Source organism: Humulus lupulus, chromosome 3 (genome assembly GCF_963169125.1).
Source record: "Humulus lupulus chromosome 3, drHumLupu1.1, whole genome shotgun sequence".
Taxonomy (NCBI): Eukaryota; Viridiplantae; Streptophyta; class Magnoliopsida; order Rosales; family Cannabaceae; genus Humulus; species Humulus lupulus.
This window is the reverse complement of record NC_084795.1, coordinates 267,705,690-267,767,058: the sequence shown is the minus strand read 5'-3', so window position 1 is coordinate 267,767,058 and position 61,369 is coordinate 267,705,690. Positions and strand designations below refer to the sequence as shown.

The 61,369-nt window shown below is 39.2% G+C and overlaps 2 protein-coding genes across 2 annotated transcripts; one reads left to right on the top strand and one right to left on the bottom strand.

The window, feature by feature from the left end:
• Positions 1–1,341: 1,341 nt before the first annotated feature.
• Positions 1,342–11,507, top strand: LOC133825668 (uncharacterized). Its single transcript, XM_062258582.1, has 3 exons — positions 1,342–1,481; positions 8,637–8,992; positions 11,164–11,507. Exons 1-3 carry the CDS (start codon positions 1,342–1,344, stop codon positions 11,505–11,507), a joined length of 840 nt encoding a protein of 279 aa, XP_062114566.1.
• Positions 11,508–15,390: 3,883 nt separating this feature from the next.
• Positions 15,391–20,394, bottom strand: LOC133824106 (eukaryotic initiation factor 4A-3). The gene is made up of 8 exons (XM_062256972.1): positions 19,965–20,394; positions 19,271–19,511; positions 19,092–19,172; positions 18,219–18,326; positions 17,998–18,117; positions 17,390–17,557; positions 16,579–16,665; positions 15,391–15,842 (listed from the first exon to the last, which is right to left on the bottom strand). Exons 1-8 carry the CDS (start codon positions 20,282–20,284, stop codon positions 15,729–15,731), a joined length of 1,239 nt encoding a protein of 412 aa, XP_062112956.1. The 5' UTR covers positions 20,285–20,394; the 3' UTR covers positions 15,391–15,728.
• Positions 20,395–61,369: the final 40,975 nt, after the last annotated feature.

Below are 61,369 nucleotides of genomic sequence, written 5' to 3'. Positions count from 1 at the left end.
TTATATATTTATGTAATTTATAACTATTTAATTATTTTTTATTATTTAATTTTTTGATTTGTAATAATAATAATAATAATTTTACAAATTAATTATTATTTGACTTTAAGGCTAATTTATTTTTTTAAATAATTAGATAAATTTTATTAATCTTTATCATTCATTATTTTATTAATAATATTTTAAACTTATCATTTCTGTGCCAATATCCCTGTAATTGATGGTTGTAGTCAACAACCATCAATAGCAAGCATACCGGGACAGAGAAAATAAATTAACTTCTAATTAACTACTAATTAATTTTTTAATAATTTTCAATTATTTATAATAATACTAATTAACTAAATTTAATAATATTCATTACAATTTTCATTATGTTGACATAACATATAACAAAAAAAAAAAAAACTATTTTACTTAATTAAATTTCACAAAAAATATAAAGCAACATACTAATATTTTTTTTAATTATAAACTAATAAATAAAAAACCACCAAGTCAATTGATTCAAAAAAACTTAGTCAAACCATAAAATCTACAACTTCCTCACCATACTATAAAATCTACCAAAGTTTTCTTATACCTGAATATCAAGACAGGGTTTAGGGCTAGGAAATCTAGAGTAGCTCTACACTTCAGCAGTAAACTACCAAAAACAATATTTGCATATTGAATTATGGAAAAAAAAAATTAAAAAAAACCCAGTAAAATATAGTATAACTGAGCATAAATAAACACTTCTTGATCCATAAAAAAATTGGTCGATTCATTCCACTAAAAGCAGAGAGAACAAAATCATACAACCATAAATACAAGTGTACAATTATATACAAACTTTATAACCTGTTCTTCAAGAATATATATTTTGTTTTGAGAAAAGAAGTACCTGAAGCACTGTGATAGGCAGCAAAAAGAATATTGATCCCAAGTTATTAGAGAGGAAGAAGTTGAGCTCGAATTTGTTAAGAAAAGAAAAACCCAAAATTAATATGCAATTAGTAGAGTGATATATATATGTATATATATATAGTAGCTGAAGAGAAGAGACTTTAAAGCAAATGGAAGATATGCACATTTTGAAGAGCAGGGGAGTGTGTATAGAGAATGAAAAATGGGTATGACGATTTGTTTTAGGTTTTGGTCTGGGATGCGATGTTTCTGGGTTTATCGAATTTAAGCTCTTAACACTAATTTGAAAATCAAACTAGAGCCCCACAAATATTCATATTTTCTTCCAGAAACAAAATAAAAAACAAATATCTCATCAAGAAAGTATCACAAGCATCAAAATTAAAGCTGTAAAAGGATTTAAATAACACATATTTATATATACCTGTATAAATGAAAAGGTGCGTAGGAGAGACTGAGAGAGGACAGAGATTGGATGGAGAGAGGAGGATAGTGCGAAGTGCGACTACGAAAGGAGTGGATGGAGGGTTGGAGAACGTTGCGCGGTGGTGTGGCGGTGCGGTGATGCAGAGGTACTGGTTGTGCGGCGACTGCGAGTCTGAGAGATGAGAAATTGGAGATGACGGGAAGTTATTTGCTTGAGTGGCAAGTGAGTGATGAAAGGAAATGAGGTGAACTCAGTACTCAGTACAATGGCACCAGAAATCTTGAGTAGAAAATTTTGGTGTGAGTAGGGGATATCGTGAGTGATCAGTGAAGAAAATGGAGAAGGGTTTTGACAGAGAGAAGGGAAGAGAAGAAGGAGATTGGGATGCGAAATTTTAACCGTAAATGTATTAGCGGCGGGGTCCCGCCGCTATTACTATAGCCCGCCGCTAGTAATGGTATTAGCGGCGGATACTCCGCCGCTAATAAATGAGATTCTCCGTCGCTAATACTATTAGCGGCGGATAATCCGCCTCTAATAAAAGGTGATTATCCGCCGCTAATAAAACTTAAAAAAATAACCGTCTGTTTCCCGGGCATTTCATCTGTTGTATTAGCGGCGGACTACCCGTCGCTAATAATGGGCAGTCCGTCGCTAATACATATTATTATATATTTTTTTAAATAATCACACATAATTAGCGGCGGACCCCCTAGTCCACCGCTAATAGCCTGTATAATAGCGGCGGACTGAACCCGCCGCTAATAGCTACGCCGCAACTAGCATTAATTGTTGTAGTGTCAGGGTCCATGCACAGTGCCAACAAATACGAAAGGTTCCTCACCCTCAGGTTCAAAAGTTACCATCTTCTTCTTACAATCAATGGTTGCTCCATATCTAGTTAACCAGTCCATCCCCAAAATCACGTCAAAATCGGTCATGGCTAACTCTATCAAATCAACCCATAATTCCCTACCATCTACCATCACTGGTAAAGACCTAACCCACCTCCTGGAAACCACCAACTCCCCAGTGGGTAATAATGTTCCAAATCCCACAACATAAAACTCACAGGGCCTACAAAAACTATCAACAATCGTACTAGATACATAAGATTGTGTCGCACCAGAATCAATCAACACAGAATAAGATATGCCAGCACTAGAAAGCTGACCTATGACCACTGAAGGCCTAGCCTCAGCCTCAGCTTGTGTCAATGCAAATACTCGAGCCGGAGTCGCACTATCTGGCTTCTTAAGTTTTTCTTTCTTCAGTCTTGGGCAATCCTTCTTAAGATTCCCCATAAGTCCACATACAAAACAGGCCTTCGCCCGTCACTCACCCAAATGACGTCTCCTGCATCTGGCACATTCTGGATATGTCTTCCAGTTTTCATTGCCGTCCTGGCGGCCAATTTGTGCACCATGTGGCCTCCTATCAGGTCTAGGAGCCAAACTGGTATCCGGGGTCTTCCTTTTTTGGTCGCTGGGGCCTCCGCCCCTACTAACTCCTAAGAAGGGAGGTCCCGTCCTCCTCATATCCCTCCTGGCTGCATTGTCACGCCAGATCTTATTCTCAGCACCCTCTGCAGTAAGGGCTCTTTCCACTACCTGAGCGTATGTCGTCACTCCAGGTATAGTGGTAATTCTGACTTCCCGGGCTATCATAGGTTGTAGCCCCTGAAGAAATCTTTCCTTCCTTGTCCCATCAGTGGACACCAAGTCTGGAGCAAACTTGGCTAATCTGTCAAATTTCAGGGCATAATCAGTCACTGACATATTCCCCTGCAAAAGTTTACTAAATTCCTCGGCCTTTGCAGCTTTAACGGCCTCATTGTAATACTTTTCATTGAAGAGGGTTTTAAACTCTTCCCAACCCATTGTAGTTACATTTCTAGTTTAAGACACCATCTCCCACCAGATCCGGGCATCCTCCCGAAACATGTACGTGGCACAGGCCACCCTTTCATTGCCCACAACTCTCATGAAGTCCAAGATGGACGTAATCATGGCCATCCACTGCTCTGCCTTAAGTGGATTTGCCCCACCCTAAAAAACCGGAGGATGCTGCTTCCTAAACCGCTCATATACCAATTCCCAGCGGTTCTCCAACTCTGTCTGCTGTTGTACTACTGGTACTGGAACAGCAGATGGGGGGCCCTGATGTAGCGTTCCCAGTCAGAACCTGCTGTTGCCTCAGTTGTAGTATCTATTCATTCTTCCTCTACAGTTGAGCTTGCAAGTCTGCAAGCACTTGTTGCCAGTTCTCAGGGGCTAGCGGAGGGTTTTGACCCGATCATTACTTTTGGCCTGATTTCCAGCGCTGGCTGGCTCATTGGATTGCCCTGGAAGCATACTTCCAAGTCTATCTGCAATCAATGACTTAACTTATCAGGCAGTAATAGCGGTATCTCACATCAACCCACGGTTCAAAACCAATCGAATAAGCATCCACATGCATTGACAATGCTAATAAGCATCCCAATAATTCACACTCAATAATCATGCTAATAAGCAGGGAAATTCATGGCATCACCTAAACAAAATGCTAATAAGCATATTCTTTAGCATGCATAATCACTTAACAATGTTAATAAACATTTTCCTTGAGCATACTACGGCGCTAATAAGCATCCTCTATCTAGGGTACACATATAACAGCGCTAATAAGCGTTTCTGGCATTCATCAAGTGCAATGACGCTAATAAGTAGTCCTATAGCATTTACAAATATCTATCGTGCTAATAAACACGTTCTCAACCTACATACAGTAGTCAAGGGCCATGCCTTATCAGGATAACTCATGCTTCTTATTTAAACTAGCAGGTGAAGCACACATAATTCATTCAAGCAAATATACACATAATTATATTAATAGTTACCCAACCTTGAGTCGAGCTTGTCTTTAGCAGTGAATGTACATGCCCAGTCCAACATCAGGAAACCCTTAAACCTTGGCTGCTCTGATACCAAGTTGTAACGCCCTGCTAATTAGGGACCATTACCAAGTGTGTTTAAAACCAGTGATGGACTTGCTAAACAAGTGATTTAGACTAAACATGTGATTAAGCCATTAAAGGTTTAGGTATTAAAACCTTTGGTCAACTCATAAACATTTTCATTAAGTTAAAAACATGTTCTTTACATGGGATCCCAAAAATATCAGTTTAAAAGTCAATTACAATATTCAGGTCACACAATAGGCCGTCCTAGGCGGCAAAAGCTGGGTTTGACCCTAGTTCCCCTGGGCATCTCGGCCGTGGTGGTCGAGTGGACTACATATGTACATACCACTGCTAATGCCCTCCGACTCATGGCTGGTTGAGCTTCTCTTTACCTTTACCTGCACCACAAGCACCTGTGAGCCAGAAGACTCAGCAAGAAAACGTAATCAACAGTTCACAAAATAAAACGACTATCAAACAGTAATAACTGAAACTGGTGCGCTCATTAAATCAAACTGGAGACCATAGAGTCACACAAGTGTATGTTGCACTTTCTTTCAAGCTGTTGGCATCCGAGCCAGTCAAGTGCATGTCACACTCCTAGGGTGGCCTAGCCATGGTGGCCTGCACAACACGTGCATTATGCCAATCTTAGCTTATAAACTAAGTTCTTTAAGCCCTTGACTTATAAGTCAAGCCACCACGTGCCTCCAACTTATAAGTTGAAGCTTTGGGACTCTCAACTTATAAGGCGAGTCTCCCAGAGTTCCATATATTCTTAACTAATAAGTTGATCCCTGCTTAACACCCTAATAATCCTTTAGTTTATAAACCAAGCTTCACAGTCATAACAGACAGTCGCACGTTTCACATAGCATACCTATCAATAATCACACAATGCATTATAATACATTCACACAGCAGTCATAAGCATAGTCATAATTATGCACATTACAGTGTACCTAATTAGATATTCGCAAACATAATTATAATCATGTTCATCACCTTAACTAAGCTCTAATCATGCATTCACATAACAGGTGCAGTTTTCTTACCTTCGGTCTGTATGCGAGTTACCAGCGACGACCCTTTGAGTACGACCCCCGATTCAAGCCCTTAGCAAAAACCTAGTCACAACCGTAATAAGGAAGTTCCCATCAATAACAGGTAAATAACAACTTCCAGACCAACTCTTAGCCTCCGAGATATCGAATTCCACTTAACAAGGAAGTAGAATCGATCCCGAGCCCAAATGGTTAGGTTCCCAATCTAAAAATCTCATTTAAGCCAAAATTCCCCTTAAGGGTCGCGGCCCCTCACACCCGAGCCGCAGCCCGCCTATAATTCCAGAGGCTCGACCTCCCTGAAAACCAACACGCGCTGCAGCGCGCCCTTGAGGCGCCGCGGCCCACCCCTGCCTTCGAGCCCTGCTGGCTCAAAATTCTCTTCGCAGGCCGCGACTCAATTCCACGAACCCAGAAATTTATGGGTTTTTCTTCAACCGAACCCAGCCAAAACCTAACCAATTTCATCCCACTCCTCCAATTTAATTCCCACAACTTATATATTCACCCTTACCAACAAAACCCAACCAATTATCACAATAAAACTCATCAAACTACCAAACCCAACCTCTCAATTATCAAGCATGCATAAACACCTTTACTCTAAATATTTCAGCATAATAAACCAAACAATTTACAGTTCAAAACTCTTACCTCAGCTGAGATGAACCTCTGCTTTGCCAAAGCCTAACACCTTGATTTCTAGACTTTACTCTTCAATTCCCCAAGAACAACTCAAGCATCCATGGCACCTAGAGAAAACGAGGGAGAAGAAGAGAGCTGTTGAATTTCTTTTCTTTTAGTTTCCTATAATTTCTCAAACCTTATGAGTATAATCCAGCTAGCCAAGTCTAAAACCCCAAGTGGAATTGACTAAATTGCCCCTTGCCCTTAACCTATACAACAAGTGCCCACAAGGCAATTTTGTCCTTTGCCTTAAATCCCGCTATCCACAATTTGCATCCAATAGTTTCCACTACTTTCAATATTCTCACTCGGTTACCAATAAATTCCCATTACCCACTAATTCCCGGTAATATACTAAATTACTAAAATACCCCTAAGCTCACCCCGAGCTGGGTATTCAGACCCCGTTGTGACTTTTCCGCTAACTTGCTCATCGAAATCGCCTCTCATCGAGTAACTCAAATATATCCACATAATAATGTGGTATCAATCTCACAAACACATATGTGTATTTATTTCCTCGAACGGGTCAAATTACTAAAATACCCCTCTTATAAGAAACGGGCCCACATACACATATTTAATATCTCTAACATGATTATATTATAATATAATTCACATAATAATTCAATTATTGCCTCCCGGCCCCCTAATCCAGGCACTAAGCCACATTAGGAAATTTGGGATGTTACAGATCGATTCTCGATCTCCATCGATCTCACCTATATATGGTATTCTAAGTGATCCTTGAAGGATTATGGACTATTTCAGACCTAATCAACGGTCAAATTGCTATTCAGGGTATTCTAAGAATAATAATCGCATTAATCAAGAGTGTTCGTGTTGACTTTAGTGTTCAAAATGCATAGATTGGTCTAGATCGTCGCCGATCTCACCCATACGTGGCAGTCTAGGTCATCATTGAGTGATTACAGACTATTCCGGACTTAATCAACGGTCAGAACGCTATTCCGAGTACTCTAAGAATAATAATGGCACTAATCAAGAGTGTTCTTGGTAACTTTAGTTCTCAAAATGTACAAATCAGTCTCGATTGCCATCGATCTCACTCATATGTGGTAGTCTAAGGCATCCTTGACTGATTATGGACTTTTCCGGACCTAATCAATGGAATATCGCTATTTGGGCTATTCTAAGAATAATAATCACACTTATGAAGAGTGTTCTTGTTGACTTTAGTGTTGAAAATGCATAAATCAATCTCAATCGTTGTCGATCTCACCCATATGTGGTAGTCTAAGGCATCCTTGAGTGATTATGGACTATTCTAGAGCTAATAAATGGTCAGATCGCTATTTGGGGTTTTCTAAGAATAATAATCGCACTAATCAAGAGTGTTCTTGTTGACTTCAGCGTTCAAAATGCAGAGATCATTCTCGATCGACGTCGATATCAGCCATACGTGGTAGTATAAGGCATCCTTAAGTGATTACGGACTATTCCAGACATAATCAATGATCTGATCGCTTTTCAGGATGTACTAAGAATAATAATCGTAATAATCAAGAGTGTTCTTGTTGACTTTAGTGTTCAAAATGCATGGAGCGGTCTCAATTGCTGCCAATCAAATCCCATTTATTTAAAAAAAAAAAAATTATTTTAAGAGTTTACAAGAAAGGCAAAGAGAAAATTGAAAGAATTAAAAACTTAAAGAATAGTTAAAAAAAAACCCAAAAAATACTATTAACACAAAGGTTTATTATTTTCTAAAAGTAAAATAAATTGTTATGAAAAAATTTATTTTGTAAAAGAGTAAAACAAAAGTTATATTTTTCTTTAAAATTATTAACTTCTTAAAACAAGGAAATGTAATAAATTTTATTATGAAGTTAAAGAATGGAAAAATTAAAATTTGTTAAAAAAGCTTTAAAAAAAATTTAAAATTCAAAAGTATTTGCGGTGAACCTATCGCCACAAATACTTATTACTTCGCTGCAAATAATCTCATGAAAAATAACCGCGAACATTTCCTTCGGAAATGGTTGACCAATTTTTTGACCTCATTAGCGGTGACCAATTTCGCTGCAAATAACCCTCAATTTTGCCACAAATAATGTAAATACCGCGAATAAATCAAATTGGCGGAAGTTTTTCGTGCCAAATCTGAACCCTTTTTCCGGCGATCTGCTCGCCGTAAATAAATTTTTTTCGCCGCAAATAGTTTCATAAATCTATAAAAACATTTCCGAAGATTATTAGCGGCGAAAAAAGGTCGCCGCAAAAAAATAATTCTTGTAGTGGATTCTTCTAAAACTAAATAATATTAATAACTAAAAAAAAGTATTGAACAAACAAAATTTCGCTTTTAAAGGGAAAAAAGAAAATTCCATAATAAAATAAAATAATGAAAAAATAAACTAATAATGAAAAAAATAAAACACTTTAATAGTGTTGTGCACAATATTATCTGTTTAAAAATGGATAGCCATAACCAGAAGGATGCCTAGGATCATTGAAACAAAGCTTGTCGAGTTTTTTAATCGCATCACAATAATCTTTGCCGATTTGAATTTTTCGGTAGACATATCCAGAAATAACTTTTGGAACACGAATTGTTCTTGCTTCACGTATTGCCAAAATGCAGACAGTCTCTTTTGGGAGGAGATGGTGGAGCTCTTGGTGCAACCGGGGAGCCAACTCAGCAAGATGGGTTTGGAGTATTGGATGATGGTGGAAGCACCGTTGGAGGTGATAGGCCTAGTGCATCAGAGGATGGTGAAGACACAGGCACTGATGGGGGTGACGGTGTTGGTTCTGTTGAAGGCGATGGTGCTGGAGCATCAGACGATGGTGGAGGCATAGACACCGATGGTGCTGGAGACACTGGCTCGAATGATGATGGAGGCACAGACACCTATGATGCTAGAGACAAACGAAAACTAAATACAATTTCATTTTTGTTTTGTGAGTGTGATCACCAAATAATCTCTTTAGTTTTAGGTACGTGTATGTATTAATATTTACTGTTAGAGTTAGAATATAAAATTAATAATTTATTTGGTTTTTGAAATGTCATTAAATAAATATTGTATTTATATAGATAAATATATAAGGTTTGCCGATTAGAGCAATAAATAAGTACTTTGTTTTATTTTCTAACAACTAACTAATATCTGTCTATGTTTAGTGGCAGTGGCTCATAAAGCGATGTGGGAATATAGTCTTCAAGACAAAAAGGGAGTTCCTTTGTTGGCAAAATTGCAAAAGAAACCATTCAAATTAACCAATACAACATTTTCAATAATAATAATAATAATAATAATAATAATAATAATAATAACCAATATGTTAAATAAGATATCAATTTCCATAATCATTTCTAATAAAACAGGGCAAAAAAAAAACACATGAATCTATATCACAATTGATAAAATATATATAAATATATATATATATATATAGTGCTACTCAGCATCATGTTTTTTTTTTTAAATGTAGATTAAATTATTATTTAGTCCTTGTGTAATTTTATACTATTATGCCCTTTTCGTATATAATTTTTATTTTACATTTTTACTCATTAAATTGTATATCATTAATGTATGTAGGCCCCAATTAAGTAAAATCTTAGATATGCTACTGTATACATACGCTAAAGCTGCTAATAGTCTTGCTAAATAGGCTATTTTTTTTTATGAAAACTGCTTACATTTCCTTATCTCGGTTGCCTCGATTGTAATAGCTAATGTTTAATCAATGAAAATATATAACTTTCTCAACCGAAAAAAAAGTAGCACAAAATGATCACGGATTCATTCCAATTCTCAATTAGTTTAACAAATCAATTGTGTTGATGAATTGAATTAAGTTTAAACAGGATGGTACAATTGCTAAGAAAAGTTCTTAATTCTTGTGTTGGTAAAATGGTATTTGTTTTATTTTATTTGCAAACTTGTTTCCTTAAACAATAATTTTATTGATTAAGTTTTGAAAGGAAACAATGAATAGAGATCGAGTTGAGGATTCCATCATTTTTTTTACAACAAGCTAATATTTATTTAATATTGATGTAATAAAATGTTAGGTCAAGTGGCCAATTAGCAAAGAAAAGTTTTATTAATTAGTGTACATGTAGAATCGCTAAGTTTTGTGGTGATAAAATTGTAAAATTCTGCAAGCTTGTTGCCTTTCTTAAGCAATCAATTTTATTTAAATTAAGAGTTGTTGAGAGAAAGAGTTGAGGTTTCAATCATTTATTAAAGTACTATTTTTAGTCATCATCACTCATTCTGAAGTTCAAATAGAAAATCAGACCAAAATGAGATTTACTAATGAATTCTGGCTTAAAAAAAACAACACAAATGTTCAGTTTCATTTGTACTCTTAACAGAAACCACAAGTTGAGCCCTTGTCAAGATTTCATCAGATCCCATTACAATATACTGATAATGTATCTGAATTCGGTAAAGCTTAAGTATATTGAAATAGAATAAATAAATGAAGAATGATTTTACTCTGTCCTTTTTTATCTCCCCTGGAAGATAGAGAGAGTTCCAATAATAACAACTAATTCATCATGAGAGTGAGTGAGTTGTTAAGCATTAATTGGACTGATAATAGCCGCCGTTGATTGAAACTGACATTTCAGTGAGGAATAGAGAGATGGATTCTAGAGAGGAAAATATGAGCGTTTCAGTAATAACGAAAGGAGAGAATCACATGCTTATATGCTAAAATATCTAAACACAAACAACCCAAAAAATATTCTTCTTATAAAAGAAGAAAAAAGATTCTTCTAAAAATAAATAATAATAACTCAAAAAGTACTTAACAAACAAAATTTAGGAGAGAAAAAAGGAAAATTCCTTATAAAATAAAATAAAAATAATGAAAAAAATAAAACTAATAGTGTTGTGCACAATACTGTCGGACTAAAAAAGGATAGCCATAACCAACACGATGTCTAGGATCATTGAAACAAACTTTGTCCAGTTTATTGATGGCATCACAACAATCTTGACCAATCTCAATTTTATGGTTGACATATCCAGAAATAACTTCCGGAATACAAATGGTCCTTGCTTCACGTATTGCCGAGATGCATACCGTTGGTGGAGCTCTTGGTGCAATTTGGGAGCCAACTCGGTGAGATGGGATTGGAGTATTGGAAGATAGTGGAGGCACTGTTGGTGGCAATGAGGCTGGAACATCAGATGATGGTGAAGACACGGGCATCAATGGTGCATCTGATGATGGTGCTGGAGACACTGACTCCATTGGAGACGATGGTGCTGAAGTATCAGACGATGGTGGATGCAAAGGCACTGATGGTGCTGGAGGCACTGGTTCGGTTGGAGACGATGGTGGTGCTGGAGCATGGGACGATGGTGGTGCTGGAGACACCACTATGGGAGGCGATGGAGTTGGAGCGTTGGAAGATAGTGGCGGAGGCAACTTAGTCGGATTGGTAGGAGAGGTGGGGGTTATAGGCGAAGGCAGAGTATTAAGGTTTTGACATTGGTTTTGAAAGTGAGGGAGCCATCGTGCCGATCGGACACTATCAGAGCAGTTGACCATATTAAGAATAATAGTGCAACAATTTGTTGTGATAGAATTGTGGTCGAATACTTGATGAATGCATGGTATTAAGTCTTCAGACGATGTATGGCATACTTGAACAGTTTCTTTAGTAAACAATATTATGAATGAACAAAAGAAAATTAAAGCAAACCTCATTTTTTTTGTTCTGCGACTCTCTTCGCCAAATAATCTCTACTATATATATATATATATATATAGTGAATACTTTAGGTTTTGAATTTTGATTTTATTTAAAATATCTACTTTAATAAATAGATATTTATATTTCAAATTTGATTTTATTAATTGGTCGTACCTGTATTTCTGAATATTTAAATAACTATAAATATCAATATTTATTTTTGAAATTACTTGAATATAATATTAATAATGATTTTTTATTTTTTTTTTGAAATTTCATGTACCCAACAAAAACATCAATAATAAAAATAACAATACATGTTTGTCAGAAAAAGGAAAAAGAAAAATAGCAATACATGGAATTATTTAAAATTGAGATGAAATATGCATAAAAATTTTATTTCGTATTTGTTATTAAAAAATAAGTAAACTCAAAAAATCAACAATCAAATTATTTTAAATTTAAATTAACATTTTTAAATAATAAAATTTCAAAATTAAAGTTTTTAAAATTAAAATCAAGTTTAAATTTTTATAATTTTATCATCATATTTTAAAATACTTGATATTTATTTTCCTCGCAACCACCAAGGTACATATAACAACTAAAAATTAAATTTAGATTTTTTTTTTACCTCTCGGAAGATGGTTTAAGGGAAATAAATAACGTTGCACTATATATATATATATATAGTACTTTTGCTTATTATTATTTTTTTAATTATTTTGAGATTGAGGAAAGAATTTATTAAGTAGTTTTAGTCATCTCATCCTGACTTGTATCTCATTCAATCTCTCTCTACTGCTTGCTAGTTGCTACCATAACAAAAATGGTCCAAAAGAAAAGGATAGTAATACCTTATATATATATTGATTCACAAAAAGCAATAAATATACCAAATTATCATAACAAAATTAAGTATCGTACCTATAACTTTCTGAAACATAAAATCACCATTCATTCTCAAAGTTTAAAAATTCGATTGAAGTAAGCATAGTTTTCTTAGTTCTATATTTCTATATTTATTCTCTCACTTCTAATAAATAACACTAAAATTTGATTTTAGAGGAATCGATGCTCCAGAACAGGGCATGCCATTTGCAAATGAATCAAAAGAGAAAATAAAAAAATTCGTGGTAGGAATTTTGGCATACGAAGCTGAGGGTCAGAAGCATAGTTGGAGATTTATTTGTGTGAAAAATTTTATTCAGGTAAAATATCATAAATATAAATATAATTACTTTACAAATTTAATTAAATCATATTTATTTATTAGACTTAGTGTGGAGGAAACACTACTGAGGGTATGTTTGGCGCCACCCACTGAAGATAGACTCAAATTTCATATGGTATAATTTATTTAATATTCTTTACAATTTAATTTAACTTAAGTTTCTTCCTATAGTTATTTTAAAAAAATAATCTGTTGCTAATTGATAATAGATTATACTATATGTTTAATATGATATTATTTGAGTTTAAGTTTAATTAAATTTTATTTAAGTTATAAAATATATGATTTTATTATTTTTAAATAATTATCATTGTGAAAAATATTATAGGAAATTTATTTGGTAGGGCTTTCAAAAAGAGCCCTACCGTAGGGCTCTTTTGTGTTCTCAACCTTTGAACAGTTTTCGGTGCAATTTTTTTTTATGACCGTGTATATTGTAGTTATTTAGAGCATCCTGCAAATTTTCAGAAAATTCTGAATAATTTACAGTGCCGAAAACTAAGTTCAAACATGCTATTTTTCACGCGCATAAAAAAATTAGTCAGGTGTGCAATAATCTGTTTTCGGCACTGTAAATTATTCAGAATTTTCTGAAAATTTGCAGGATGCTGTAAATAATTACAATATACATAGTCATAAAAAAAATCGCACCGAAAACTATTCGCGGGTTGAGAACACAAAAGAGCCCTACGGTAAGGCTCTTTTTGAAGGCCCTACTATAGAATTATCAAATATTATATTTTAATTTGTTTAATTATTTATTATTTTAAAATAATTATTATTATAAAATATCTCAAAAATATCATATTTTAATTTGTTTAATTATTTATTATTTTAAAATATCTCAAAAATATCATATTTTAATTTATTTAATTATTTATTATTTCTAAATAATTATTATTATAAAATATCTCAAAAATATTTTTTTTAATTTTTTTAATTATTTATTTTAATTGTTTACAAACTGCCATTAAATATAAAAATATTCTGTTAAATATAAAAATATTTAACATTAAAAAAATACAAAACGATTAAAATCAAACATTTTCGTTATCTAGATACAAGTAACGTGTAATATGCACGTTTGCTTAGTTTTATTTATAGAATTTTTTAATTATTTTTATTAAATTTATATTAATGTTATATAAATTTTAAATAAATATTATATTTTAATTAAATAATTTATTTATTTTTATTTAAGTTTATGTTTGTTCTAGTTTTTTTAATTTGAGAGTGACAACAAGAGATTATATATTATATGTTTAATATAATATTAAATATTATATGTGGATTTTAAATTTAAGTTTCTTACTAGTTTTTTTTTTTAAATAATTTGTTGCTAATTGACAGTACATTATATTATATGTTTAATATGACATTATTTTAATAAGTCAGTTTTGAGTTTAAATAAATTTTATTTAAGTTATAAAATGTATGATTTTATTATATTTAAATAATTATCATTGTAAAATATCTCAAAAATATCTTATTTTGATTTTTTTTAATTATTTATTATTTTAAAATAATTTTTATTGTACAATATTTGAAAAATATCATATTTTAATTTGTTTAATTATTTATTATTTTGAAATAATTATCATTGTAAAATATCTCAAAAATATCATTTTTTTTTAATTATTTATTTTATTTTATTTAAGTTTAAGTGTTTACAAACTACCGTTAAATATAAAAATATTCTGTTAAATATAAGAATATTTCGTTAAAATTAACAAAAAAAAATAAATAAAAAACTATTAAAACCAAAAATTTTCCTTATCTACACACTTATTATATAGAAGATATATAAATATATATATATACAGTGACTATTCAAATCTTGAAAAGTGGGAATATGGTCTATATCATAGGCTGAGAAACCATAAGAGTGGAAAAGAAAACAAGAGAGTTCCCCGGTACACTTAAAAAGACATATATATATATAAATATATATATATATATCAGTATGTACTCTTTCCCTCTTAATCTGAGTTTTATAGTCTTGGAGGGTTTTAACGAGGCACTCTCTCTCTCTCTCTCTCTCTCTCTCTCTCTCTCTCTCTCTTTTGTTGTTCGGTAGTCAGCTTTGGCCATTTTTAGGATTTGTTTGTAACGTGTAGCTGGTCTTGTCTTTGAGGGTGTTTAGCACATCACAGTGAGTACTTAGTTGGCTAAGTCTCATTGATGCTTCTCCTCTTAATTGGTTCACTTTTGTTCAATGCGTATATGTAACAATTATGGAAATGGAATAAATGTTGAATTTGAGGTTGTTATATTATAGGCAAGTATAAAATAAACAAAATAACATGAACGTAAATCAATGGCATGATTCTAAATGAAACCACATCCAAATCAGCCACTGGTCTTTTCTCGCATGAAACTTAAAACACACAATGCGCAATAGTACCGGACATTAAAAAAACTCTCCAAACACAAAGATATTAGAAAAAGTTAATAGCACAAACTTGTTATAATGCTTTCAAGTTTTTTTTTTTTTGCAAAAATCAAATTAAATACAACATTACCATGGAACACAAAATCTTATCAACAAGGATAATCTACTCTAATTTGTCAGCAATAAGGGTACAAAAGGAAAAATAAGAAGAAAAATGACGATTCTTTTCTTTTTTTTTTCTCAGTTTGACTCCTGCAGTGTACGTCGTCTATCATAACATTGAAAAAATAAACCGTTGCAACTGCACAAGATTGCCTTTCAGAAAACTCATCCAAATCACCAGAAAACCAATTCACTCGCACAAGCACACAATATTGCCAAGCAAGTCTCATATTAGATCAGCAACATTCATCGGCATTTCGTCAATCTGGGTACTATAGTACTGTTCGATGTCTCTCAAAATCTTTATATCATCGCTTTTAACAAAGTTTATGGCAACACCCTGTAGACAAATAAAATCATAAATATAACTCACTGTAAATCAAGAACTAGAAAGATAAACAAATGAAATAATAGCAAACAAAAAACAGATGAGTACACCAAAAGACAACCAATCCAAAAACCAAAAGTAGAAACCTATATTTAGTACTTGTGACAACTTTAATCACGGTGTGATGCCTAGATTTATACTTTTTGTTGATGTTACACATCATCAGAATCTTTTTTTATATTACTTTTTGTTGTCATCAGTACCATTTCCAACCACAAGTTGAGTCCTTATCAAGATTTCATCAGATCCCATTACAAATCCCAATTCGAAGTTCAAACCACCACCATGCATTATATCATAAACTCTTCAATCTTTTTCTGGCAAGTCACAAAATTTGCACTGCTAAAGATAAATCTCAATTCAAAACCCCTTTAAGCAATTAAAAACTTCCCAACAGCCATACATTTCCCTATTGCATGACTCCAGCTGTCCTATATCAAAGTGTCTTTTATTCCGATCATAAATACATCTATTCAAGTTTTCAAATAACAAGCTAGAAACTCACAGATGATGTCTTGTACCTAGTACTAATAAATACTTTACTGCTAGAAGAATTAATTTCTTAAACCCTGAATTTAAAAAAAAAAAAAAACAGCAAATGAAGGATCTCAGTTACAGGAGGAAACTGAGATCCACATTAAGAATCCAACATCTAAAGATTCTATGCTGCAAAGAACTAGATAAATACCTTGCGTCCAAACCGACCAGAACGACCAATGCGATGAATGTAGAGCTCTCGATTGTTGGGAAGGTCATAATTGATCACCAAAGAAACCTGAAAAAAAAAATAACATGATCAGAAAAACCTTAATGGCAAGAAGGCAAGTTTAGCCACAATTTTGGATATCTAAAGATTCATAAATTGGTGATATTAACTATGACGAATGAAAATGTGAGCTATGAGGTGAACAATTACAACCAAAAGACAACTTAATGTTGGGATACTAACAAACTGGCAACAAAATAAAATTGTCAGTAGTTTGCACAAGCTAAAACAAAATATTCATATCATACACAATTAATTAAAAAGAAAAAGAAAAAAAAAAGCAACAAAATTGCATGGAAACCTAATTGCGCTGCAAGCACAATCTAACGGAAGGAAGCTCATGAGAACCAGCAAACTTGTAGAGTACTTGTCAAGTGCCAAATATGATTTTTTTTTCCCATTTCATTTACTTATAGTTTACATTACTCAAAATATCTACTAGACTCCTGTGTTTAATCCAGTATTTCACTGCTGGTAAAATATGGTCAATTCTAGTCAAAACCTTTCACATGAAAGGAAGCATGCATATCTCATGGCATATTCCAAAGTGAGCAACACAATAAAACAGAAAGCTAGAATCTTTTTTAAAGACATTACATAATACTTCAAATCTCCAACCAATTTCAATCAACAACTTTAAAAGAACAAGGCAATAAAAGTTTAGGTGCTTGCCAATGAGATGGCTTTTGCAGTAATAGCAGAACATTTCTCAGCAGAATCGAAAAACAAATACCTGTTGAACATCAAGGCCACGAGCCCATACATCTGTTGTAATCAAGACACGGGTTGTACCATCACGAAACTCTCCCATAATTGCATCTCTTTCTTTTTGAGGCATGTCTCCATGCATTGCTGAGACAGTAAAGTTATTGCTACGCATCTTCTCAGTGAGCCAGTCCACCTATCAAATTGAAAAGCAAGTAATGGGTACATGTCCCGAGCAGCAATAATCCAGAATCAAGAAACAAGACTTATATCCTTCTTGAGTCATGACTATTAGCTAGTGAGACAAAGGAGTATAATGGTAGCCAGTAGATAAAGAAACTCAAGAATAACCATTATTTTAAACAAAATATGGCCCAGCCCAGCATTGAACACTTGCATAAAGTAAAATCAATCTACCTCTAACTACCCAAACATATTTCATCTTATCTATGTTACAAAAATAATTACACCCTCTCTTCTTTGAAAATCAAAGACCAAAAACTCAAGTGATGTGATCTTAGTAAATTATGAATACAGTGATAGCTTCACATTTTTTTAAATGAAAAATAAAATGACAAGCAACATTGAAGCCCACACTTAGAAGTAGATTTACATTCCAATAGCGAGAGACTGTACCTTTCGTTTTGTGTTACAGAAAATAACAGCTTGTGTAATTGTAAGGGTGTCATAAAGATCACATAGAGTATCAAATTTCCACTCTTCCCTTTCAACAGCTACAAAAAATTGTTTGATGCCCTGTCATAAAAAAAAAAAAAAAAAAAGCTAAAACAAATTACATTTGACAAGATAGGCATTGACCCGAACTAACTAGCATCAGGAAAAAGGTAGGAACTTACCTCCAATGTCAATTCATCACGTTTAACGAGAATTCTCACAGGATCAGTCATGAACTTGCTTGTCATCTCAAGGATTTCATGTGGAAGAGTAGCAGAAATCAAGCAAACCTACATCAATAATTAACAAGTTAACAACTCATCTTTAGCAACAAAAAAGCTAGTTTCAGAGGTATTACAATTATGAAGTACCAACATCAAGTCATCAACACCAAGTAAATATAATTTAAGCTCATTTGTACAGGATCAAAACAAGACTATAACAACAAATGACAATAAACAGTTGAGTTTTAAAAAAAAAAAAAACCATCAATACAACTTCATTTAATTGCTAAAAATTGCACTGGCACAGGACACTCAATGAAATGGATATCTGTACCAATAATGTACATGAATCCGATAAATCCTAGGTATATTGGAATAGAATAAATCAATGAAGATTGATTTTACTCTCTGTCCTTTTTTCTCTCCCCAGGAGATAGAGAGAGTTCCAATAATAATAACTATAAAGCAGCCAAATAACATTAAAACAACAAATGGTTAAATATATAGGGCATCCAGGCACCAAACTTCGGGGACCAGTAGATCAGCGGTTGGGCTTCCTTTCTGGGCAGGCAGTGAGAGCAAAAGGTCACTCCAAGTAGGGTTACCGAAATGGAACCCTTAGAGACACTAAACCCTAATTTGTGTTTATGCAAAAGACCCAAAACAAAACCCTGAATTGCATTCCTAGGGCTCTGCTACCATGTTATTTGAAATGAAAAGATTTGTATTCTCTTGCATTTCAATGAAAAAAGATGCACATATATATATATATATACACAAAGCTAGGAAACTATACATTGTGGATCCCTAGAGGTTATACAGAGGTTATACCTGAAGTTCTGGTGGAAGATATCGGTACACATCATAAATCTGATCCTTGAACCCTCTGCTCAACATTTCATCAGATTCATCCTGGTGATAGGTAACCAAAATTTCATGTCAATAACAGAGCAGGAAAAAAAGCATTAAAAACTCAGAAACTAAAGGAGCTAATCACGAAAAAAACTCACAAGAATTAATAACTTAATGGCCCTGGTGCGTAGTGTCCTCCTCTTGATCATGTCACAGACTCTTCCAGGAGTTCCAGAAACCACATGAACTCCATATTCTAGTTGCCTAATATCCTCACCAACACTTTTTCCACCAATGCATGAATGTGCTTGTATATTAATGAAACTACCAATTGCCAGTATTACTTTCTCAGTTTGAGATGCCAACTCCCTTGTCGGTGACAAGATCAATGCCTGAACCCTAAAAGTAAAAGTAAAACAAATCAATACTGTTACTGTAAGATAGCAAACTGAAAATCAACCTAATAGATTTTAGCTAAGATTGAGGCTATCTAAAAGAGCATCCTGACGCCCTCAAACACTCGAGTCCACACTTTCTGTTTGTTCTCGTGATTTCCTTCAGCTTCAAGACCCTTTCCCTACCAAACCATAAGTCCCCCAAACTCTCCAAATTGACAAAACGATGTATCGTATAATCTCAATATTGTAAAACCCAATGCATTCACAACATTCTACATCGACACAAAATAAAAATTAAAAAAACATATATCCCGAAAAAACAAATGCAAACCCTAAAAAATTCATTTACTACAAAAAAAATATATCAAATTTTATACTCAAGCGAAAGAAAATTAGGGCTTTGAAGACTACAAGGCCGTGGGCAAAAATTGACGTGAAGGAGTGTGAGACTTACTCTCGGGTGGAAGTGTCGACGAGCTGGCAGACAGTAAGAGCGATCATGGAGGTTTTTCCAGTACCGGACTGGGCCTGGGCAATGACGTCGCGGCCTTCAATAATGGGTCTGACAGCACGTTGCTGGATCGCCGAAGGCTTTTCAAAGCCATAACCGTAGATTCCTCTGAGCAAATCGTCCTTAATGCCCATTTGATCGAAGCTGAGAATGGGCTCAACTCCCTCCGTAGTGAGGAATTCGAGCTTATCCTCCATCGCCATGCCACCGCGTCTGGCGGTACGGTTTGCCGGAACCACACTGGTTGAGGCGGGGGCTGCCATGGTAAATTGACAGTATCAAGCTTTTCCTTATAGAGATTTGACTCAACAATGGTGTTTCTAGGGTTTACGGAATTGGAAGCAATCGAGGGATAGTGATAGCCAAAGAGGGAAAACTACGTGAAAGTAGGTCATTTTATAAGTTTTTTAAGGTGAATTTTCTGAAATTAAAATATAAATTTACAGCCAATGGAATCAAGACACGTCTTGCAGCATTTTTTCCCATTGAATAATTACCATTTTTTTTTTTGATAAATTACAGCTAAAATACTAATATTTTTTAAAAGTTACACTTTTATACTTATCTTTTTCAGCTGTAATTACACGTATAATATTATACTTTTATACTCAACTTTTTTGAAAAAATTACAAATAACAAAGTATTTAAAAAGAAATTTTAATTTATACAGTAATTTAAAATAACTACTAAAATACGGTCTATATGCAAATAGCCGTACTAGTTTTCCCTTGCAACTATAAATCATTTCTACTCTTAGAATTAAATTATATTATTTATATGAGATATATTAATTGAATATAAATACAATGGCGTTTTCGTGATTTTCAATATTTGAATATTGGTATTCATATATATATATATATATATATACTAGTTATTTATAAGTGAGCGTCAACTTAACAAGACAAAAGATGTGCTTGTGTAGGATTTTACTATAATCTAATAATTTTGTGTATATTAATATCTCTTCAGTATAATAAGTTCAGTATAATAAGTGTGTAGATAAATAAAAAAATTTGTTTTAACCGTTTTTTATTATTTTATGTTAACTTGAAAGGAATATTCTTATATTTAATATAATATTTTTATAAATAAAATAAAATAAATAATTAAAAAAATTAAACTAAGATATTTTTTATATATTTTATAATGATAATTATTTAAAAATAATAAATAATTAAACAAATTAATAATATAATATTTTTGAGATATTAATATATATATATTAGTTATAAACAATGTGCAATATGCACGTTTGCTTAGTTTTATTTATAGAATTTATTAATTGTTTTTATTAAATTTATATTAATGTCATATAAATTTCAAATAAATATCATATTTTAATTAAACAATTGATTTATTTTTGTTTAAGTTTATGATTGTTCTAGTTTTTTAATTTGAGAGTGACAACAAGAGATTATATATTATATGTTTAATATAATATTAAATATTCAACGTGGATTTTAAATTTAAGTTTTTCGCTAGTTTTTTTTTAAAAATCAATTTGTTGCTAATTCACAGTAAACTATACTATATGTTTAATATAATATTATTCTAATAAGTAAGTTTAAGTTTAATTAAATTTTATTGAAGTTATAAAACGTATGATTTTATTATTTTTAAATAATTATTATTATAAAATATCTCAAAAATATCATATTTTAATTATTTATTATTTTTAAATAATTATCATTGTAAAATATCTCAAAAATATCCTATTTTAATTTTTTTAATTATTTATTTTATTTTATTTAAATTTAAGTATTTACAAACTACCGTTAATTATAAGAATATTCCGTTAAAGAACATTAAAAAAATAAAAAACCATTAAAACCAAAAAATTTCGTTATCAATACACTTATTATATAGAAGAGATATAATGTTCTTAATTAAACAAATGGCATATTTCTTTTTTATTTTATAACTTTCATATTATATATAATATAAATTTATTTATTAATATTAAGCAAAATATTTATATGTATATAAATTATTATAGTTCATACGGAAATTTGCAGCAATAATGTCTATGTAGTTAAGTTTGTTGCACTTAAATGCTTATAAAAATTTTGGCAACAATAATGTCTACCGTTAATGTTTTGTTGCAGTCGTTGGTCCCTAAGTCATTAGGGGTATACAGGATACACATGGCACAACCCGATTGGGTTAAATTATTAAATTTTAAAAAAATATTAACAAAATCTAAAATCTTTTTTGTTTAATATCTTAATAACATTTATATAACTAATATAAAACAAAAGCAATTAATATTATGAGATTAATAACATCTAATCTAAAAAAATGATCTACAACCCTCACAGCCACAAACCATCCCCAGAAAAGACGATCGAACACCCACACCCAGAGAAGGCAACCTCACCTCGTCGCTTTCCCCCAAACCTCACCCCGACGCTCTCCCCCCGACGGTATAGCACTTCAACCCACTGGAAGATAACTTGTAATTCCTTCGAATTGGGGGGTTAGGACATCTTTTGCAGTAGGTTAATGGAAATTGAAAAAAAATTCCCTTGTCGACCACCAAGGCCAGTGGTAGAAAGAACGGCTTGGACAAACAAAAATCTTGGGCGAAGATTCAGAACATGCGACAAGTATCGAGTAAGATTGGTCTCCATTTTTTTTGTAATCTAATTCATTGAATAAATGGTTATGGGTAATGACTAGAAACTTGTATGTTTGGGTCAACTCAGATTCATGGTGGGTGTAATTTCTTTGAATGGATAGACCCTCTCATGTGCCAACGAGCAAAGGCGGTCATCCCTAGACTACTAAGAAAAATTGGTGACCTTGAAACTGAAATCACATCCCTAAATACGACAATTGACTTTGGAAGTCATCGGCAATGCAGTGGTTCTTCAAATGGATTTGAGACACAATCTCACAACCTTCAAAATGTTGGAAGAGAAAGTTTTGAAAGTTGTGCTGAAAGTAGGGGTAGAGTAAATGATGGAGGTCGAATGCAGTGTTACTACTTTTTGAATACTTTGTATTTTGCTGTAATTCTATTGGTTGTGGTTATTTGGGCTACAAAATCAAAGTAGAAGTTGTTGGCATTGTTAGTTTATTTTTGGGTAATCTTCATGTGCAGTATTGGCAATGACAAAACTATTACAGCCTAGGCATTGATTTGTAATGAATTTTGTTGTAAAATGAAGCCCCGAATTAATATAATCTATCTTGGTCTAATTTTGATGGTCTACTTGATTGCTCAAAATTAAGTATTCAAATTCAGCAAGCTTTTTGAATTCAGTATTCTAGTTTATGCATTTTGTGAAATAGATATGATCAACAACTAGTTACATGCATTACCATAACACGACTTGTACAAAAATAGGCCTTAAAAGCCAAATGTATCTAATCTGTACATGAACAATATCATGGCCAGCATGACCCTGTCATGGCTCAAAAAATAGATATGATCAACAAGTCTATATGATCTGTGCAAAAGGTGATATGTACATGACTCTAAAATGGTCAACATAACACTTTCATGACTCAAAAAACAGCCATCAACCCCAACATCCAAATACCAACGTTGCATAACACATAACAGACACCAAAATACAAGATTCAGCCACTAGTTCAAAATAAAATCAAAAGATGAAACTCCTTCCAGTCAAACAGTATCGGGTTGAACATTCTTTGCGCCACTAGTTCCTCCTTTAGCGTGTTGTTTCAACCTTCTTTCCTTCCTTTTAAGTATGGCTTCAGTTGGTGTAACGTCTTACATCCTTAGAGTTATTACTAAGTGAGTTATAAACGTGCAATCAACTCGCTAATCGAGGTTTTAGGTTAAAAGTGTAGCTAAACCATAATAAAAGTCATACAATTTGAAAATATCATCACCCCTTGAAAATTATAAATCGATATACATTTGGGAGCCCAAAATATTGTTTGGAAACATTTACAACTCAAAAATAAGATTAAAGTCGACTAATCGACAAAACTAGGTTTAATACAAACATTTTCCAAAAATACCCCTGACCGTGGCAGCCAGGCAGGCCAAACATGTACGCGTCGCTTCACGCTCTCCGTACTCATGGTTGGTCGACTTTCCCCTTGCTCTTACCTGCACCATAGAGCACTCGTGAGCCGAAGGCCAGCAAGAAAACTCCACACAAGCAAATAACATATACATAGCTACCACTTAGCATATAATAAAACTGCCAACAGGCTAAACACATACGGCCATGCCGTCCCAGGTGCTTTACCAGGCCCTGGGTTTGCGGTCTACACCGTGAGGATATCCCAGGTATCCTATAGGGGTCTCACCCTGGAAACTCGCACTCCACGGGCTTAATGCTGCTCCAGACCCCTTGCTGTACTCAGCCTTGCCGTTCTCGGCCTTCGCTGTTCCTGGCCCTTGCCATTCTCGGCATTTTCCATTCCCAGCTCTTGTCGTTCATTCACATATATGCACACATAGCATAATTAAACAAATACTTAAACACATGTAAACATAATCAATGGGGCTATGCCCTGCAACACAATCATGAAGGGTCGTGCCCTGCAACACAAACTATAGGGCCTCGCCCTGCTCTACGAGTACAACAGTTTTCTTACCTGTGTCCCGAGCTTTCTAAGCACCGATATCCCGAGCACAGTCCCCTCGTTCGAGCCTCGCTGAAAACCTTTGAGCTTAATTAAATCTCTGAATTAATCCCATAAGTTCCAAGCTTCTAGCCACCAAAGTTCCAGCTCTGAATCCTTAGTCTCTGGTTAGTTTTCACCAAAATCTCCAAGCTTCTAAGAGAGAAGAAAGAACCGAGAAATAGAGAGAGAGAGAGAGAGAGAGAGAGAGAGAGAGAGTAAATCACTTTTGTATTATTCTAGTGGTTTCCCAAGACTCTTCTAAGTGTATAACCCATTTGCTAAAAGACCAATCTGCCCCTAAGCTTATCTTAAATCCCCAAGTAACCTCAAGGGCAATTCCATCATTTATCATGTCCCACTAATCCCTCGAGTATTCCTAGAAACCCATGTTTAATCCCGACATACTAAATCATTGATAAGTTACTATCAACTACTCAATAAATTCCTAAACACATATAATATTCCCATAATACCCCTAAGCTCCTCCCAAGCCGGGTATTTGACCTCGTTGTGACTTTCTAGCTAAATTGCTCCCTAGGTCTGTCTCGGATCGTGCATCTCAAATATATCACCACTCACACGTGGTGTCAAACATAATATGCACAAAGATTACATTTATGCCCTCAACGGGCTAAAATTACAAACATACCCCTAATAACCAAACGGGACCCACATGCATATTTAATTCACCTAAACATGCATTTCTAATTACATATTCGTCAAATTCACATATTATAATAATAAATCACGTATTGCCCTCCAGGCATGCTAATCAAGGCCCTAAGCCTTATTAGAAAATTTGGGACGCTACAACTATCCCCTCCTTACAGAAATTTCATCCTCGAAATTACATGAATAACTCGGGATACCGCTCCTGCATATCTCATTCAAGTTCCCACGTCGCCTCCTCAATCTTGTTGTTCCTCCACAACACTTTCAGCAAGGCGATGGTCTTGCTCCACAAGACTTTTTCCTTCCGGTCAAGAATCTGAACTGGATTTTCCTCATATGACAAATCCTGGTCCAGCTCCAAATTATCATAACTCAGTACATGTGTAGAATCTGATACATACTTCCGGGGCATGGACATGTGAAAAACATCATGAACCCCTGATAGAGCTAAAGGCATCGCCAATCTGTAAGCTACCTCTCCAACCCATTCTAGAATCTCAAAGGGGCCAACAAATCTAGGGCTCGACTTGCCCCGAACACCAAACTGTTTCACTCCTCTCAAAGGTGAAACCCTAAGGAACACATGGTCACCGACCTGAAACTCTACGCTTCTGCGTTTCATGTCTGAGTAACTCTTCTGGCGACTCTGGGAGGCGAGCATTCGAGCTCTAATCTTTTCAATCGCTTCATTGGTCCTCTGAACCTTCTCAGGACCCAAGTATCTCCTCTCACCCGTCTCATCCCAATGGATAGGTGATCTACACTCCCTCCCAAATATCATCTCATACGGAGCCACTCTGATAGTCTCCTGATAATTGTTATTATACGAAAACTCAATCAAAGGGAGATACTTTGTAACACCCCAAACTCCAGGGACGGTTACAGTGTGCCTTGTAAACAGTGCTAAACTCGCTAATCGAGTCATTTGGCCAAAATCGTGAACTAAGTATGATTAGCGGTTTAGGGATTAAAAACTTTGGTTAAGATGTAACGTTTCACTAGAACGTTTAATATATACATTGGGATCCCGAAAATAAAGTTTCAAAGTCTATTACAGAAAAGTATTTACAACAGGCCGTTCTAAGCGGCAAAACGGGGTTCAACCCTAGTTCCACTTTAAACCTCGGTCGTGGCGGACGAGCAGCTGCATATGTACACGTCATCACCTAAGCTCTCCAACTCAAGGATGGTCCAGCTTCCTCTTGCCTTTACCTGCACCACGTAGCACCCGTGAGCCGAAGCCCAGCAAGAAAACTCAATATAACATGATATAATATCAACAACGATCATAATAACCATTCAGGACTATCAGTCCAAACAAATAGGTGACAATAGCCAAAAGTCACAATAATGAGCATCGCTCCCTCTAGCCATGTGACGATAGGGTCACCAGGGCTTAACTGATAAGTGATCCTTTCATAAGTTGGATTAGGACAGGTGCAAGGTGATTAGTCACCAACATAACCTTCCTCACGACCCTAGAGTCGAAACTATGGACAACATCCCTTAGCCATGTGACAAACGGTCGCCGGGGTCATATACCTTGGCTATAGTCATCTGGTCGTAGACCAGGCAAGCGCTTATAAGTTCCTCGACCTTAGGGTCGGTCTAGCACTAATGCCATAGAGCCATTCAATGCATGATTCTCGACTTTAGAGTCGGTCCCTGACTAGTCAGTGTCGCAAGTAAGACATGCCACCAATCATATATCACATGTTCCATATCCGTAAACGAGGCATTTAGCATGCTTACTAAACAGATACCAGTACAATTAGGACCATGTACAACCACAGAGGCTCAAGCTCTGAACAATATCATACCCAGTATACAAAGCATGTCCTAATCACATGTTTCCCAAGCATCATATGCAATATATCCAGCAATCTAACATGCACCAATAACAGCCATGCATGTCACGTTTATTAGTCAACCAACATGCATCAAGAATAGCCATGCATGTCATACATAATAATCAACCGACATGCATCAATAGTAACCATGCATGTCATGCCCATAAATCAACCAACATGCATCATAATAGCCATGCATGTCACATATACACAGGGTGCAGTTTTCTTACCTCAAAGTCGAGCTAGAACGATTAAAATAACGACCCTTGAGAACGATCAGCTTTTAGTCCTTTAGCAGTCACCTAGTCATAACCAAATATAAGGTACCATCAATAAAAATGGTCAACATAAGTTTCCAAACCAATATCTAGCCTCTGGGACATCAATCCCCACTTAACCGGGTACTAGGATCAACCCCGAGGCCTATGGTAAGCATCCCTAGGCTAAAAACACAATTTTGGTCAAATCTGCCCTGATGGGCCGCGGCTCACCAGAGCCATGCCGCGGCTCATCACCCTGACAGAGGCATATTTGCCTTAAAAGCCACCTTAGGCCACGGCACACAAAAGCCAGGTCGCGGCTCATTACCCAAATCAGCCAAAAATCAGCAACGCACCAGCAAACTCCCCAGCGTTTTTCCTCTCAAACCAGCCCTTCAAATCAATTCAAAACCTCTTCCAAACACTCATTTAAACCTCCAAACATCACCCATAACTCCCCCTCATCAAAACCCAAGTTCCCAAACTCAAGAACTTCCATTAATTCAAACTTTCCACAAGTGATTCACAAGTTAAAAGCTAAAACTCAAAACAGAGTATGAACCAGAAATCAATGGTAGAAACTTACCTCAAACACGGTTTGAATCCTCTTTAATGGCTGAGATAAGTTCCCTAGCTGCTACTTTCAATCCCCTAGCTCAACACTTCAATTTGAGCTCTCAAACTTCAAAGAAAAGTGAAGGAGGAGACTTGTACGGGAGAGAAAGGGAGAGATGAGGATATGCTCTGTTTTAATATCAATCCACAGCCTTCTAAAATTCCTAAGGCTGATATAAATCCTTAAGGTTAAAAGACCATAATGCCCTTAAGCCAAATAAACCCCTTTAAAAGCTTCCAAGGGTAAAACTGTCCTTTCCCGCCTATCTCGTTAATTATAATTAACGCTCTCCAATTCCCGCTATTCTCAATATTCCCAAATACCAATAAATCATATCCCATTACCCTTTAATTCCCGGTAATGCTCTAATCATTAATTTCACCCCGAGACCCACCCCGAGCCTCGAACTTAAACCCGTTATGACTAGACTGAACACTTACATCACATGATCGTCTCATGTCGATTAGCTCAAACCAATCCACCTTATAATGTGGCTATATTAATTAATCACAACCATGCACCCAAAATATACAATTACGCCCACAGTGGCCAAATTACCAAATTACCCTCATAATTAACATATGAGCCCATATGCATGCATTCACCATCATATAATAATATAATTCACGTAAACATGCATATAATCATTAAATACTATAATAAATCAATTATGGCCCTCCCGGCCTCCTAATCAAGGTCCTAAACCTTATTAGGAAATTTGGGGCATTACATACTTGCTCCAAGATCCCCCAAAATCTAGCACACAGGCTCGTAGCATATCTTCCAGTATCTGATTCGTCTTCTCAGACTGTCCATCTATCTGAGGATGATAAGTGGTATTAAACTGCAACTGCGTGCTCATAGCCTTCTGCAGACTCTCCCAAAACTTGGAGGTGAAGGTGGGGTCTCTGTCGGATACTATCGACCTCGAAGCCCCATGAAGTCGAACAATCTCCTTCACATACAACTCGGCATACTGCTCCACAGTATAAGTCGTCCTGACAGGTATAAAGTGGGCGGACTTGGTATACCTATCCACAATCACCCACACCGAATCATGTAGTCCCACAGTCTTCGGCAAACCAACCACAAAGTGCATAGTGACATCTTCCCACTTCCACTCTGGGATCCCTAGAGGCTGCAATAACACTGCTGGCCTCTGGTGTTCAACCTTAATCTGCTGAAAAGTTAAACACTTGGCCACATAATCCACCACGTCCCTCTTCATTCCCAACCACCAATACAAGGCTCTCAAATCTTGGTACATCTTCGTCGTACCTAGATGTAAAGAATAGGGAGTGGTATGAGATTCATCCAAGATCTCTCGCTGGATATCAGAATCCATCGGAACACAAATCCGACCCTTGTACTTCAGTAATCCCATCTCTGAGATAGAAAAGTCCTTAGCCGCTCCGACTAAGACACTCTCTCTATGCCTTCTCAACTAGGAATCCTTCCCCTGCGCCTCCTTGATCTTTTCAAGGAGTGTAGACTGAAGAGTGATGTTGGCTAACCGACCAACTACCAACTCTATACCCGCTTTAGTCATCTCCTCAGTTAGTTTATCAGATATTTGTCTCGAACTGAACAACGATCATGGGCCCTTCCGACTCAATGCATCAACCACTACATTAGCTTTCCCAGGATGGTATAGGATATCACAATCATAATCCCTTACCAATTTCAACCACCGTCTCTAGCGCATATTCAGATCCTTATGGGTAAAGAAGTACTTCAAACTCTTATGGTCGGTGCATATTTCGCACTTCTCACCATATAGATAATGTCTCCAAACCTTAAGTGCAAATACCACCGCTGCCAACTCCAGATCATGTGTAGGATATCTCTGCTCATACTCCTTTAGCTGTCTCAATGCATAGGCTATCACATTTCCGGCTTGCATCAACACACACCCTAAACCCTGTATGGAAGCATCACAGTAGACCACAAACTTCTCATTGTCGTCGGCAGACTCAACACTGGCGCAGTGATCAGTCGCCACTTCAGTTCCTTGAAATTGTTCTCACACCTGTCTATCCACACAAACTTATTCTTCTTTCTCATCAATTCAGTCAATGGTGTGGCTATCCTGAAGAACCCCTCAACAAACCGCCGATAATACCCTGCCAATCCCGGAAATCTCCTAACTTTAGGAACATTGCTCGGTCTAGGCCAATCTCTCACTGCCTCAATCTTACTTGGGTCAACCAGAACCCCCTCCTTACTGACAATATGGCCCAGAAACGTGACTTGCGGTAGCAAAAACTCGCACTTGCTGAACTTAGCATATAACCTATGCTCTCTCAACCGCTGCAATACCAAACGTAAATGCTGCTCATGCTTTATCTCTAACTGAGAGTACACCAGAATGTCGTCAATAAACACAATCAAAAACTTGTCCAGGTAGTCCTTGAAAACTCTATTCATCATGTCCATAAAAGCTGTTGGGGCATTGGTTAATCCAAAGGACATAACCAGGAATTCATAGTGTCCATATCTCGTGCGGAAAACGGTCTTTGCTATGTCCTCTTCTTTGATCCTTAACTGATGGTAACCTAACCGGAGATCAATCTTAGAAAATATTGTCTTTCCCTGTAGCTGGTCAAATAAACCGTCGATCCTAGGCAGTGGGTACTTGTTCTTAATGGTCAACTTGTTCAGCGCCCTGTAGTCAATACACATCCTAAGAGATCCATCTTTCTTCTTAACAAACAATACTAGAGCACCCCATGGCGAGAAACTCAGTCTATGAACCCTAAATCCAGTAACTCTTGCAATTGAATCTTCAACTCTGTTGGAGCCATTCTGTAAGGTGTCCTAGATACTGGCTCTGCCCCTGGTGCCAACTTTATAACAAACTCAATCTCCCGCTGCGGCGGCAACCCTGGCAGGTCTGCTGGGAATAAATCTGAAAACTCACATACCAATCTGGTCTCACCCGGTCCAACTGACATAACCCTAGAGGTATCCACAATGTTCCCTAGGAATCCTATGCAACCTTCTTGCATCAGGTCTCTAGCCTTTAGTGCTGAAATCACAGGTACCCACAGTCCACTAACTGTCCCCACAAATACAAAGGGTACCTCCCCTTTTGGTTCAAAAGTCATAATCCTGCGCTTGCAGTCAATCATCGCCCCATACTTCAATAGTCAATCCATTCCTAGGATCATATCGAAGTCATCCATCTCTAACTCAATCAGATCCATAGACAATTATGTACTATCTATCTCTACTAGCAATGCTCTAATCCATCTCCTAGAGACTGCCAGTTCCCCAGTTGGCAATAAAGTCTGAAAACCCCTAGCATACAAATCACTAAGTCCCACAGCTAATCTTTCACTCTAGCAGACACAAATGAATGGGTAGCTCCCGAATCAATCAATGCAGTATAGGAAGAACCAGCACTAGAAATCTGACTTGTCACAACCGAGGGGCTAGCCTCCGCCTCAGTCTGAGTCAAGGTGAACACTCAGGCAGGAGCGAGACCGACACCCTGCTTTGGCTCCTCTTTCTTGGCTTGTGGGTAGTCTTTCTTCAGATGATTGACACTCCCACAGATAAAGCAGGCCCTGATCCTACACTCTCCCTGATGTCATAGTCTGCACCAAGGACACACTGGAAAACTCCTCCAGTTGTCACCTCCACCCTGACGGCCGCTAAAAGCACCCCGTGCCCTCCTATCCGAGCTAGGAGGAACAAAAGAATCTGGGGCCTTTCTCTTCTGTTCAATGGGGCTACTACCCCAACTGGATCCAGTAAAAGGAGGCACCGTCCTCCTAACATCGCGCCTAACAACACTCTCTCTCCATATCTGATCCTTGGCCACCTCAGCTGTAAGGGCCTTGTCCACTACCTTAGCATATGTAGTAGTCTCCGAATCCAAAGTAATCTTCACATCATGGGCGATCATAACATTCAACCTCCCTACAAATCTATCCCTTCTTGCCGCATCAGTCCGCACTAAATCTGGCACAAACTTCGCCAACCAGTCAAATCTCAAGGCGTACTCAGTAGCTGTTAACCGGTTCTGAGTCAGGTTGATGAACTTGTCAACCTTCGCAGCTCGGACTGCAACACTGTAATATTTCTCATTAAAGATGTTTCTGAATTCTTCCCAAGTCATAACTGCAACATTCCTCCTCTGAGTCACTACATCTCATCAGATGCGGGCATCTTCTCTGAACATGTAGCTGGCACAAGAAAGGGTGTGCACGGTGTGGTTTGGGCGGTTTGAACTCTTTTTAATACACCACGCCACAAGTGCGGTGTAGTAGCTAGAAGACACCGTGCGGTGTGATTTTGTTGCACCAAACCAAACCATTTTTTGCGGTGTGGTTTGGGTGGTTTTCCACGGTGTGAGTGTGTTAAAAAATGTGTGAGAAAAGGCGCAAATGAGATGAGAAAGGAAGAAGTTGTTGTTGTGTATGATGTGTTAGAGAATAAGGTTATACCCTAATTTAAGTGGGCTCCTAATTTCATATTGAGTTACTAAAAAATGGTATATATTTAAAGTTTAATTTTTTTTTTAACATATTTGTAAGTATACGGTGCGGTGTGGTGCAAACCAAAATTTCACACCGCCAAACCGCGCACCACACCACATCACGAGGTTTATCTAAGATACAAACCATACCGAACCATTCCACTTTTGACACTGCAGTGTAGTGTGGTGCGGTGCGGTCGGTCGCCACGGTTTGCCGATTTAGATGCTCACCCCTAGGCACAAGCTACCCTCTCGTTCCTTACCACCCTCATAAAATCCAAGATGGAGGAAATCATATTCATCCACTGCTCTGCCCGCAGTGGGTCTGGTCCACCCTCGAAGGTGGGAGGATGTTGCTTCCTGTACCTCTCATACAAAGGTTCCCACCTATTCTCCATAACAGGCTGAACCAGCACTGACGCCACAACCTGCTAAACTGAAAACCCAATGGCCTGAGGAGGGGCCTGCTGCCTCAGTTGTCGAAGTTCTTCCTCTGTTCGATGCAGTCTAGCTTCCATTTTGACAAACATCTGTTGCCAATTGTGTGGGGCAGGTGGAGGGTCCTGACCCTAGTTGTCATCCCCGGCCCTACTGCCGCGGAGTCTCGATGATTGTCGAGGCATCTCAACAATATGCCTGCAATCAATGACGCCGCTCATCAAGCATGATAACAACATCCAAAACTACCTCCCAATTCACATCAGCCAACCATAACAGTAATCCATAAACACAAATAGCATACAACACTCAAGGGGCCCATGTCTTGGCATCATGCATATGTTAACTCATTCATCATGCTCTATATAAAATAAGCAGGCAAACAAGGGATTTAAGCACATATTCAGGCATATAATTCATTCATTACCAACCAACCCTGATTTGAGCTTGTCACTGATAGCAGCGTACATGTTCGGTCAATCTCCAGGAACCATAAACCTTGGCTCGCTCTGATACCAAGTTGTAACACCCTACATCCTTAGAGTCATTACTAAGTGAGTTATAAACGTGCAATCAACTCGCTAATTGATGTTTTAGGTTAAAAGTGTAGCTAAATCGTAATAAAAGTCATACAATTTGAAAATATCATCATCCCTTGAAAATTATAAAGCGATATACATTTGGGATCCAAAAACACTTTTTGGAAACATTTACAACTCAAAAATAAGATTAAAATTGACTAATCGACAAAACTAGGTTTAATACAAACATTTTCCAAAAATACCCCTGACCGTGGCAGCCAGGCAGGCCAAACATGTACGCGTCGCTTCACGTTCTTCGTACTCATGGTTGGTCGACTTTCCCCTTGCCCTTACCTGCACCATAAAGCACCCGTGAGCCGAAGGCCAACAAGAAAACTCCACACAAGCAAATATATAATAAAACCGCCAACAGGCTAAACACAAACGACCATGCCGTCCCAGGCGCTTTACCAGGACCTGGGTTTGTGGTCTACACCGTGAGGATATCCCAGGTATCCTATAGGGGTCTCACCCTGGCAACTTGCACTCCGCATGCTTAACGCTGCTCCCAGCCCCTTGCCGGCCCTACCGTTCCCGGCCCTGCCGTTCCCGGCCCTCGTCGTTCTCGGCCTTCGTCATTCCCAGCTATTGCCGTTCATTCACATATATGCACACATAGCATAATTAAACATATACTTAAACACATGTAAACATAATCAATGGGGCTACGCCTTGCAACACAGTCATGAAGGGTCGTGACCTGCAACACAAACTATAGGGCATCGCCCTGCTCTACGGTTACAACAGTTTTCTTACCTGTGTCTTAAGCTTTCCGAGCACCAATGTCCCGAGCACAGTCCCCTAGTCTGAGCCTCGCTGAAAACCTTTGAGCTTAATTAAATCTCTGAATTAATCCCCTAAGTTCCAAGCTTCTAACCCCCAAAGTTCCAGCTCTAAATCCTTAGTTTTTGGTTAGTTTTCACCAAAATCTCCAAGCTTCTAAGAGAGAACCGAGAGATAGAGAGAGAGAGAGTAAATCACTTATGTATTATTCCAGTGGTTTCCCAAGACTAATCTAAGTGTATAACCCATTTGCTAAAAGACAAATCTGCCCCTAAGCTTATCTTAAATCCCCAAGTAACCCCAAGGGCAATTTTGTCATTTATCGTGTCCCACTAGTCCCTCGAGTATTCCTATAAACCCCTATTTAATCCCGACATACTAAATCATTGATAAGTGACTATCTGCTACTCAATAAATTCCCGAACACATATAATATTCCCAGAATACCCCTAATCTCCTCCCTAGCCGGGTATTTGACCCCGTTGTGACTTTCTAGCTAAATTGCTCTCTAGGTCTGTCTCGGATTGTGCATCTCAAATATATCACCACTCACATGTGGTGTCAAACATAATATGCACAAATATTACATTTATGCCCTCAACAGGCTAAAATTACAAATATGCCCCTAATAACCAAACGGGGCCCACATGCATATTTAATTCACCTAAACATGCATCTCTAATCACATACTCGTCAAATTCACATATTATAATAATAAATCACGTATTGATCTCCAGGCACGCTAATCAAGGCCCTAAGCCTTATTAGCAATTTGGGATGCTACAGTTGGTTTCTGTAGTGGTGGATGACCTCTTTTTGACCACATGATTCTAAAATAGGTTGAACAAACAAATATTCAGCTCCAAATTCACAAAACAATGATAAAACAACTAATCCTAAATTATTCTTGAATCAATGATAAAACTTTTCTAGGAAGAGAAGAAAGCATAAAGTTTATACCTCATCCACCTTAGCAAATTTGCATGTTTCTCTCGTGTGCCCTGTTTTCAGACAATTGCTGCATGTTTTAACTTGTCCAGTTCTTTGAGCTTTCTTTGAACCAGGTGGAGGTTCATCTGTCTCCCTTCTCCTAGCTTTCATAGGTCTTCCAAGCAGCTTCATCTCAGGTGGTAGATCAATTGGGTTGAGTCTTGTCTGAGGCCACATATTTGGACTAGGCATAGGATGCACACTCTGCTCGTATGCTTTTTCCAATGATTCTTTTTTATAGAATTCGTTGACATAATTGAAGACATTACCTCCCATGAGCCCAATAGTAGCTAGTGCATGCCACAAGGAAGCTCATTTAGTTGAAACCTCCTACATGTACAAGTTCTGAATTCCAAATCGACAACCAAGGCACTACCATTGCTGCATTGAACCTGAAACTCAAACTTGTTAGACCTAGTGTAATGCCCCAAATTTCCTAATAAGGTTTAGGACCTTGATTAGGAGGTCGGGAGGGCCATAGTTGATTTATTGTGTTATTAAATGATAATATGCATGTTTAGGTGTTTTAAATATGCATGTGAACTCATTTCTGAGTAATTTGGTGATTTTCATGTTTTGGCCATTTCGGGCATATTTGGCATATATGTGATATATGCGTGGTGCTATATTATTATTTGGTTATGCCAGGGTTACTCAACACAAGACAATCCTAGGAGGTAAGCTAGTGGGAAAGTCACAACGAGATTTATTCTTGACTCGGAGTGAGTCAAGGGGTATTTAGAGCATTACCGGGTTATTGGGTAATGGGAATTAATATTTGGTGATAAATTGGGAGTTAGTAAGATCGGGGGGAAATTCTAGAGGTTTTGACTATTTTGTCCCCAGGAGTGTTTTCGGGACCCCGAGCGTTAGGATTTGGTTGAGGCTATTTAAGATTGAAGTAACCTTTGAAAAGAATAAAAGAACGTTATGTACGTTCTCTCTTCCTCTAAGTTTCCTTTTCGTCTCCCGATCGTATTTTCGAAGGTAACTTGAGTTCTAGGACTCGGATTCAAGCGAGGATTGAGGCATAGCGATCCTAGGAAAGATTAGAAGCTTATTAGTCGAAGGATTTTGTTGGAACAACTCTATTGGAGGTAATTCAAGTTTTAAGCTTTAAGTTTTTAAGCTTGAATTGGACTTTGTGTTTTGATGAGTTTTTGATTGAATTAAAGCTTGGGTTATATGGGTTTTGGATCATGGGGATGTTTGGGAACTTTGATTTTTGAGTTTGGAGATGTTTGGATATGTTTTTGGGAGGTTTTAAAAGGTTAAAATCGGGGTTATGGCTGGTTCTGGGTGGGGGGACGCAGCCCTGTTCTTGGGTGCCGCGACCCTAGTTCGAAGAAGCTTGTGGAGGCTTGTGGCCTGTGTTGGGCGTCGCGGCACTGGTTAGTGGGTGCCGTGGCCCTTGCTCAAGAGATGGCTGGGGGCCGCGGCTCAAGGTGTTAGAGTCGCGGTTCAAGGTGTTAGGGCCACGGCTCAAGCAGGGTGTTGAGCCCGTTTGGGTGTTTTGACCTCGGGAACATGGTTTTAGGCCTCGGGATCATTCCTACTACCCGGATTTGTGGGGTTTGATGTCTTGGAGGCTAGGTTTTGGTTCTGGGATTGGTTTTATAACTTGAACTCATTAGATCACCATTTGTGGTTGTGACTAGGTTATCACTAGAGGCTTGGAATCGGGATCGTGCTTGTGGCTCGTTTGTTGGTAACCTGTGCTTCGACCAAAGGTAAGAAAATTGCACCCTGTGTATATGTGATATGCATGGTTATTCTTGATGCATGTTGGATGCTTAAATGTGTGACATGCATGGTTATTGTTGAGGAATGTCAAGTGATTAAATTTGATGCATGTGTTGCACGAGAAACATATGATTAGGGCATGCTATGAGTATTGAATACGAGATTGTTCAGAGCTTGAGCCTCTGTGTTTATGCATGGTCTAATTATGCTGGCAGTGATTAAGTAAGCATGTTGAATGCCCTATATTCGGATATTTGACATATGATATATGTTTGGTAGCATTGCTTGCTTGTGTGTGTGACATCAACTGTTCGGGATCGGCACTGGTCGCGTATTACTGACCTGAGAGTCAGAAATGGCATAAGCGTCGAGGACACAGGGCCGAATGAAGATTAGATCTAATCAATATCAGCATTGAATGACTCATATGGGGTATTAATGCTGGACCGACCCAAAGGTCGATGAAAATTATAAGCGCTTGTTTAGTCTAAGACTAGTTACTTAGAGCTAGGGCCAAAGGCGTAAGTGACGGTTTGTCACATGGCAAGGGAGCAGTACCCCATGGTTATGACCCTGTGGTCATGAGGAAGGTTATGTTGGTGACTAATCATCATGCACATATCTTGTTTAAGCTAGTGAAAGGATCACTTATTTATATTGGGAGTGGAACCCACCTTAGTGACTTGTACCACTGTCACTCTTTTATTCAGGGCTATCAGCCCGGTATGGTTACCGGAACCGCCAGTGATAAACCACTTATCTGATTGTGATTGACTTGATAGTCATCCAATCAGGAGGGCAGGATTCCTTATCCTAGATACCCATCATTACGTGGATTTGTTTGCTTGCTTGATTAGGGCTATATTTGCTAGGCGTGTGCCTTATGATTTGATGACATGTTATAACTGTTCATGAGCATATTGAGTTTTCTTGCTGGGCTTCGGCTCACGAGTGCTACGTGGTGCAGGTATTGGCAAAAGAAAGCTGGACCATCCTTGAGCTGGAGAGCTTAGGTGACGATGTGTACATATGCAGCTGCTCGACCGCCACAGCCGAGGTTTTAAGGAGAGGAGCTAGGGTTTAACCCTGTTTTGCCGCTTAGACCGTTGGTTGTAAATATTTTCTTGTAATAGACCTTTTCTGGATGCCAAAAATCCACCAAAAAGAAAAAATCTTTAAGTCCATCGTTGGAATACAAGTCTAAAGGTCACTTAGTCATGTTATTGGACTCAGGCCCATAAGTCTTGCGGAATCGGGAGATTGTCCCGAGGGAAGCATCACCTTATGAGCCGTGAAGTATGGCCTTGTTAGGCTAAGGGGCCAAGCCACGCATCGCGAAAGGGCAAGTGCGTGAGGGCCTTGCGTAGCGAGGCCCTACTTGTCTTAAGCCATGCTCCTCTCATATAGCAGTATGTCTCGCATCTCGCAAGTCTCCCCTCGCAATGTGCCTTGTCCTAAAGGTCTCACGTAGCCTCGCGCCTTGCACATCCAAAGCCTTGCACCAACCTACAGCCTCGCTCCTTGCACATCCGAGGGCCACGCGTCGCCTCGCCTAGTGAGGCCATGGGCCTCGTGCCCCACACGGATGTAGCCCCCGCCTCGCGTGCCTAGGGGCCTTGCGTGGGTGGCGCCTCGTGGAGGTACTCCAACAGGCCTCGCGCCCCACACAGATGCAGCCCTCATCTCGGCCAAGCTCCGCCTCGCGTGCCTAGGGGCCTCATGTGGGTGGCGCCTCGTGGAGGTGCTCCAACAGGCCTCGCGCCCCACGCAAATGCAGCCCCAGTCTCGGCCAAGCTCCGCCTCGCGTGCCTAGGGGCCTCGCGTGGGTGGCGCCTCGTGGAGGTGCTCCAACAGGCCTCGCGCCCCACGCGGATGCAGCCCCCGTCTCGGCCAGGCACCGCCTCGCGCATCAGCCATACTAAGGGCTCGTGGCGTCACCTCGCGTGCCAACCATGCTAAGGACTTAGTAGCCTCGCCTCGCGCATCGATCACGTCAAAAGCCTCGAGGCTTTGCCTCTCGCACTCGCCACATCATTAAGGGCCTCAAGAGACATATCCCCCACTAAACACCCTTCGGACACATACCAAGGGCCTCGTAATGTGGGGGCTGCAAAGTGATGGTTTCACAAGATGAGACCCTCATCTCATTTGTAGGCGTCATGTCTCATCACACACGCAGCAGGCCTCGTTGAAGAGGCCTTACCTCTATTCCTGAGGTAAGTGCCACCAACGGGGCACCACTCTCCCTATGAGTCACATGAGATGAAGAGTCAAGGGTCTCTCGGACAGGCGGTCGAGGAAGGTCAGAAGGGGCCTCACAACAATTTGACATGAAGCCAAGAGAGATACAAAATGAGCCAACAAACCAAGAGGAATTAGAGTACGGATACAATGTCCACGCCAGACAGGTAGTGGTGGTACAAGAATGGTGCTTGGTCAGGACTCCCTTAGCACGCTTATGAGGTCTGTACCCGACAAGGAGTGGAGGCATAATATGGTACCACGACAGGAGTACTTTGGTAGACCCCTGACACGTACTAGAGCAGACCACCACTCATCCCACACCATTACCACCTGTACTGTTATCCTGACAGTGTACTCATATACTATTTTGTCCTAAGGGACCACTATGTACAAAGGAGCCATTAGAGCTCCAATATAAATAGATGATGACCCCTCCAGAAAGGGGGTTGGAAAATTCATTGTATGCAGTGGCTATTAAGCAATATACATTTTTCACTCCATTGTTCATCTGTGTTTATCCCTCCATAAGTTAATTCTGAGTTCATATCTGAACATCGCCGTATTTACCTTTGAGTTTTCCGACCTAATTTCGTTGACGAGATTTCACCGTCAACACCTTTAAATTATATTTTTGGGATCCCAATGTATATAATAAACGTTCTAATGAAACATTATATCTTAACCAAAAATTTTAATCCCTAAACCGCTAATCATACTTAGTTACACGATTTTGGCCAAATGACTCGATTAGCGAGTTTAGCACTGTTTATAAGGCACACCATAACGGTCCCTGGAGTTAGGGCATTGCAACTTGGTATCAAAGCGAGCCAAGGTTTATGGTTCCTGAAGACAAGCTGGGCATGTACACTCATCACTGAAGATAGCTTCACTCAAGGAATGGTAACTATTTCTGTAGTTATGTGCTTAACTGCTTAAATAGAATGTAAATGCTTTACCTACACATTGTGTTAGGGAGCATGAGATTCTGATAGAGCCTGGATTTTTACTATATGATTATATGCTCCGTGGATATATATATGGATGTGATTATATGATTACCTGGTCCATGAATATATAATTGTGATATTTTCATGCTGGAGTTGGAGGCATGGTATGAATGTAGGAAGAGTAGGCATTATGATTGATGTATGAATGACATAGGCATGTCTTTAGCACTGCAAGTGGTTTGTGATTGTGGTGTGGTAAGATTGTTCTCGTGGGAAAAGCTCTTGATATGCTCATCATGATTAATGGGTCAAGTTATTGACTGCAGATTCAATCAACAGGTTTATATCGAAGGCAGATGATGAGGCTTGGTGGTGGTTATACAGAGGCTAGGGGTTACAGCCAGGGTATCATTTCTTCATCTGCTCCTATGAATTTTCAGTAGATGTTTATAGATTTGCAATCAAGATTGCAGAGGCATGAGGAAGAGATTAGGTGTCTGAAGCAACAACGGAATTTTTTGGGGAGCACATCTTCCTTTGTTGTGCCAGGGGTGGCACCAGCTTTGGCTCAGCCTAGGGTCAAGAATAGATGGGAATTTCTCTGTGGAAGATTCCAGGAGTACTACCCTCTAGTCTTTGAGGGACGTCTAGATCCATTCAGAGCTGAGCAATGGATGGGCATGATCAGTTCCATTCTTGATAGTATGGGACTGGTGGGTCACGATAGGGTGATCTGTGCTACATGTGTACTGCGGGATGATGCCCGGACGTGGTGGGAGGTAGTATCTCAAACACGAGATACAGCTGTAATGGATTGGAATGAATTCAGGCAGCTGTTTAATAAGAAGTATTATTGTGATGTAGCCAAGACTGCTAAGATGAATGAGTTTCTGAGTCTCGTTCAGGGAAAGGCAACATTAACCAAGTATGTTAGTAGATTTGATGGGCTGGCCAAGTTTGCTTTTGACATGGTACCCATAGATGTAGCTCAGAAGGAAAGGTTTATTCAGGGGTTGAATCCCAGAATAGTTCAAGGCATTAGGGTTGCCCCAGTGCATGAAGTCTCTACCTATGCTCAGGTGGTAGGGAAGGTTCTTGCTGTTGAGAGCGCATGACATCAGATTGGGCAGCAGAGTGCTGGAGAGCACGGAGCTCAGATAGTGGTACCTCCACTTATTGGAGCAAGTAAAAAGGAAAGTCGAAAGACATAACCAGTATGCGCTCCGTGTAAAAGGTATCATCTAGGAGAATGTCGAGCAAGGGCATGTTTCTCATGTCATATGTTTGGACATCATAAGAAGGATTGCCCAATGCGAAGGAAGGATGAGCGAAAGGGGATGGACAGCTCACCCCAGCTCGAGTGTTCATTCTGATGCTGTAACGCCCTGGTTACCCCAGAACAGTTATGGTGATCGATGAACCGAAAATTCGACCCGCTACCCAAGTCCTTTGGTTAAAAACGTGATCTAAGTGTTGTTAACAGATTAAGGTGGAAAAAAAACAATAAAGAGGGAAGGATATATTTTATTAAGTATATAACTGCTCATGAGCTTATTAAAAGATTTACAAGTTATTTACAATTCAAAATGGTCACTATTGTTTCAAATTTACAAATCCGCCGACCTAAGCGGCAAAATAGGGTAAACCCCCTAGTTCCTCTGAGAACTCCTTGGCCGTGGTGGTCAAGCGGTCGCATATGTACACATCACCACCTAAGCTCTCCACTCAAGGTTGGGTGAGCTTCTCTTTCCCTTTACCTACACCACATAGCACCCATGAGCCGAGGCCCAGCAAGAAAACACAATATAGCATGATATAATATCAACAATGATCATAATAATCATTCAGGACTATCAGTCCAAAACAGATAGGTGACAGTAGCAAAAGTCACTAAATTGGGAACAACTCCCCTCAGCCTTGTGACGAAAGGGTCACCAGGGCTTAACAGATAAGTAAACCTTTCATTAGCTTAACCATGATAGGTGCAAGGTGACTGGTCACCAACATAACCTTCCTCATGACCATAGAGTCATAACCCTGGAACACCGTTCCCTAGCCATGTGACAAGCAGTCACCTAGGCCTTTGGCCCTGGCTCTAAGTAACTAGTCTTAGACTAGCCAAGTTCTTATAAGTTCATCGACCTTAGGGTCGGTCCAGTGTTAATGCCTTAGAGCCATTCAACACTAATATCGATTAGATCTAATCTTCATTCGGCCCTGCGTTCAAGACGCTTATACCATTTCTGACTCTTAGGTCAGTGTCCCTGACTAGTCAGTGCCATATACAAGTAAACAATATTCACTAGCATTTAATATGCAATCCATGTCCACATTTATCAACTAGCATGCCTCAACAGCTATCATACATGTCATATACACGGGGTGCAGTTCTCTTACCTCAGGTTCGAGCGAGAAATATTATAAGAACGACTCCTGAGAACGATCGATCTTTTGGTTCCTTAGCAGTTACCTAATCACAACCAATTATAACCTCCATTAATGAGAATCAACATGGATAGGGTCTTAACCTAAGCACCACTCTCGGGACCTCGAAACATACCCACACGGTGAGTATATTCAATCCCGGGCCTTAAGGATTGAAACTCCAAGTCAAAAACCCTTAAAAACACTCAAAACGGGACTTTGAAGGAACAGGGTAGCGCTATAGCACTGACCTCTAGCGCCCCAACGCTATTCTCAAAACCTCCAACACGCCCAAATGCCCCCCTGAGTAGCGCTATAGCGCTACCACCAGACCAGGAACCCCATGAAACCTCCTTCTTCATCTCCTTCGATTCTAACTTGTTTCCAATGCTTCCAAATCCCATTTTTGATGCCAAAAGAACCCAAAAACCATCCTAACATACCCCAAACATCACAACCATAGGAACCCTAGCCAAAACTCCCAACAAAACCAAGATCTCAACCTAGAAATCACAGCTGCAAAACAGAACTAAAACAGGGAAAACCAGGGAATTCTATGGTTAGAAACTTACCCAAAGCTCATCTTATGATGCTCTTCAATGGAGGAACACACTCCCAAACTCCCAAGGCTTACTTCCCAAGCTTGAATCCTCAAGAATAGTTCAAAAATCTCAAAGGAAACTGAAGGAGAAATAGATACGGGAAGGCTCTTGAACTTACTCTGTTTTCTCTACCTCTTTCTCAGCCAAAATGGTTATATCTATCCTAGGGGTGAAATGACCAGTATACCCCTAGGTCAATTTAAGGTTTCTAAAGGCTCCCAAGGGCGAAATTGGTATTTTCCACCTATCTCGTTAATCATAATTAACGCTCTCCAATTCCCGCTATTCTCAATAATCTCAAACACCAATAATTCATATCTCGTTACCCTTTAATTCCCGGTAACGCTCTAATCCTTAAAATCACCCCGAGACTCATCCCGAGTCCCGATCTTAAACCCGTTGTGACTAGACCGCTAATCAATAATCCAAGATCGTCTCATGCTGAATAGCTCGAACAAACCCACATTATAATGTGGTCTCAACAACATATCACTGACATGCATACAAATATACAATTATACCCTCAACGGGCCAAATTACCATCACACCCCTATAATTAAAAACGTGGACCCACATGCATGCATTTAACATCGTATTATAATATAATTCACATATACATGCATATTATCATTTAATGGCATAATCAAACAAGTATGGCCCTCCCGGCCTACTGTTCCCGCCATTAAACCACATCGGATAATTCGGGGCATTACAGATGCAGTCGGAATTTGAGACTGAGACTAGTTCCTCAGGGGTGACAGGTCATCTTTCTAGTTCTGAGTTTTGAGTTATGCTGACTGGTTTTGGTGCCATGTTGTTTCTCTATTTGTTGCATATAGAGAAGTATAGAGTTGTTATGCAAATCACATGATTATGTTGTGATGGGAAGGCAATACCGTATTGGTAACTTAAGAGATGAGTTGGGTTATGATAAAAAGGACTCATCAGTGGTTTTGGTAAAGCTGGTTATGACTGGCTCAATATGATTCTGGATTTGGATTGGTTAAGTAATTATGGGGCAATGCTAAATGGTAAGGAAAGTATAGTAACTCTTGGGCTTGAGAGTGGAAAACTTTGTAACAGTTGGCACTGTGCATGGTTCTGTATGCTGATGACATATGTATTGAAAGCTAGAGTTTTATTGCAGGGAGATGCATAGGAACTCTTAGCTAGTGTGGTGGATACCACTTAGATTGTGCCAGTGGAGTCAGGACAGACTGGATTAGTCTGTAAGTTCTTGATGTGTTTCCAGGAGGTTTTCCAGAGTTTCTTTTATATGGAGAGATAGTATGGTGATTGGATTGGTGCCAGGGATGGATTCAAGTTTTAGGGCACTGTTTTGGATGGCTCAGCGGAGTTGTAAGAATTAAAGGCTCAGTTAGTGAGTAAGATGGTATTATCTAAGGTGAATCTTGGATCTGGTTAGTACCAGTTAGAGATCAGGGAAAAGAATATGCAGGAGTCTGCTGTTATAACAGATAAGGGCACTGGGAGTGCTGAGTTATGATTTGGGAAAAATGTTTAATGCCAAGTGTTTATGAATCAGATGAACATAGCATTCAAAGGATTATTTGAATAGGGATTTGTGATCGTCTTGGACGATGGTATTGTGGTATTTTCTGGGCAGAAATTCGCCAAGGTTAGGGAACGCCTTAGGGGCAGGAGTGTCCTTGGGTGGTAAGGATATTACAGGTGCCTTGGGAAATAGTTCTGAGTCTTCTAGCAGATCAGAACCAATTAGTAGGTTGCTATGAAATCTCAGTGACAGAGAAAAGTAATTGCCTATGCAACATGTTGGTTAAAGTATCTGACCAGAACTAGAGTAGAGTTTCTGGTGGGCCAGGTGGCCAGTTTTATGTTTGAGATTATCATTTCAGAAAGGATAAAAAGGAAAGATGATTAAGTGAATCGCAAATAAGAAAGATTGAGTGGAAAGTCTTAGCTGGATTAGCTAAGAGTTGTGCAGTGTCAGATATGAATTTATTGCGATATAAGGATCGGATTTGGAATCTGATGGACATCGAGATTAATTGGGAGATTCTGGATGAATCTCATGCTATTCTCCTACTCTCTTCATTCAGGCATTATGGAAATGTAACAGAATATGAAAGGTTTATAGTGGTGGCCGGAGATGGAGAGGGATGTAATGGAATGCGTGGTAAAATTAGTCAGATTAGAGTGTCAGAAATCGGTGAGGCCATGGTAGCCTTTGAGTACTTTATAATGGAAATAAGATAGCATTGCGATGGGTTTCGCAGTAGGATTGCCCAGGTTAATGGACCAGTATGAGTTGGCATTGAGTCATTGTGGACCAGTAGTCCAAGTGAGTTTATTTTTGTCAGCAAAGGATGAATAGTACAGCTGACCAGTACTCAAATCTCTATGTGAGAGAGATAGCGCGCCTTCATGGAATTTAAGGTCTATCTTATCAGATGAAGACTCTATTGTTACTTCCAAGTTATGGAAGGGTGAGGGAAGGCGATGAATATATATAGATGGGATTCAATACAATTTATTACTCTCAGACTGATGGTAAATCGAAGAGAGAGGGTTATCCAATTATTATTGGAAGAACATCTTATAAGATGAATAAGTTAATATATATCTGGATCTGAGTAACTAGTCATAGACTAGACAAGCGCTTATAGTTTTCATCGAACTTAGGGTCGGTCCAACATTAATGCTCCATATGAGTCATTCAATGCAGATGTCGATTAGATTCAATCTTTTATCGACTCTGTGTTCATGATGCTTATGTCGTTTCTGACTCTTAGGTCAGTAACACGCTACCAATGCCGATTCTGATTAGTCAGTGCCATACACAAGTAAGCAAGGTTTGCTAAGCATTTAATATGCAATTAATGTCCACATTTACAATCAACATGCCTCTATAATAACCACGCATGTCATATACATAGGGTGTCGTTTTCTTACCTCGGGTTCAAGCGAGAATTAGTAAAAGAGCGACCCTTGAGAACGATCTGACTTTTAGTCCCTTAGCGGTCACCTAGTCATAACCAATTGGAATCCATTGATAAAGTAAATCAATAAGAGGTTCATAATCTAAAACCTCACTCCCGGGATCAATCTCGCACTCTTGGGACTCCCAATCCATCCAAACAGGGTAAAGGAACCCATCCCCGAGCCTTAAAAGTCATCCCCAGCCCTAAAATAGGCTTGCTCGAAAATGGACTAGCGCTGGGGCGCTGCTGGGTAGCGCTGGGGCGCTGCCCCAAGTCAAAGAGACCCAGCTCTCTGCTTCAGCCTAGCGCTGGGGCGCCACTTGCAGAACCAGATTTTTCTTGGTTTCCTCCCCTGCGATTTCCCCTGAAAACCAAGTCTACAAACCAGCCCCAAACATCACCCAAACATGCTATTTAACCCCAAAACTTCATCCATACCCCAACCTCATCAAAACCCAAGCAACCTTACTCAAAAACTGCCATTGATTCCCAACTAGACACCTCAAATTCTTCAACTGAAAAACCATAAGAAAGACAGAGTATAGCTAAAGTTTAGGGATGAATTCTTACCTCAAGCTGGATTTGAGTCATCTTCAATGGATGAACTAAGGTCCTAACCTCCAAACTTTGATTCTCTAGCTTAGTTCTTCAAATTGGGATAAAAAACTCCAAAGGAGGAAGGAGGAGGGTGATGATCGTGAGAAGGGAAACCAGCAGCTCTATTTTGCTTCAATTCTTTCTACAGCTTATTAGAATCACATATATCCCTTGCCAAATGACCATATTGCCCCTAGGTTAAATAAAACTCTATAAAGGCTAGTAAGGGAAAAAAAATGTCATTTATCCTCTAATCCCGCTAATCATAATTAACGTTCTCCAATTCCCGTTATTCTCGATACTCTCAAATATCAATAATTCATATCCCGTTACCCTTTAATTCCCGGCAACACTCTAATCATTAAATCACCCCAAGACTCACCCCGAGCCTCGAACTTAATCCCGTTATGACCAAACCGCTAATTTGCACTCAAAGATCGTCTCATGCCGAATAGCTCGAACAAATCCACATTATAATGTGGCATCAACAATATATCACCGACATGCATACAAATATACAATTACGCCCTCAACGGGCCAAATTACCAAAATACATCTGTAATGAAATGTGGACCCACATGCATGCATTTAACATCATATTATAATATAATTCACATAAACATGCATATAATAGTTTAATGGCATAATAAATCAATTATGGCCCTTCCGGCCTACTAATCCAACCATTAAACCATATTAGGGATTTTGGGTCTCCTTACAGAAATTTCATCCTCAAAATTTACCTAAACAGCTCAGGATGCTGACTCCGCATATCTGACTCCAGCTCCTAGGTCGCTTCCTTGACCTTGTTGTTCCTCCACAATACCTTAACCAAAGGTATCGTCTTGTTTCTGAGGACTTTATCCTTCCTGTCAAGTATCCGGACCGGTTGCTCCTCATAGGAGATATCTACCTCGAGCTCCAGATCTTCATAGCTCAAAACATGAGTCACATCATATACATACCTACGAAGAGCTGAAACATGAAACACATTATGCACAGCTGACAATGCCGAAGGCAAGGCTAATATGTAAGCCACCTGACCAATCCTCTCCACGATCTCAAATGGACCTACAAACCTAGGGCTCAGCTTGCCCTTCTTCCCAAACCTTCTCACCCCTTTCCATGGCGAGACTCTAAGAAAGACATAGTCTCCCACTTGGAACTCCACGTTCCTATGCTTGGGATCTGCATAGCTTTTCTGTCTACTCTGAGAAGCGAGCATCCGAGCTCTAATCTTCTCAATGGCCTCACTGGTCCTCTGAATTGCCTTGAAACCCAAGTATGTCCTTTCACCTATCTCATCCCAATGAATGGGAGATATGCACTTCCTACCATATAACATCTCATAAGGTGCAACCCCAATGGTAGACTGATAACTATTGTTGTAGGAGAACTCTATCAAAGGTAAATACTTACTCCAAGATCCACCAAAGTCTAGCACACATGCTCGCAGCATGTCTTCCAATATCTGAATCAGTACTGTTGACTGTGTTTTTAGTCAACAACGTGAGAACGTCAAAAACGATATAGCCTTCAAGAGAAATAAAACGGCACAGACAGTTTATGAACAAAAAGTAAATAACACGAGATTTTATAGTGGTTCAGCCCCAATAGTCGGTAATAGCCTAATCCACTTAGAGATTTTATTACTGTATTCACACTCAAGATCAAATGAACCAGTGTCAACTTAGTTTCTTAGTGTAAATATTCCAGAATACAAAAAAGGGGTTCTTTTAAGAAAAACACACTTTCTCTCTCTAGAATACAGATTCACTCTCTATTTTCCAAAAGTCCTCTTACGATCCCACAAACCCTCTATTTATAGGCCTGGGATCCTTAACTGATATCCCATTTAGATAGGGATATTTTATTATTCATCTTATATTTAGATTACAAAAAAATATATAAAATACAACAGATTCCTCAATTTGAGTGAGGAATGAGAGATTCCCGGGTGCCTAGACCAATTCTTGCTGAAGTCGTTCCGAGGATTTTGACGTAGTCTCCTGGTCCAACACATGCATGTGGAATACATGCAAGTATTGGTCAGATATACTCCTCCAAGCTTTCCTCGGCTCAAGGCGATGCATGCTTGGCTCTCCTCGGACCAAGGTGGTCCGAGCCAACTCCCTTGGCCTTTCACCTCGAGTAGGTCCGAGCCTACCTCCTCCAACCAAGGTCCGATCGGACCTTGTGACCTTCTCCTCGGACCAAGGTCATCCGAGCCAATGCACCTCTTGCCTTCTCCTCAGACCAAGGTGGTCCGAGCCAAGCACCTCTTGCCTTCTCCTCGGACCAAGGTGGTCCGAGGCATTTTCCTCTTGCTTCTCACCTCGGACAAGTCCGAGCATACCTCCTCCAATCAAGGCCCGATCGGACCTTGTGGCCTTCTCCTCGGACCGAGGTGGTCCGAGCCATCCTCATTGGCATCTCACCACGGACAAGTCCGAGGCACTTCACTTGGCATCTCAGCTTGGACAAGTCCGAGGCAAGCCCTAGGCTCCTCCAACCATGTCCGATCGGACATTGCGTAGGCTCTCCTTGGCCAAAATCTAAGTCTCAATTCTTGGCTTGTATGGGACTTCTCTTCCTTAACCTCTTACCTCGAACGGATCTGAGCCAACCACCAAGGAAGCCTACCTCGGACATGTCCGAGGCAAGCACTTGGGACGTTCAAGCCTTCTTACCTCGGACACGTCCGAGCCAAAAGAAGTTTCCTTCTTACCTCGGACACATCCGAGCCAAATGCTTGAGAGGCTCCCAAGATAAGGTCCGATCGGACCTCCTGCCTTTATCCCTCGAGCCAAAGTCCAAACCCCTCCTTTAAGCTCCTTGGACTTGGGTTTGAACCAAACAATTGGGTCTTCGAACTGGGGTCTGAGCCAAGCACACCTTAGCCCAAATATTCTCCTCGGGTGTATTTGACTTGACTATGCATCTCTCAAGCAGTCCAACTTCTTAAATGATGTATTGGGCTACTGCTAAGCCAGATCACCCAACTAATTCATGCCATGTGTCAATTTTATTGCCACATCATCCTTTTCAAAATTTTGGGATAACAAGTACTGAACTGCAATTGTGTTCCCATGGCTTTCTGTAGACTTCCCCAGAACTTGGAAGTAAAAGTAGGGTCCCGATTTGACACGATTGACCTTGGCGCTCCATGGAGGCGTACGATCTCTCGCATAGAGATCTGCATACAAGTCAACTATATATGTAGTCCTCACTGGCAAGAAGTGAGCTGATTTGGTATAGCGATCCACTATAACCCAAATGGAATCATGCTGACCAACAGTCCTGGGTAACCCCACCACGAAATCCATCGTGATGTCCTCCCATTTCCACTCTGGGATATCTAGAGGCTGTAATAACCTTACTGGTCTCTGATATTCAGCCTTGACCTGTTGACATGTCAAGCACTTAGCCACATATTCCACTACATCCTTCTTCATCCCCAGCCACCAATACAACGATCTCACATCCTGATACATCTTCGTGGTGCCTGGATGCAAAAAGTAAGGTGTAGTATGAGATTCATCCAGAATCTCCCACCTCATAGTAGTGTCTAACAGAACACATATCTGACCCTTGTATCTTAATAAGCCTATATCAGACATTGCATATTCTCTGGATGCTCCAGCCAAAACATCATCTCTGGTCTTGATCAGCTGTGGATCACCCAACTGACACTTCTTAATTCTCTCCAACTGTGTAGACTGTAGCGTAATATTGGACAACTGGCCCACCAACAACTCTATACCAGCTCTGGTCATATCATCTGCTAACTCTCTGGCTATCAGCCTCGCACCACAAATTTGTCCCGGACCTTTCCGGCTTAAAGCATCAGCTACCACGTTGGCCTTTCCTGGATGATACAAAATCTCACAATCATAACCTTTTACTAACTCCAGCCAACGCCTTTGTCTCATATTCAAATCCTTCTGTGTGAAGAAGTATTTCAAGCTCTTGTGGTCTGTATAGATCTCACACTTATCCCCATAAAGGTACTGCCTCCATACCTTTAAAGCAAAGACCACAGCCACCAACTCCAAATCATGAGTGGGATATATCTTTTCATACTCCTTCAACTGACGTGAGGCATTAGCAATTACCTTCCCTGACTGCATCAGAACACAACCCAAATCCTGATGCGAAGCATCGCAATAAATCACAAACTTCTCCTGGTCTGTTGGAAGACTCAGAATCGGAGCTGTAATCAACCTCTGCTTCAGTTCCTAGAAGTTGTTCTCACACTTGCTGACCACACAAACTTCTGATTCTTGCGTGTCAGCTCAGTCAATGAAGTAGAAATCTTTGAGAACCCTTCCACGAAATGCCTATAATAACTTGCCAATCGAAGGAAGCTTCTAACCTCAGAAGCATTCTTTGGCCTTGGCCAATCTCTGACTGCCTCAATCTTAGCCGGATCTACCTTAATCCTTTCCTTACTGACAATGTGCCCAAGAAAAGATACATGAGATAACCAGAACTCACATTTCTTGAACTTCGCAAATAGTATGTGCTCTCTCAGTCTCTGTAGAACTAACCTCAAATGCTTCTCATGCTCTGACTCTGACTGAGAATAAACCAGGATGTCATCAATGTAGACAATCACAAACTGGTCTAAATAATCCTTGAACACTCGGTTCATCATATCCATAAAATCAGCTGGGGCATTAGCCAATCCAAAAGACATGACTAAGAACTCATAATGCCCATATCTGGTACGGAAAGTAGTCTTCGATATATCTCCTTCCTTGACCCTCAACTGATGATAACCAGAACGGAGGTCGATCTTTGAGAATACATTTTTACCTTGCAATTGATCGAACAAATCATCTATCCTTGGCAAAGGATACCTGTTCTTGATTGTTAACTTATTCAGTTCTCTGTAATCAATGCACATCCTCAAAGAACCATCTTTCTTCTTTACAAACAAAACTGGCGCACCACAAGGTGAGAAACTAGGTCTGATAAAACCCAAATCTAGTAGCTCTTGCAACTGGACTTTCAATTATTTTAACTCAGCTGGGGCCATTCTGTAAGGTGCTCTAGACACTGGCTCCGTCCCTGGTGCCAGTTCTATCACGAACTATGTCTCTTTGTGTGGTGGCAACCCTGGCAAATCTTCGAGAAATACATCCAGGAATTCACAGACTAATTTGGTCTCTTCTGGTCTCACTGGCACGACCTGGGTGGTGTCAACCACACTGGCTAAGAATCCAATGCAACCTCCTTGCAGTAGATCTCTAGCCCTCAAAATAGAAATCATAGGTATGCAAGGTCCATGCACAGTACCAACAAACACAAAAGGATCCTCACCTTCAGGCTCAAAGGTGACCATCTTCCTTCTACAATCAATGATTGCCCCATACTTCACTAACCAGTCCATACCAAGAATCATATCGAAGTCAGTCATGACTAACTCTATCAAGTCCACTAACAACTCTTTGCCTTCCACTGTCACTAGCAAAGATCTAACCCACCTCCTGGATACTACTAACTCCCCAGTGGGTAATAAAGTTCCAAACCCCACAGCATAAAAATCACAAGGTCTACACAGTCTATCAATAATTCTACTAGCAACAAAAGAATGTGTAGCACCAAAATCAATCAAAACATTATAAAGGGTTCCAGCACTAAGAAGCTGACCTATAACTACTGAGGGAGAAGCCTCAGCTTCTGCTTGTGTCAATGCAAACACTCGAGCTGGGGCCGAGTTATCCGCTTTCCTGGGTTCTTCTTTCCTTGCCTTAGGGAAATCCTTTCTAAGATGACCCACTGCTCCACATGAGAAGCAGGTATTTGTCCTACATTCTCCCAAATGATGCCTCTTACATCTAGGGCATTCGGGATAAGACTTCCAGGCTTCATTACCACCTTGACGCCCCATTGAAATACCAAGGGGCCGCCTATCAGAACCTGGAATTGGGAAGGTGTCAGGAACCTTCCTCTTCTGATCACTAGGGCCTCCACCCCTGCCAGAACCCATAAATGGAGAACCTGTTCTCCTGAACTCTTTCGTGGCTGCATTTTCTCGCCAGATCTTGCTCTTTGCACTCTCAGCTGTGAGTGCCTTCTCGGCCACCTGTGCATAGGTAGTAACCCCTGCCACAGTGGTAATGCGAACATCTCGGGCTAATCTAGGTTGTAGCCCCTAGAGAAATCTCTCCCTCCTGGTCCCATCAGTAGGCAGCAAGTCAAAGGCAACTTTGCCAATCGATCAAACTTCAGGGCATACTCAGTCACTGATACACTTCCCTAAAGTAACCCGATGAACTCATCAGCTTTTGCTGCCCTAATGGCATCATTGTAGTACTTCTCATTGAACAGAGTCTAAAACTCTTCCCAACTCAGGGCATTAACGTTTCTGGTCTGGGATATAACCTCCCACCAAATTCGGGCATCCTCCCGAAACATATATGTGGCACAGGCCACTCTCTCATTACCAGTCACCCTCATGAAGTCCAGGATGGTGGTAATTGTAATGCCCCAAATTTCCTAATAAGGTTTAGGACCTTGATTAGGAGGCCGGGAAGGCTATAATTGATTTATTATGATATTAAGTGATTATATGCATGTTTATGTGAATTATATTATAATATGATATTAATTGCATGCATATAAGTCCACATTTTATTAAAAAGGGCATTTTGGTAATTTGGCTCGTTGAGGGCATAATTTTGTATTTTGGTGCATGTTTGTGATTAATTGATAAGGCCACATTACAATGTGGATTTTTTTGAGCCATTCGGCATGAGACGATCTTGAGTGCAAAGTAGCGGTTTAGTCATAACGAGATTAAGTTCGGGGTTCGGGGTGATTTTAATGATTAGAGCGTTGCTGGGAATTAAAGGGTAACGGGATATGGATTATTGGTGTTTGAGAATTTTGGATAATAACGGGAATTGGAGCACCTTCTCTTCCTTCTCCCGTACACCATTTCCTCTACATTTCTTCTTGAATTTTGGAGCTCTTTTTGAGGAACCAAGCCAGGGAACCAATTTGTGATAAGCTAGGGTTGTGTTCCACCATTGAAGAGGGTGTGTTGCTGAGATTGAGGTGAGTTTTAGCAATAGAATCTCTTGTTCTTGCTCTATTTTCATTGGAGTTTCAATTTCGTTTTTAAGTTGGAAAGCTGAGAATTTAATGAGAGTTTTGGCAAAGGATGCTTGGGTTATGATGCCTAGGTTGTATGTAGATGATATTTGGGTTCAATTGGGGGTTTAAATGGTGTTAGGAAGCTTTTGGTTTGGGTTGGAAATGGTGGAGTCGAAGGGAGAAGTTTATGGGCATCTTCAGGCTGGGTGTAGCGCTATAACGCCCACAAGGGGGCGCTACAGCACTACCCAGGGATGCTTGGGGCGGTTTTGGTTCTGTGAAGAGTGCTGGGGCGCTACCTTGTTTCACCATAATCTTGTTTTGTGTGTTTTTAAGGGTTTGTGGCTTGGGGTTTCAATCCTTAAGGCCCGGAATCGAATTTACTCACCGTGTGGGTACATTTCGGGGTCCCGAGAGTGGGGTTTGGGTTAAGATCCTATTATTGTTGATTTTCATTAATGGAGGTTATATTTGGTTATGACTAGGTGACCGCTAAAGGATTAAAAGGTCGATCGTCCTCAAGGGTTGTTCTTGTTATAATTCTCGCTCGAACCAGAGGTAAGAAAATTGCACCCTGTGTATATGACATGCATGGTTATTCTTGATGCATGTTGAATGTTTAAATGTGATGCATGAGAAACATGTGATTAGGGCATGCCATGAATATTGAATATGATATTATTCAGAGCTTGAGTCTCTGTGATTGTGCATGATCCTAGTTATGCTAGTAATTGTTAAGTAAGCATGTTGGATTCCCTGTGTTGGATATTTGACATATGATATATCTTTGGTAGCATTGCATACTTGTGCGTGGCCCTGATCATTCAAGTTTGGAATTGGTCATGTGTTACCGACCTAAGAGCCAGAAACGACATAAGCGTCATGAACAAAGAGCCGATAAAAGATTAGATCTAATCGACATCTGCATTAAATGAATCAGAAAAGCGTTAATGCCAGACCGACCTCAAGTTTGATGAATACTATAAGCACTTGTCTAGCCAAAGGCTAGTTACTTAGAGCCACAGTGACTATTTAGTCACATGGCTGTGGGTGTCAAGCTCCATGTGACTTACCCATCCGTCACTCATCTGTTTAAGCCAGTGACTTACCCATCAGTCATTCATCTGATCAGAGCCATTGCAGGAAAGCCCAGGTGACGGTTCTGTCACACGGCTATGGGTGCTGAGCCCCATAGTGACCTACTTGTCAGTCATTCATTATGGTTTAACAGAACCTCAAAGTGATATTCACTCATTTGTTCAGAGCTATAAGCTCGATATGATTATTCTGATCATCATTTGCATGGCTTTGGGTGTTGAGCCCCGTGGTGACTTGCTTTTCAGTCACTCAGTATGGTTTACCAGAACCTCTAGTGTTAAATCACTCATCTGATTAAGATTGACTTGATAGTCATCCAATCAGGAGGTTAGGATTTCTTTTCCCAGATTCCCCAGCATTATCTGAATTTATTTGCATGCTTGAATAGAGCTATGTTTGCTAGGCATGCCAGATATGATTTGATATCATGATATGATTTCTCATGAGCATATTGAGTTTTCTTGTGTGCTTCGGCTCACGAGTGCTATGTGGTGCAGGTAAAGGCAAAAGAAAGTTGGACCATCCTTGAGTTGGAGAGCTTAGGTGACGATGTGTACATATGCGGCTGATCGACCGCCACAGTCGAGGGTTGAAAGATGAACTAGGGCTAAACCATATTTTGCCGCTTAGATCGGCTGATTGTAAATATTTTCTTGTAATGAACCTTTAAATTATACTTTTGGGATCCCAATGTATACAGTAAACGTTATAATGAATCATTATATCTTAACCAAAAAATTTAATCCGTAAACCGCTATTCATACTTAGTCATACGATTATGGCCAAATGACTCGATTAGCGAGTTTAGCACTGTTTATAATGTGCACCGTAATGGTCCCTAGAGTTTAGGGCGTTACAACTTGGTATCAGAGCGAGCCAAGGTTTATGGTTCCTAAAGACAAACTGGGCATGTACACTCGTCATTGAAGATCGCTTCACTCAGGGAATGGTAACTATTTCTGTAGTTATGTGCTTAACTACTTAAATAGAATGTAAATGCTTTATCTGCACATTGTCTTAGGGAGCATGAGATTCTGATAGAGCCTGACTCTTGACTATATGATTATATGCTCCGTGAATATATATATGAATGCAAGTATATGATTACCTGCTCCATGAATATATATAATTGTGATATTTGCATGCTAGAGTTGGAGGCATGGTATGAATGTTGGAAGAGCAAGGATTATGATTGATGTATGAATGCCATGGGCATGTTTTTAGCACTGCAAGTGGTTTGTGAATGTGGTGTGGTAAGATTGTTCCTGTGGGGAAAGCTCTTGATATGCTCCTCATGATTAATGGGTCAAGTTATTGACTGCAGATTCAATCAGCAGGTTTATATCCAAGGCAGATTATGAGGCCTGGTAGTGGTTATACAGAGGCTGGGAGTTACAGCCAGGGTATTAGTTCTTCATCTGCTCCTATGAATTTTTAACAGATGTTTACAAATTTCCAATCGAGATTGCAGAGACAGGAGGAAAATATTAGGTGTTTGAAGCAGCAGTGGAACCTGTCGGGAAACACTTCTTCCTTGATTATGCCAAGAGTGGCACCAGCTTTGGCTCAGCCTAGGGTTGAGAGCAGACGGGAATTTCTCTGTGGGAGATTCTAGGAGTATTACCCTCCAGTCTTCGAGGGAGGCCTAGATCCATTTAGAGCTGAGCAATGGATGGGCATGATCAGTTCCATTCTTGACAGTATGGGGCTGGTGGGTCACGATAGGGTGATTTGTGCGACATATGTATTGCGGGATGATGCCCAGACGTGGTGGGAAGTGATATCCCAGACACGAGACACAGCTGTGATGGACTGGAAAGAATTTAGGCAGCTGTTCAATGAGAAGTATTATTGTGATGCAGCTAAGACTGCTAAGGTGAATGAGTTTCTAAATCTCGTTCAGGGAAAGGCATCAGTAACCGAGTATGTTAACAGATTTGATGGGTTGGCCAAGTTTGCTTTTGATGTGGTACACACAGATGTAGCTCGGAAGGAGTGTGTATTCAGGGGTTGAATGCTAAAATAGTTCAGGGCATTAGAGTTGCCCCAGTGCATGAAATCTCTACCTACACTCAGGTGGTAGGGAAGGCTCTTGCTGTTGAGAACACAGGACATCAGATTGGGGAGAAGAGTGTCAGAGAGCACGGAGCTCAGATTGTGGTACCTCCACTTATTGGAGAAAGCAAGAAGGAAAGCTGGAAGACTTATCCAGTATGCGCTCTGTGCAAGGGCATCATCTAGGAGAATGCCGAGCAAGAGCATGTTTCTCATGTAAAACGGTTGGGCATTTCAAGAAGGATTGCCCAAGGCTAAGAAAGGATGAGCAAAAGGAGATGGACAACTCGACTCCAGTTCGAGTTTTCGTTCCGATGGAGTCAGGATTTGAGACTGAGACTAGTTCCTCAGGGGTGGTAGGTCAGTTTTCTAGTTCTGATTTTTGAGTTATGCTGATTGATTTTGGTGCCATGTTATTCCTTTGTTTGTTGCATATAGAGAAGCATAAAGATGATATACAGATCACATGGTTATGTTGTAATGGGAAAAATGATACTGTATTGGTGATTTAAGAGATGAGTTGGGTTATAATAAAAATGACTCATCAGGGGTTTTGACAAAGCTGGTTATGACTTGCTTTGGTTTGATCTGGGGTATGGATTGGTTAAGTAAGTATAGGGCAACGCTAAATGGTAAAGAAAGTGTAGTAACTCTTGGGCTTGAGAGCGGGAAGCCTGTAACAGTAGGCACGGTGTATGGATTCTGTATGCTTATGACATTTGTATTGAAAGCTAGAGTTTTATTGCAGGAAGATGCATAGAACTCTTAGCTAGTGTGGTGGATACCACTTAGATTGTGCCAGTGGGGTCAGGACAGGCTGGACTAGTCTGTGAGTTTCTAGATGTACTTCCAGGGGATTTGTCAGGGTTTCCTTTATGTGAAGAGATAGAATGGTAAATGGATTGGTGCCAGGAATGGAAACAGGTTTTAGGGCACTGTTTGAAATGGCTCAACAGGGTTGTAAGATTTAAAGGCTCAGCTAGTGAGTAAGATGGTATTCTCTAAGGTGGATCTTGGATCTGGTTAGTACTAGTTAGAGACCAGGGAAAGGTTGATCAGAAGACTATTATATTAGATAGGAGCACTAGGAGTGCTGAGTATGTTTTGGGAATTTGTTTAATGCCAAGTGTTTATGAATCAGATGAACAGAGCATGCATAGGTTTATTTGAATGGGATTTGTAATCGTCTTGGACTATGGTATTGTGGTGTATCCTCTGCGAAAATTTGCCAAGGTCAAGGAACGCCTTAGGGGCAGGAGTTTCCTTGGGTGGTAAGGATATTACATGTGCCTTGGGAAAGAGTTCTGAGTCTTTTTGCAGATCAGAATCAGTTAGTAGGTGGTTATGACATCTCAGTAGCAGGGAGAAGTGATTGCTTATGCAACATGTTGGTTAAAGGATCTGACCAGAACTAGAGTAGAGTTTCTGGTGGGCCAGGTGGTCAGTTTTATGCTTGAAATTACTATCTCAGAGAGGATTAAAAAGGAAAGACGATTGAGTGGACCACAGATAGGAAAGATTGAGTAGAAAGTCTTAGCTGAATTAGCTAAGGGTTTTGCAGTGTCAGGTATGAATTTGTTATGGTATAAGGATCAGATTTGGAATCCGATGGACACTGAGGTTAATTGGGAGATTCTGGATGAATCTCATGCTATTCTTTTATTCTCTTCATTCAGGCGTCATGGAAATGTAACTGAGTGTGAAAGTTTTATAGTGGTGACCTGTGATGGAGAGAGGCATAATGGAATATGTGGCAAAGTTCTTAATCTGTTAGCAGGTTAAGTCAGAGTATCAGAATTTAGTGAGGCCATTGTAGCCTTTGAGTATTTTATAATGGAAATAAGAAACATCGCGATCGGTTTCGCGGTGGGATTGCCCAGGTTAGTGGGTCAGCATGATTTGGATTGGGTCATTATGGACCAGTATTTAAAGTGAGCCACTTCTATCAGTAAGGACAAGTAATTCAGTTTATCAGTATTCAGATTTCTCTGTGAGAGAGATAGTATGCCTTCTTGAGAATTCAAGGTTTATCTTATCAGATGAAGACTCTATTGTTACTTCCAGGTTTTGGAAGGGTTAGGAAAGGCGATAAGTATGTAGATGAAATTCAGTACAGTTTATTGTTCTCAGACTGATGGTAAATCAGAGAGAGAAAGAGAGTTATCCAGTATTGGAAAGGTACCTTATGAGATGAGGTATGTTGAGAATGCTTAGCACCAGTTCATTGGAATGAGATTGGTGAGGTGTTGATTTTGGATCCTGAGGTGGTTCAGGGGACCATTGAGGTTATTAGAGGTTGAAGCTTGGATGCTCACTTCTCAAAGTAAATGGAAAAGTTTTACTGAATTGAAAAGTAGGAACATGGAGTTCTAAGTAGAAGATTGTAGTTTCCTTAAAGTATCACCATGGAAAGGGGTGAGGAGTTAAGGGCAAGTTGAGCCCTAGATTATTATGACCATTTGAATCCTGGATAGGATCGGTCAGGTTGCCTATGGATTGGCCATATCTTTGGCAGTGCCAGTTGTACATAGTATATCTTATATTTCCATGTTGAGGACATGGGTTGGAAAAAAAAACTTATGAGTTGAATTATGAGAATTTGGGGATTTGAGGCTAAATTATCCTGTAAGGAATAGCCAATTCAGATTTTAACAAAAAAAATAAAGTTCTGAGGAACAAACTTATACCTTGGGTTAAGGTAAGGTTATAGAGATAATGAGGTTGAGGGAACGACCTGGGAGACTGAAATCAGTTGTGCGGAATTGATATTCCAGGCAGTTCAGATAAATTTCGATGACGAAATTTCTGTAAGGAGGGGATAGTTGTAATGCCCCAAATTTCCTAATAAGGTTTAGGACCTTGATTAGGAGGCCGAGAAGGCTATAATTGATTTATTATGATATTAAGTGATTATATGCATGTATATGTGAATTACATTATAATATGATGTTAAATGCATGCATATGGGTCCATATTTTATTATAAGGGCATTTTGGTAATTTGGCCCGTTGAGGGCATAATTGTGTATTTTGGTGCATGTTTGTGATTAATTGATAAGGCCACATTACAATGTGGATTTGTTTGAGCCATTCGGCATGAGACTATCTTGAGTGCAAAGTAGTAGTTTAGTCATAACGGGATTACGTTCGGGGCTCGGGGTGAGTCTCGGGGTGATTTTAATGATTAGAGTGTTGCTGGGAATTAAAGGGTAACGGGATATGGATTATTGGTGTTTGAGAATTTTGGAGAATAATGGGAATTGGAGGGTGTTAATTATAATTAACGAGATAGGCAGGAAAAGACGATTTTGCCCTTGGTGGTTGTTAAGGCTTTTATTTAGGCATGAAGGCATTTAGGTCTTTTCACCCTAAGTTTATAATTAGCCATTAGAAGGATGTGGAAGTGAACCAAAACAGAGCACCTTCTCTTCCTTCTCCCGTACCCCATTTCCTCTCCATTTCTTCTTGAATTTTGGAGCTTTTTTTGAGGAACCAAGCCAAGGAACCAAGCTGTGATAAGCTAGGGTTGTGTTCCACCATTGAAGAGGGTGTGTTGCTGAGATTGAGGTGAGTTTTTAGCCATAGAATCTTTTGTTCTTGCTCTGTTTTCCTTGGAGTTTCAGTTTGGTTTTTAAGTTGGAAAGTTGAGAATTCAATGAGAGTTTTGGCAAGGGATGCTTGGGTTATGATGCCTAGGTTGTATGTAGATGATATTTGGGTTCAATTGGGGGTTTAAATGGTGTTGGGAAGCTTTTGGTTTAGGTTGGAAATGGTGGAGTTGAAGGGAAAAGTTTCAGGGCATCTTCAGGCTGGGTATAGAGCTATAGCGCCCACAAAGGGGCGCTACAACGCTACCCAGGGATGCTTGGGGGCGGTTTTGGTTCTGTGAAGAGCGCTAGGGCGCTACCCTGTTTCATCATAATCCTGTTTTGTGTGTTTTTAAGGGTTTTTGGCTTGGGGTTTCAATCTTTAAGGCCTGGGATCGAATCTACTCACCGTGTGGGTACATTTCGGGGTCCCGAAAGTGGGGTTTGGGTTAAGATCCTATTATAGTTGATTTTCATTAATTGAGGTTATATTTGGTTATGACTAGGTGACCGCTAAAGGATTAAAAGGTCGATCGTTCTCAAGGGTCGTTCTTGTTATAATTCTCGCTTGAACCAGAGGTAAGAAAACTGCACCCTATGTATCTGACATGCATGGTTATTCTTGATGCATGTTGGATGTTTAAATGTGATGCGTGTGATGCACGAGAAACATGTGATTAGGGCATGCCATGAATATTGAA

Coding starts and splice junctions, on each gene's coding strand:
- LOC133824106 (XM_062256972.1), bottom strand. CDS start 20,284: ATGGCAGCCCCCGCCTCAACCAGTGTGGTTCCGGCAAACCGTACCGCC. Junction 17,558..17,997: donor TCTGTAACACAAAACGAAAG/GTACAGTCTCTC, acceptor TCAATTTGATAG/GTGGACTGGCTCACTGAGAA. Junction 15,843..16,578: donor CTGGTCGGTTTGGACGCAAG/GTATTTATCTAG, acceptor ATTTGTCTACAG/GGTGTTGCCATAAACTTTGT.
- LOC133825668 (XM_062258582.1), top strand. CDS start 1,342: ATGAAAAGGTGCGTAGGAGAGACTGAGAGAGGACAGAGATTGGATGGA. Junction 1,482..8,636: donor GGCGGTGCGGTGATGCAGAG/GTACTGGTTGTG, acceptor GCCAAAATGCAG/ACAGTCTCTTTTGGGAGGAG. Junction 8,993..11,163: donor AATAATCTCTTTAGTTTTAG/GTACGTGTATGT, acceptor GAGTATTGGAAG/ATAGTGGAGGCACTGTTGGT.